The sequence below is a fragment of the Crotalus tigris genome, unplaced genomic scaffold (genome assembly GCF_016545835.1).
Source record: "Crotalus tigris isolate CLP2741 ecotype Arizona unplaced genomic scaffold, ASM1654583v1 scf7180000017536.10889498, whole genome shotgun sequence".
Classification (NCBI taxonomy): Eukaryota; Metazoa; Chordata; class Lepidosauria; order Squamata; family Viperidae; genus Crotalus; species Crotalus tigris.
The window spans coordinates 1,547,281-1,619,369 of record NW_024096460.1 but is presented as its reverse complement, the minus strand read 5'-3'; the positions used below and the strand labels follow the sequence as shown (position 1 = coordinate 1,619,369).

The window sequence follows — 72,089 nt, the reverse complement described above, 5'->3', positions numbered from 1 at the left end:
CTGGAGCTGGAGTGGGCGTGACCTCCGTACGATGCAACCAGCCCACGGTCCAGCAGTTTGACACCCCTGTCCTAAAAGATGTATTAATGATAGCAATTATCACACTTTGGTTAGAACTCATCTTGATTACTACAATGTCTTTTACATGAGGCTGCCCTTGAAAAAAAGTCTGAAAATGTCAATTGGTGCAAAACAGATTGACCAGACTGCTCACGGTACAGGACTCATGCGATGCCTGTATTGGAATATCTGCACAGATTAATACCTGTCTTTTAGACACATTTTAGGATGAAAAGGCTTAATACTCTATTATTTTTAGAACCGCCTCTCCCATTATTCCTGGTTACTTAGATCAATGGCCTTTTTAAAGATTCTAATGCATCCCCCTCCAGAAGCTTAGCTAATCAGTATGTGGGGAGTTGTCATCCTCTTAGATCAGTGTTTCCCAAACTTGACAATTTTAAGGCATGTGGACTTCAACTCCCAGAATTCCTCAGCCAGCGTTGCTGGCTGTGGAATTCTGGGAGTTGAAGTCCTCATGCCTTAAAATTGTCAAGTTTGGGAAACACTGTCTTAGATGATGGCATGCTCTCTCTGAGGAAGTATGTCTGGCTGCCATTCTCCCGATATCTGGGAAGATGGGGCAAGCAAATGGTGATACAAAAGCTTCTGCCAAACTTTTAATTGTTACAGTAATTTTTTTAATGCCTAAGTTGGATGTTGATTTTAATGGTGTTAATTCTTGTTTTATGTTTTACTTTGTTTATTTTATTGTTGCAAGTTGTCTTGATTGTTCAACTACACAGAAAGACGTGAGATAAATTCAGGAGTAAATAAAAATAAGAAAAACAAGAGCCTCAAACATTTTGGAAAATGAGAAGATTCTGAAATGCATTCACTTTGAATACTACAGAACAATAGTTGTAGGCCAGTGTTTCCCAAACTTGACAATTTTAAGGCATGTGGACTTCAACTCCCAGAATTCCACAGCCAGCAATGCTGGCTGTGGAATTCTGGGAGTTGAAGTCCACATGCCTTAAAATTGTCAAGTTTGGGAAACACTGGTGTAGGCGCTTCCACACAAGAACTCTCAATAGGCTCCACAGGAACTTTTGATCTCAGTGCTGTTTAAGAATTAAGATGATTCATTTCTGGCTCATCTGTAGCTGCTCTACAAATTACAGTAAAGCCAGTTGTTGGATTGTTTGGGGGGAGATGTTGGAAATATTGCTTCACTGAAGAGCTTCTGGGTAGTTGATTTATTTACATGAATTACCACATCAACCAAACAAATGCATACAACAGGAAGTAAGAACTGATTATTATCCTTTTGTATAGCACTTAGATGAGAAGATTTTTGCTAAGCAGAATCTGCAATAGGTTCCTGCAGAATAGTGGTTTTAAGGTTTTGAAGTTGGGAGATTTGAAGATAATTATTAGATCATTTGGAGAAAAATATGGAGTAAAATAAATAGAGTGGAATAACAGTGGTGGTATTTGGAAGTTATCAATCTCAATGCATGAAGCAGGATCTCTTCTTATGAGCTTAATAATCTAATAAGGTATTAGGAACAATCAATATGGAACAGATGCTTACTTATTTGCTTTGCTGCATGGTCTATCTATAGAAACTAGAGGAAATTAATTTGTTTTCTCCTCTTTCATATTGCTAGAAATAGAAATAACTTAGCAAAGAGATAGCTAGTAGAATCAGAAAGAACACAAAACAGCATTTATTTGTGCAATGTCTAAGTAATTTATGGAAGTGATAATGACAACTGTCTGGTTTAGAAGGCAATTAGAATTAGAAAATAAACCCATCAAGATTTTGGCTGTGATTGTTAGATAAAACCATCAGAGGTACCATGACTGGAATATGAGTTGTAGGGTAGGAAACACAAAACAACCTATTTCTTCATGTAAATGTACTAGACCTACTGTTTTTTTTTGGGGGGGGGGGGTGTATAAGGTATTACATCAGGGGATATGTTAGCGTACAACTAAAAATATAACAGTGCTAATATGTTAATAAAATGAATATACATAACTTACATACATACACACAGAATAAATGAGTGACATTTGTAGAAATTAAATATATATCCATAAAACGATAATTTAGAACTAGCTCAACCTTTAACATATTATTAAATCTAGCTATCTATTGCTCCATCTTCTCTGTTTTGGTGCAATATGTTATTTCAATAGAATTATATAGTCTGTTGTATATATTTAGTACAATTTTTATTGTTGCTAATTGTTTACATTCAAGCCTATATTTTTAAAATTCACATGTTCTCCATTCACAAAAGTGCAGCTATTCAGATGGATTAAGAATGAGGGCATTTCTTCAAGAGCATAACAAAGACCAGTATTTCAGAATTAGGAATAAAGCAGTTAAGCAAATATTTAAGTCCAAAATTCTACAGACTACAGACTGGATACAAACTTTGTAAAAAAAAATGACTTGGATTGTATATGTGCCCATCACCCAGGATAGAGGTTAGCATATACCCTCTATATACAAATTGAAAATATTAGAAAAAGTGCTGTTGAAACATAAGGGTATGCTGTATGGTATATGAGAAAATGTAAAGAGGAAGAGTATATATGAGACAATATATTATCAAGCAGTGTTGCAAACAGATTAGAAACACAAGTTAAGATAGGCAAGAAAATGGTAAGTGAGCACCTGTCCAGGCTAGACAAGTTCAAATCCCTAGGACCAGATGGATTGCACCCCAAGGTTCTAAAGGAACTGGCAAATGTGATCTCAGAACCACTGAACTGTATCTTTCAGTGATCCTGGAGCATTGGGGAACTACCAGAGGACTGGAAAAGAGCTAATGTAGTTCCTATCTTCAAAAAAGGAAAAAAAATGGATTCAGGAAATTACAGACCTATCAGCCTGACCTCAATACCTGGGAAGATTCTGGAAAAGATAATCAAGCAACAAATCAGCGAATACCTAGCGACAAACAAGTCATGGGTTTGTCAAAAACATGGATTTGTCAAAAACAGATCATGCCAGACAAATCCTATTGCATTCTTTGACCAGGTGACAAAATTAGTGGACCAGAGGAATGCTGTGGATATAATTTACTTGGACATCAGTAAGGCATTTGATAAAGTAGAACACAACCTACTACCTGATAAAATAGAAAAATGTGGTTTAGACAGCATCACCACCAGATGGATTCTTTGCTGGCTGACCGGCTGGACTCAGCAAGTGGTCCTCAATGGAACTGCATCTACATGGAGGAAAGTGTGTAGTGGGGTGCCCCAGGGCTCTGTTTTTGGCCCAGTGTTCTTCAACATCTTCATCAACGATTTGGATGAGGGGATAGATGGGGAACTCATCAAATTTGCAAACGACACCAAGCTGGCAGGAATAGTCAGCACTCCAGAAGATAGGCTTAAGATACAGAAGGATCTTGACACACTTGAACCTGGGCGCTATCTAACAAAATGATATTCAGTGACGAAAAAAGTAAGGTTCTACATTTAGGCAAGAAAAGCCAAATGTATAGGTATAGTATAGGTGGTACATTGCTCATAGTAGCAGCTGTGAGAGGGATCTTGGAGTCCTAGCGGACAATCACTTAAATATGAGCCAGCAGTGTGCTGCAGCTGCCTAAAAGGCCAACACAATGCTAGGCTGCGTTAACAAAGGGATAGAATCAAGATCACATGAAGTGTTAATATCACATTACAATGCCTTGGTAAAGCCACACTTGGAATATTTCATCCAGTTTTGGTCACTACGATGTAAAAAAGATGTTGAGACTCTAGAAAGAGTACAGAGAAGAGCAACAAAGATGATTAGGGGATTGGAGGCTAAAACATATAAAGAACGGTTGCTAGAATTGGGTATGTCTAGTTTAATGAAGAGAAGGACGAGGGGGGACATGATAGCAGTGTTCCAATAAAGAACAGGGAGTCAAGCTATTCTCCAAAGCACCTGAGGGCAGGACAAGAAGCAATGGATGGAGAGAAGCAACTAGAACTAAGGCAAATTTTCCTGACAGTTAGAACAATTAATCAGTGGAACAACCTGCCTCCTGAAGCTGTGAATGCTCCAACTCTATAAGTTTTTAAGAAGAGACTGGACAGCCATTTGTCTGAAATGGTATAGGGTTTTCTGCCTGAGAAGGGGGTTGGACTAGATGACCTCCAAGGTCCCTTCCACCACCACCACCACCACCACCACCACCATCATCATCATCATAAACTGAACCATTTTCTCATCTGTATGTTTTAGTGGAAATGAAGTATACACTTTGAAATATATTTTTCCAGTATATGGTTATGGAAAGTATTATTGGACTGCTCATTGAAATCTGGACTCCCGTCTATAAAAGAAGTGGTATGATTTTGCATCCTTTTATCAATATTCTAATATAATGATATTGAGTCAGTTAGAAATATGTATAAAAAGTGCCAAATACTTGTTTCTGTTCTTGGAATGTTAAATTAAGATTAGCAAAGAAAATGAAATTTAGCCACAGAGCTATTAATGCAGTCCTTTCAATAACGAGTTTATGCGTGCTGGATGCATGAAATGGTTTGGTGCTATGGGGGAAAAAAGGCTTGCAATCCTTGAGAATCCTGAATAAATAATTCTCAATTAAATGTTAGCACCTAATTATATTAACATAGTAATTACCAATGCAATTATGAAATTGAAGATTAACCTGGAAATGTAGGCTGCCTAATTTATTTTTATGATAGCTAGAAGTTTAATAGTGTAAAGCTTCTACCGTTTGAGGTATAGTGGGGTTACTCTAATACATAATTTAAGCGATGTTAATAATGGAGAAAAGCATCCAACACTCAGGAAAACTCTTGTAGGAATGGGCTTGCTGACAAGTATTGTTATTTTTATTTCAACAATATTTATCTTAGCATTTCTGCAGTAGGGTCTTCTAAGCTGCGTTAGATCTAATTGGCCATTAGTCCATCTAGCACCACATCTATACACAGAAGAGAACAGGCAACCTTGTTGCCCTTCAGATTTCCCACAATCTTTTTTTATTGACCAAGCTGTGATTCATGGTTTAATATCCTAAATGTCTTCAGGCAATCAGATTGCCTCGCCTGCCCTTGAACTGGGTTATTCCTTTGCTGTTAACTGGAATTAAATCTGAGAACTTTTGCATGCACAATAGGTATTCCTTCACTGGACAAGTATTCTTTCCTGGTTTAGGGATATATCATCTGAGTATGTCTCTTCAGAAGTTCATTCAGTGGCATTTAAAAAAAAAACCAAAACCATATTGTGTGGAAACCACTGGCTGACAGGGAGGGCCCCCTGCCGTGGGGAATAAAGAGACATTCTGACTCAGGAACCAAAAAAATCTTGACAGACTTGAACAATGGACCCTATCCAATAACATATAATTTAATATGAAGTAAAGCAAGGTTTTACACCTAGGCAGGAAAACCCAAAGTACCGATTAGGTGAAACCTACCTCAAAAACAGTAACTGTGAGAGAAATCTTGGAGTCCTAGTGGACAATCACTTAAACATGAGCCAGCAGTATGCGGCAGCAGCCAACAAAGCTAATATATTCCTTGGTTGTATAAACAGAGGCATAGAATCAAAGTCATGTGAAGTATTAGTACTGCTTTATAAATCCTTAGTAAGACCACACCTGGAATACTGCATGCAGTTTTGGTCACATTACCAAAAAGGTGTAAGAAAAAGTCTAAAGAAGAGCAACTAAGATGATTAAGGGCTTGGAGACAAAAATGTATGAAGAACATTTGCAGGAATTGGTACGGCCAGTCTAGAGAAAAGAAGGACTATGGGTGACATGATAGCAGTAGTCCAGTATTTGAAGGGCTGCGACAGAGAAGGCATTTCAGGAAATTAGGGCTCCCAGAGAATTTATTTATTTATTTATTTATTTATTTATTTATTTATGAGACTTATATACCGCTTTAAGTGCAAGCAATCTCTAAGCGGTGTACACCAGTAAGCAATGTATATATATATTTACATTGCCCCCAACAATCTGGGTTCTCATTTTACCTACCTCGGAAGGATGGAAGGATGAGTCAACCTTGAGCCGGTGAGATTTGAACCCCTGACCTGCTGAACACAGTCAGCTAAAGTGGCCTGCAGTACTGCACTCTAACTGCTGCGCCACCTCGGCTCATAAATGAGTAACTAATCAAGTGAATGGAGGAGTTTTGTATACAAGACCATGTACATTACATGGAAAGCAAAGAAAGTTCTTCTTGCCTGAGGATAATCAACAACTCCTGGAAATGCATGTTTATGTCCTTATTGGGGGTGGGGGGGGGAAGGGCTTGAGAGGAACCTTCTACAGTAGGTGGTAATACATCAAGGAAGTTTACACGTTTATACACAGGACTGGCAGCTCTGGATTAATCATTTAGCAAAATAAGCTTGCACTTAGAGGACCAAGGGAAGGAGTCACCACAGGGTATTTTGCCCTCTGATAACTCTTTCATTGCTACATTCATGTTTAGTTTTCAACAGTCTTGATGACTTGTCAGTTAAGCAATGGAAGGGCCAAGGTGCTGTGCTTAGGGCATCAGCTGCCCTTAATCTGGCCCTAGTAAAATTTAGGAAGGCAAGGAAGAAAACTAAATGCCAGAGAAAATGAAGAGGGAGACAAGAAGAAATATATCAGCCAGAGTAATAAGAGGACAACGATACACTCTCCTAATAGGTCACTTTATGCTACATAGTTGATTTCTAAAGAAAAGATTTTATGTACTCAGTCTGAAGTTATGAAGTTATCAAGAATTGGATAAGATTTACCAAATGCTTGGATTTTTTTTCCTCTATGGAACATTCCCTCCCCCCCCCCCGCAATAGCATGTCTGGTCAAGTATTTGATCATTAGGATTCTATACTGTTTATTTTAAACAGTAGATCATCCTTCAGAAAATTAATTTCATTAAAAAGGAGTTTATATGGATTCAGGGATGTGCAAGGAAAAGCAATTCTACCATTTATTTTGTATTATGAATTTATTTTTATCCCATTTGCAACAGATTAAGATATAGCTCGTCTGTAAAAGAAAAAAATGTTTCCAATATGTCAAGGATTAAATATTGATTGCACTGAGAACATGCAATATGTGTGTTATTTTCTTTTTTAAACATAAATATTTGCTTATGTTCAAAGAATATTTTGCCCAGAAGTTTCAGTCAAGATCAGTGGAAGAGGAGATAGGCCATGCTAAAGACAAAGAGAAATAAATGAACATTCTTTCTATTTTCCAAAAATAGGGTCCATACAAAGTACTCTGTGGCCTAATGGGAGACTTCTTCCTTTTATGCAGGAGGGAAGAAGATAAGTAGTTTGTTGCAATTTATATTTTGGTTAATTATTTTTTCTTTGTGAAAATGGTATGTGAGTCTATCCTCCATATTAATAAAAATTATTTCACTTGCCTGGATTTTGAATGATTTATGGGAGCACTGATTTTTCTTTTCCAAGTGAAAGTATAACATTATGAAGTTTGCCATGATACTTGAATATTCAGTTTTACCAATTAATGTCAATTTTACATAATTTTACATACCATACCATATACTCTTAGGGGTGTATTTCTTCTCAAATTACTAGTAGATCTTGCTCAGTATGAAAAGTTTTACTGAGGCATTTGAGAATACAGTTTCTTGTTTTATTGTAAGGATAGCTATGGTACACACTTTAATCTGAGAAGTGATCTATATTAGGTTTAATATATTGATTGAATAATCTGGATAATATACTAGAAATTGCTAAGGGAATATGAGTTATTAGTATTCATTAATTGAAATCTTTCTTGTCATTTAAATACCCATATCCTTCCTGATTGTGTTTTATGTTGACATTACCTTCCTCAAAAGAAATAATCTTCTCTTTAATTCTCTAGTACAATATCCAGCTATACCTAATTTAAACTCTATAAACCAGAACTAGCTATTACTGCTATTTATTGGCTGTCAATTGTTCAAAAACATTAAAGTTGACATTTTATTTGTTATTTATTTATTAAGAAAATGTATATCGCCACCCAACTCACTTATGGTGACTCCTGGTGGCTTACAGCAATAAAATCCAATACAAAAGCCAATAAACCCTCATACCCCTGGCAACAACAATCAGATCAACCACTCAATGGGCTCCATATCACCCTGATCCCCAGGCCTGTTCACAGAACCATGTCTTCAGGGCCTTTCAAAAGAGTGTCCAAGTGGAAGCAAATTGTATATCTCCGAGGAGGGAGTCACCACAGAGAAGACTTTTTATTGGTCCTACTAGAAACCTATATCTTTGTTTTTTTTGATAGAATATTCAGCCACAAACAGACATGGGTGATTCAGCTCCAACATCAGCATCCACCCCCTACGTACTGGTACTACTTAAAAGGCCTGCATCTTTACTTAAAGTTAATAGTGTGCATTTTCTTGAACTTTCAGAGCTACTGTGGAAATTGCCAGAAAAGATAGTTTTTTTAAGGAGCTGACAAAGGTACAAAAATAATGACCAAACTTTATTGGAAGTATTCTTACTTGCTTCAGATCTGAATGCAGCACATCTCCAGTTTTGACTTCAGCTATCCAATCCTATTATTTATATGATATTTTTTATATATAATTTAAATATGGATCCTAGTCTCAGTTGTTTTCTTATTCTGAACCATTCTATTCCTCCAAAGTCTTTCTTTTTCAATAGCTTTTTATTCATTGTTAAGATTTCTTAAAATAATAATCAGACTAACCCTTAATCTTAACTACATACTGTAGATACAATTAAAGCAACCATTCAACCCAGCTCTCTGGTATGTCTTTGACATGATCAAGCAACAGCAATAAACTACAGCAAAAAAAGCAATTTGTACACTTATGGGAGCTAAATGCTATAAACTGCTTGAACTTGGAATTTATGAGGTTTCCTTCATGTTTGTTCTCCTCATTCTGGTATCCTACTCATAAGTGGCAAACCTGGGGCAGGTGGGACTATTAACTGGAAAGAATGTTGCTGGCTGTAGAAACAGAACTTTTCCCTATAGCTGCCTAATGCCATTTTAATTTACTATCATTCATCTGGGGATAGTTCAGTAATGCCTCTGGGAAATAAATGTGGCCTCGCATAAAACTAGCAATCAGCTCAATTTAAACTCTTTAAGTAATGGCAAGAAAAGAAAGGTAGCAAATCAGGATAAATACGGTATGTCAGAGTTCAGTAAAATGATGCTAATTCTGACCATACACAGATTGACAGTTCACAAGTTCAGACACCAGAATTTGCTCTCTCCCCTAGAGGAACAGAGGCACATCCCTCTGTTCTCCTGGATTCATCTTTGTCATATGAAGTCCAGGCAGGGTTACAAGTAATGGTCTTCTAATTTCTAGCCTGGTGCCTTAATCACTACACTAAAGTCACTCTCTGTCATCCATCTTGGGCACCATTCTGAAATCTCCAAATGGCTTTTTCCAGAATATTATAATGTAGCTCAGTTTTCTTCAAAACAAAATTTAAAAATGCCAGTTATGGTGGAAAATTCCTGACATAAGGCAGATATATCTTACAATTCTTAGGACATTTATTTTTAATCTTATGGGTGAAAAATAAAAGCATCTCTTGACTGACTGAAGTTGTAATCTATATAAATAAATAGATATGGCCAACCTTATACTTAAAAAAGGCAATTAAGGAGAAAAATACAAGTATTGGCATAAATATAAACCATAAATATATAGCACGCCACTAATCCAAGGTAAGTGAACAATATACAAAAGATGGTCTTTGGGAAAAAATAAAGAATCCTAAAAAGATTACCTTTATTATCATTTCTAAATACTTTAAAGGTGGCTTTTGCCTGTATTAATGGTATCAGCTCTAGACTGTACAAAACAAATGGACATTATGAAAACAAGCAATATAAAAAATGTTAACAAATTGCTAGTTATATTGGGATTTTTGCAGCCTATAACTGGTCTTTATTTATTTGCTTTATTTGTCTGCTGCCCATTTGAGAAGGTTCTGGGTAGTTAAATATCATGAAGAGGCATTCCCCCCACCATAAACTACATCATTTTAATCTGAGCTATTTTATCTGCCAAAGGCTGCAAGTATTCTTCACAGCAGTACTTGAGATGTTCTTAGTTTTAGTTTTAAGGAATGAATTGCCTTAAAAAGTGCCACTGGGTAACATTCAGCAGACACAATAAGAGCAGCAAAATATTTCCAATATTGAATAATATGTAAGGAATCTAAAGCATTATCCCATGTAAGTCTTCAATAAAAAAAAGCCGAGTTTCCTAAAGAGTGTTTTAGCTTGCCTCATCTAGCTGAAGCTGGCCTCTTTCTCAAACCAATCTAGACACAAACAAGTAAAGAAGGGAAGAAATGTATATAATCAAGGAGCATAATGGAGAACTTACAGTGATGGAACCTGGTTCAGTGGTTAAAGAGTAGTAGTGGTAGTTCAGTTTAGATACATCACCTGTTAAGCTGGTTTATTTCAAATCTGAAATACAAACTAAACTGACTTAATCCTCTGAAACATTTACGGTAAGTTTCTTATTGTTTTTTATGTGTACATAAAAGGTATGTTGCAAACCTAATTATTAAAAGCTTCAGAATGAAAAATGTATTCATTTTCAAAAAAGTAAGGATTAGAAAGTTGAATAAAAGATTGTAATAATGGAGCGAGATAGAAATTTCAACTGGTAAAGTGTTTTGATTTTAGAAAAGGAACATTAAGAATATTAATAAATCTATGTTCAGGATTAATATGGTTTTTTTATTTGCACCATAATTTAAATCAATGTTAATAACTCAAAAAACCTAAAGTACTGTAAGCTACAATTCTCCTTCCCACTTTTGCAGTGCATTTCAACCACGTAGAAACAATTCAAGAAGATGGCCTTTGAACATCTATGACCGAATGTGTGATTACCTGAGGAGTCTCATTGATAATGAGCTCATTTGACACATGTCAGAAAGCATTCATAGGAAATGTGCAATACTTTCACTTTTACTCTGCAATTACTAATGCATAGCTTCTTTTTGAGGCTCAAAGAATAACATCATTTCCTTTTCATTTAAATGATACAGACCAAAGTTTAATTACATGCACATATTCTTGATAATCACTATCTCTTTTTGGAAAGTACATATTCTGTTTTTTGGTTTTTTTTTTTAAAAAAGAGTAAAAAATAAAATGAAATAATCTCAATATATTCTTCTGAAATGAAAGAAACTGTGGACTGAGATAGCAGTAGAAATTCTAAATAATCCTGTATGTCAAAAACATGTTTCTTTGATGCCTATATTCAGTCTGGTCAACTACATATTCTATAGATTTCTGTAGGTCTACTACAAGAACTAAAGAGGCAACATTTAAACTTTAATCAGTGAAGTGAAGCATAAGTTTAGGGAAAATAAGTGAGTTAATTTTTCCTCAATTAAATAATTGGAGGTCTATTAGTTTTCCAGAAGTTGTTGAACAACAGCTCACAGCAACTAAAAGCCATCAGCATAGCCAGGAGTACCAAACATTGGAAGCTGTAGCTCAATAACTTCATGAGTTCCTCTCTCTTGTTTTAATCTTTGGCTGTATTTTAGAAGTATTATTATGTTGATTTTTAAAGTACTTCAGCTCAGCCATCACCTTCATTCCACCAAATCTCAGAAACCTTTCTTTCAACACTTTAATATTCCCCAATCAGTTCTTGTAATGAAACACAAAAATCCACTCAGTTTAACCGGAGCAGTGCATCATGGTACCTTGACTTCAGTGGAAAAAGAATGGAAACAAACATTTTTGAGTGAGGCAAGTATTCTTGCCAGTAGAAAACAATTTTGGCAATAATACCTCAAAATCATCTATGCAGCATTACTTTTGGTATTCTAGATAAGCCAGAAATTGACTGGCTTGGATACAGAAGTACTGAAGAGCTCTAACATCATGTGATAGAAAGGTATTTACAGTGGATGACATCATACTGAAAAAGGAAATATATTTTAAAGATAATCACCAGAGATTCATTTTGATAGTTATTTCCTAACTAAAAAGAAGAATGATTTGACTTTAAGCTTCACTTTGAGGGAGATGGGGAGGTTTAGAAATGTAATTATGAAATGTGAATAAATGAATGAATGAACAAATGAGCAAATAAATAAATAAATAAATAAATAAATAAATAAACAAGCTTGCTACCTTTCCCTGGGTAAAACAAAAGAAATATATAGTGATACACACATTCACTTACATTCACACAGACAACTATGCATGCCAGGAGCAACATTCTGAAAAGGAAGAAAGGGAAAAAAGTAATTAAATAACTTGTTATTGCAATTAAATTATTTGTAAAAAATAATTCCTGGTAAAATTAATTGATTCCCATTTGCATATATTACTGCTCCTCCCCCACTTCACATATAAATTATTCTCTCACACAGAGACGTGCAAGCATGCTCACATTCCCCACTCTCCTTCCAGCCAAGATAAAGAAGGAAAATTACAACTGCCAGCAACCAGGATGGACATGGTGGTGAAGTTAGAGTAAGTGTAGTTGCAATGGGAATAAAAGAAAATAACCGGGTGCAAAAGGAATAACAAACCTTTTTTTATGATCAGGTAAAAATAGAGAAACAAAGATAACAGAGGAAGCTACGTTGGCATTATGAAATGTTTGAAAATTTTGAAGGTAAACAGTCCCTCCCAAGAGACTCCTCAGAGCATCCATGCTTCTGCAATGATGTGCTTCTCTAGTCAACTGGCTTATTTTCAGAAAGATTTAATGTTTGTTTTTTAATATTTTAATAATATATTTTTAATATCAACCATCTTAAAATAACCTAAGTTGTTTAGGAGGAAAAAAATCTGTTAATTTACTAACATTCTAAGCACATTGTTTCATGCTACAAGCAATTTGACTATGATAAGACAAGTTGACATTCAGTGTCGGTCCCTATCCAGTCCCTGCATGCTTATAAAACTAATCTTTTTTTTTCTTTTTTTGTATTAACAGAAAATAATAAGCAAAATATTTCTGTTTTCTCCATTTTCTTGCAATGGGTTGACAATGCATGTAACTCGGGGTGTAGTCAATCTAATATAATTATTATACCTTCTTAAAAATGAGATAAGCTTTAAACAGTTAGCTAACCTATTTTGTTCTAATATTCAGTAAACTCCAAGAAAATCTCTTCTTACACAATCTTTTGGATATGTCATTTGCCATTTATATTTCATAGCCCTAAGGGGAAAAAGTTATAAAAAGGTATTAATGCAAGTAGATAATAAAGCTGCATTCTATAAATCTATAGCAGCTTAGAGTAATCATTACAGCATGCAAAACTCTTTCATCTATTCAAAAAATATGCAGAGCACAGAAAGCCTAATAAGGTGCATGACAAGTCAGAGTTAAATATATATTAATAAATGAATTAGCTTCATAAATAATAGTCATAATGACATTTTAGGAGACAATAAGTCTGAGGATTGTCAGAAAATGGTTGATGCATGGGCTTCACGTCTCAGTGATTCTTCAAAATGAATAGGCTTTGTGGAGATAGTTCAGACACACAACCAGCCTATTTCCTTGAATAATTTACTTGTTGTCAATTTGTACAGCCACATTACACATGCAAATTGTGTTGCCTATGCAAACACCACTTTGAGATGATAAAAACAAATTTATGAAGGCTATAGAGGAAGGATTTATTTCACTTTCTCGCCCAGGTCAAGCAATACATGTATCTGACGATTGTGTGTACCCAATTTTGTTGTAATTATATCAGCAAATTATTCTTTATAATCTTATTATTTTTAGCAGTCTCCTTGTGCTTGGGATAATTAGCTTTCTTCACTCAGTGTAAAAACAATTCAACTTGCCAGTGAGGCAGGGCACAGCTCCATTATCTGTTTGGGGTTTAAATTTATTCCCTATATTCTTGGACACTTTGTGTAAATTAAAAATTTCATAGTCCCTAATACTGTACACGCTGTTCATTCAGTGATGAATTAAGGTCCCTAAACCTTACGTTTGCTATTCGATATCTCACCCACTTTATATGTTAATCTGTGCTAATGAATTCCACAACCCCTAGCTACAGTGAGATGACTAAAATTATTACCACTTACAGAGATATGCCTTTTTCATTTAAAGTTCAATTCAAATTGCTCCCATAAACAGTCTGCCTCACAAAGATACCTCCTTTAAAGAAGAGTTACTTACCTGTAAGTAGAGTCTTCTAAAGGTAGTATTATCTTTGGATACACATTCCAAAATCATGTGACCTCTGGTTTTAGTGCATAGAAAAGTAAGCTTGGTAAAAATACTGCCAACTTCTGAAAATCCCCAAAGACATTTCCTCTTCTGTCTAACCTTATACTTCCCTTCCCCTGATCTTAATACTTGATTCATAATGAAGGATCATCTATTTTAATATTTGTATTAATTTTGATAACACTGAAACAGACATGATTCAAAATAGAAAAATAGATTTAATAAGATGTTACAGCTTTTTTCCCCTCCACATTCTGAGTTGGGCAACTCTTGGAGGGATTTTATTTCTAAGTCATTCAATCACTATCTGCTAACTCAGAATTAGTGTGTTTATTTTTAAAAAACCTTTCAGCTATATTCAGTACTAAGTCTGTAAAGCAAAACACCTTGTAACATGGCTCAATTGTTTAACTGATTCTTTGCAAAAGAAATCAGAATTGGGTTGACAAATTGCTTTTTGTTTAGCTGTCTTGATTTGATTTCCACACTGGAGCCAAGATGACATTGATTTCAGATACATGAGGGGCATGTTCCATGTAACTTCGCATATATTTATAATGGTTAGGAATATTTTCTCACTGGGGTATAAATCCAGTTAAAATTCAGAGCAATCTCAAATGAAGTCAACGTTTTTCCAGGCCCATCCAAGTTGAAAAATTAAGATGAACAAAAGAATACAAAACTTTTAATCTAAAATTTATAAATAAGATGCAAAATAGGAGTATGTTCATTATAAAAGAAAAGAAAATGTGGTAAGAATGCATTTTTGTAAGATAATTGGAGGTAAAAATAGTACTTGTGAGCAATAGCCCCAGAGAGAACAACTGTGAATATTTCACTGCCATTTTCTACTTTAAAAAAACCTGAATTTTTATTTTGGGGAAAGATAATAGTTCAATACGATATTTATTCTAGACTCATTTTATCCTCTAAGTCTAAGACATAAGCCTCGTGGCTTTTAAAGTCATTACCTATTATTCTGCTGGTATTCAAGCCATTTTCTGCTAAAGGTCTAGTAATACTCTTGACTTATTGTGGCACTAGGGCCATCATCTGCTTCAAATGCAAATTATGGACTGAATTTGGGACATTAAATAAATGGAGGTAAAAACTTTTTTTTTTTTTTTTGCAATATTGGATTGAGTGAAGAAAACCTTTTTAGTAGTTTGATGTAATGGCTGATGCAACACTCTGACCCTTTTCATAATAGCAGCACTGATGTACAAGAACAGTGATTTATTTAGTACATTTATATATACATTTTTGTTAAATATTTTCAGGCAATTTATGTACTCTCCAATACAACAATTCATCTCAAGGTCATTATAAAGTTCGAATGAATCCTAGTCTGCCTACCCTGATACAGAATTAATGCTACAAAATTCTATTATTTGGCCGCAATTTGCCTTAATATTCCTCCTACATGATTAAAAGATGTTAGAATCCTATTATAAATGTATCTCAAACTGACAGAAAATACAGAGCCCCAACAGCATTAAACTCTTTTAATGCTATCTTGAACATTATTATTTCAAAAGATTAATACAAAATAAAACCTGAAAATTTAGATGCTATTTTTGTCTTTGTACATCTCTTTCTAAAATCATTAGTATTCCTTTTCAGCAGGGGGTGTTTTATTAAAACACAATCACTCTGTAGAATTTCCCATTATGTTCACAAAAATGAATATGGCATAGATACTATCCTAACACAATGACTGTAATCTACTAATACAATAAATTCTTCAAAGTATGTTTAAACAAGAACTCCATTCTTGATTATTTCAGCTTATTTCCAAAACACTATCTAAAATGAAGAAAATTAATATTTTCCTTAGATTTGTGAAAGAAAATAACTTCAGATTCATTTCTTGTCATCCACTGTCAAGAACATATGATGATATGTGATTGTTTAACTTATCTTAAATATACATTTTAACATTAGGATTATATAATTTGCTTTCTTTTGTGCAAACACATGCAATATAAATTTTAAAGAACCTTTATTTCTCATAATAATGTTTCCAAGCAATATCCAACCAAATGTTTAAACAAGAGTTAAGTTATTCAGTGTGAACCAAAGTTTTAAAAATCCAGAATATGTCTTCATTTTATCAGTTTCTAGAATCTTCTACACTGAAATTAAAAAAATTCCTGTCAACTAATGGGATTTACCTAAGATGTTGCTTGATATTCTGTTTATAGTCAAGTATCTTGTGTTTTCGTATCATGGCTTTAATCAATTTATCAGTTTAACATCAGCATGACCAGTTTAATGTACAGTAGTGATCTAGAAATACAACAGTAAGGAATTCTTGTAATTAAAAAAAAGAACTTTGGTCAAAATTCATTTATATATATATATATATAGGTTTGGTCTAGCCTGAGGATGACGAGTGGGACCTCGTCAAAACGCCACCAAGATACTCTCAATCTTACACGGGAAAAGACCCGAATACGCCAAGACCTGAATATATATTTGAATATATATTTGAATATATTTGAATACATATTTGAATATGTATATATAATTCTATTCTATATGCAATAGAAAAATATGGTTAAATACTGATGCTCTAAAGACACAATGATTGTTCAGACACTATCTGGACAATATAGACTTTGTATATGAAAATCATAATTTGTGTAAGTCAAATTCATGATGCAATGGTATAATCAGTTAACCTGAATGTAAACCTCAAGAAATGTAATGGGATTTAGTTCTGATATGTATCTGAATTCTGAAACAAAAGCACAGAAATAAAATAATAATTCTGCGCTATATATTTGCCAACCACTACTAAGTAATTTTATTATTTAGCAATATTGCTTCAAAGGTGAAAATATGAGCTAATCTGCTAAACCCAAACTAAACAAAACTAAATCACAACTTTCTCGGTTTTGCCTGGGGAAATTAAGAGTTGAAATTAAGAGTTGAATTTACGAGCAATGCATCTGCTATAGGACTATGCTGTGGCTATGTTATGAAGCACCAAAACGATGTATCTCCATTCAATATATTACATGTCTTTTTATCAATAGATGTTTGCTGGGGAAGAAGTATGTGATCTTGAAACAATATCTGACATCTATGTTGGTTTCTTTCAGGGTGGATAATAATCAATGATTTTTGAAAAAAAAATTAAAAAACAGATTTTTTTATTTAGATCGGATGTTTTTGATTTAAATTGGATTTTTTTTATTTTTATCAAATTTATTTTAATAAAATGCTTTTGGAGTAAAAATCTATCTAAATATAGTTTTCTATTTAAGATATATTAATAATTTAGTTTATTCAGCATGAAATGGACTTTAGTTATGTAGCATGAGGCTGTATATTCTGCAGTATTTACATTTTTGGTAAACTCATTCAGTGAATACAAGCTCTACAAGCTGAGATAATATGCACTGTATTGATGCATTCACACAATTTCACAGTAACCATGAGATAAATCATAAAATAAAGTTCAGGAATATTCCTTTATCCCATTGTTTTGCAAATCTATGTACACTACAAACTGTATGATTGTTTAAAGAAAAATGCATCTGTACCAGGCTCTAAGTGTTTTAGTTAAATAAAAGAATTTGACTAATTCTCCAACTATGTGTGATTAACCTATTAACCTAAAATTGGTTCTGATATCACTGTTTTATTAACCTGACAGCTTATTATTCTAAATAGGAAACTTTCATTTTGTTCACAAATAATAATATTAAAGATTTTAACTACCAGCAAGAATGAGTCTTACATGTAAAGAACACCTGTCATTTCAGATCCATCATGGCAACGTCTGTTAGCGGGCATCCACTCACCTGCTGCCCGCCACATCTCTCACCTTGTTGTGTCACTGCCGCATTACCAGCCGTCCCATTAAAGTGAATGGGACTGTCGGTGAGTCAACATGGATCAGAGGAGCCGCTGCAGAACAGAGATGACAGTTGCTCTTTAAAAATTATGATTTAAATCAAGTTGATTTAAATCAAGCCTTTTTACTAGTGATTTAAATCATGATTTAAATCGTGATTTAAATTGACTTGATTTAAATCAAATCCACCCTGGTTTCTTTCAAGTTCTGTTTCTTGTCTTATGATTTTTCTGCAGGGCATTTGGGTGGGACAGGTTTATAAGAAGTACAGCTCATAAGCCACCTCTAGCCCATCTTCTTGTGGTCCCAGAATGTCCCTAGAAGAAGCTTGGCAAAGCCTATTTTCATTTGGGGAGGAAAGCAAAATAAAAATGTCCTCATTCAGTATTTTAACTCTTTAGACCATGGAAAACTACTTAAAACCTGCCATGGCTCTTTGTATGCTGATATGGCCTTTCAGATTACACAACCTTGAAATAATATATATATGCACTTATTGATTTGTGCCATGTACAATGTGGCATAGGAAGGTGCGATGGCTCATTGGTCCAAGATGCTGAACTTCTCAGCTGGAAGGTTGACAGCCTGGGTTCAAGACCCAAGCACCGTGCAAAGGGGTGAGCTCCCATTCTTGCCCCAGTTCCTGCTAACCTAGCTGTTCAAAAGCATACAAATGTAAGTAGATAAACAGGTACCACTTTGGTGGGAAGGTAACAACGTTCCGTGCTCCTTGGCATATAGTCATGCTGGCCACATGACCAAGAAGTGTCTTTGAACAATGCTGGCTCTCTTGCCTAAATAATGGAGGTGAGCACTGCCCCCTAGAGTCGCATATGACTGAACAGAAATCTTTATTTTTCTTTATGGCTCTGGTGGCGAACCTATGGCATGTGTGAGCCCTCTCTGTGGGCATGCGCGTCCTCGCCCCAGTCCTAGACCTTCAGCTGGGTTTTATAAAACCTTTTTGCTTTAGGCCTCCACCGCCGTATGCAAAAAAAAAAAAAGGTTCAATCAATCTATCAATTTCAACTTCTCATGGGAAAAAAAAGATCTTGCAAAGTTGGAATTGATTGATTGAACTTTTTAGTCCCATCCAGTCTGCTGTTATCACCTCAACCACGCCCACCCAATGGGCCACACCCATCTGGTACCCGATGATACATAAGTGGGTTTTGGGTTGCAGTTTGGGCATTCGGTCTCTAAAAGGTTCGCCATCACTGCTTTATGGCCTTTCAGGTTACACAACCCTGAAACAAGATATATAGCCACTTATTGATTTGTGTTGTGTACAAAGTGGCATAGGCTTTTTGGTGTTTGCATTAGCAGGTCCTGCCATATTTAGAGAAATCTGACTAAAACCAATGCTGACACAGATGCATGATGTGCACAACACCTTTACTTTATTATTTATTACCTTAATTTTTCAAGCAACAGCAACAGTGGTTCTATAGCCTACAGTGTAATTGCTAATCCTTCTAGTTATTTTACATTCTGACACATCTCATTTATATGAATAATTGTTTGGAACAATTCCAATATATGAATCTGAGTAAAAAAAAGAAAGTTACTTCCATTAACTTGAAAAAATAAATCAAATGTTTGACATACAAGAACTAGATTGGTGATGTGAGAAACACATATACACACAAAATGAGAGAGAAATTAATCGAGATGTAAAACTGGCCAACATTCAATATAAGCTTCATTATCTTAGGTACAAGGAAGTTCATTGAGCAAATATTCACTTTTGATTCTATGCCACTGGTGGGCAGTCAGTAAGATAGGAATTGCTTGTAAAATCAAAGACGTGATAAAAATTATTTGTTTCCTCAAAAAAAGAAAATCATAAATTGGAAATATAGATTTACACATTTGAATCCCAGAACTGATATGAAGTTCTATCAATTTTTCCGGTTATGTCAATTCATCCATTTGTACTATTTGAATTATGCTACTAGATAGGAACAGAGTTATTTCTACTTATTTGTTGCCAGCAACTCAAAGCACTGCATTCCTTGAAAAGAATCTGTACTGGCATAAAAGTCCTCTTCCGTCAATGGACATTGCTTATAATGTAAGAGACATATTCAACTCAAATGATTTTACCTGGATTTTAAAAGTTCTGGGATTACTGGACTATCGCTAATAAAATACACTTTAAATTGTTTAACCAATAGAAGGTATAGTTTTCAAGGTAAAGATAATGAGTCTAAGAAGACTCAAAGGATAATTATTCTGAAGGATGAAAAGAACCATTTCTTTGGATTCTTGGCTCCTTGTCAGAATAAAAACTAATTGACTAAACTTACATTTCCAACAGGCTACAAAATCTGCATTGGTAGTAAAGGGTATTTTCAAAATATTACTGCTTTCTAGTAGTCTTCTGGATCTGTGCAGCCCAATCCCATAGCCTTAACAGAGATGCTCATAACCCACCATTTCCACAAGAAGTATTTGGGTTTTAAGAGAGAAAGACAATTCAGGATGAACCAAGCTGAGTACTAATATTTGTTTGATTAAGGTGCTGAGTTCATAGTCAGGAAGACATTTATATTCAGCTTTGTATACAAATCCTTTGATTAATATACAGAAGTCAGTAGATGTTATGTCCTGAGCCTTGCAAGCAGGCTCGGGGCATTGCAGGCGGTTCCGGGCAGGTGCAAGCTGCCCGGGACCAGACAGGCTGTCGCCAGTGCTTGTGCGCATGCGCAAGTGCTGGCGCGCGAAAAGTAACACATTGACCCGGGAAAGTCCTATAAAAGGAGGCTGCGAGTTTTGGGCTTTTGCCGCCATATTCCAATGTAAGCTGAACTGAAGAATAAAGGTTTCCTGAGAACTACAACTGCTTCTCGTGTCTTACCATTTCGCGACGGACTCAACACTGGCGACGAAGGTGGGATGCCTTACATCGAAGAAGAGAAGGTGTAAGCTTACCCGAGTGAGTCCGGAGCGGCAGGAACGGCGTTGACTCGGCAGCTACCCGCCAATCCAGCGTGCATTCGGGGGTAGGCTGGCTGATAGACCCTTCCTGATACGAAATGGCAAAGATTGGAAGGCTTTCGGAATTCGACGTCTCACATCCAGAGAGGTGGGAGTCCTACGTAGCCAGGGTGGAAAACTACCTCAAAGTGAACCAGGTGAGGGAAGAGAGCTTGAAGGCTGCCACTCTGCTGTGCGTTTGCGGTCAAGACGCATTCGAAATCGCTGAGAACCTAGCAGCACCTGTCCCTTTAGAGTCTGTCAGCTACGCAGATCTAAAGAAGTTACTGAAGGAGCACTTCCAGCCTAAGATGTCCGTCATCGCGTGGCGCCACACCTTCGAGCAGAGGGATCAACGACCCGGAGAATCGGCCAAGGAGTACATCGCCGCATTGAGGAAAGCTGCCAAACATTGCGAGTTCAAGGACCTTGAAGAACGACTGAGGGACCGGTTTGTATGCGGGTTAAGGCATCGAGGGTTACAACAGAGACTTTTCGCCAAGGAGGATTTGTCCTTCCAAGATGCCTTGAGAGAGGTCACCGCAGAAGAAGCAGCGGGCGGCGCCATCAAGAACATGCGGCCGATCAGAAACAGTCCAGATGCTGCATCCGTGCACCAGGAAGAAGTCCAAAGAAACTCTGAGGAGGATCCGGACGAGGAAGTGGACCGTCTCCACCCCACAAAGGAAGGAAAACCAAGAGGAAGCTCTTCAGCTCTTCCCAAGTGCATCGGTTGTGGAGGTCGCTACAAGAGAGCCGACTGCAAGTTCCGCTCCGCTATCTGCCGGGCGTGCGGAAAACAAGGACACATTGCAGCTGTGTGCCTGGGCCGTCAGAAGGTACAACCTCAGGAAGAATTGCGCCTGAAAGGTACCAGGGTCCCCAGCCAGAATAGGGTGGGGTTTTGCGCTTCGCGAAGAAGCATCTACAGGACAGGCACACACAAGCCCATTAAGAAAAAGCTGTCACTTAAGGTGAAGCTACAAGGGGTTCCATTAACTATGGAACTGGACACGGGGTCTGCACTTTCGATCATTTCTATGCACACATTTAGGAAGATTTGTTCCGGCAGCGGAACCCAGGCCAAGTTGAGGCCTTCTGACATTGTGCTAACGGATTTTCAAAACTCCAGAGTGTGTGTTAAGGGGGAGGCCACCCTTAACGTACAGTATAAGGATTTTGAGGGTCCACTAGACCTACTAGTAGTAGAGGGTGAACGAACGAGTCTCATAGGACTTGAGTGGTTTGAGGCCTTGGGGATACACGTCACAGGGCTCAACAGCCTACAAACACTCGACCTACAGGAAGTCTGCAAAGAATTTGCAGACTTTTCAGCCCCCAGCTGGGCACATTCAAAGGACCCCCCGTGTCGTTAAAATTAGACCCCACGGTCACTCCCATTAGAATTAAAGCAAGAAGGGTCCCTTTTGCTTTAAAGAGTAAAATTGACACTAAGTTGGATAAACTGATCCAACAAGGAATTCTAAAACCAGTTGACTCCAGTCCATGGGAGAACCCCATTGTCACGCCTCTTAAGGCAAATGGGGACATTCGCATCTGTGCTGATTACAAATGCACTCTAAATAAGGCATTGCAGCAACATGCCTATCCTGTTCCTGTGGTCAGTCATATCCTGGCCTCCCTCAAGGGGGGCGCGTTTTTGCAAAGCTTGACCTAGCTCAAGCATATCAACAGCTGCCTGTTGATGATGACGCTGCTATAGCTCAGACTATTGTGACCCACAGAGGGCTTTCAAGGTAAAGAGACTTCAATTTGGAGTAAATGTCGCTCCTGGGATTTTCCAAAGCGTAATGGAAAACACACTACGGGGTATACCAGGGGTTTGCCCCTATTTTGATGATGTCTTAATTGCAGGAGACTCCACACACATTCTAGCTGAAAGGCTAAGGGCTGTCCTATTAAGGTTCAGGAAAACAGGACTCAAATTCAAGAAGGACAAATGTAAAATTGGGGTACCTTCTACTGAGTTTTTGGGGTTCAAAATTGATGCTGCTGGGATTCATCCTGCTAAATCCAAACTAAAAGCCATTATGCAAGCCCCTAGGCCAAAGTCTAAGGACGAACTACAGGCTTTTCTGGGCCTTCTGAATTTCTACAATTCCTTTCTTCCACATAAGGCTAGTGTAGCTGAGCCTCTTCACAGGCTATTAGATAAACAGGCAGTGTGGCAGTGGTCACAAACACATGAGGCTAGTTTCAATGAGGTCAAGGCCTTGCTCACTTCTAACAGTGTACTTGCTCACTTCAATGAGTCCCTTCCTGTGTGCATCGCTTGTGATGCTTTCCCTTATGGGGTGGGTGCTGTACTGAGCCACCTCAGGGCTGATGGAACTCAGGTTCCTGTTGCATATTACTCCAGGACATTGTCTTGCAGCTGAGCGCAACTATGCTCAAATAGACAGGGAGGCCTTAGCTGTTGTTGCTGGAATTAAAAAATTCCATGATTTTTTATATGGTAGGCATTTCACGGTCTTCACTGACCATAAGCCTTTGTTGGGACTGTTTACCACACGTAAACAAACTCCCCAAATCATCTCCCCCAGGATGCTCAGGTGGTCTATCTTTTTGTCTGCATATGATTTTTCCCTACTTCACAAGTCTGGAAAGGAAATGGGCCATGCTGATGGCCTCAGTAGATTACCCCTGCCGGTAATAGAGGCTGACCCCGCGCCAGCCATCAATATTCTCTCCATTCAAGCCTTGCCCGAGTCCCCCCTGAATGCCAGGGATGTAGCCGCTGAATCAGGCACAGATCACACACTTTCACGTGTCCTTTCTTGGGTTTTGTCTGGATGGCCTGAGCACTGTCCTAGTCCTGAGTTTCAGAGTTTCTGGTCTAAAAGGAACGAGTTGTCCACCTCTCAGGGTTGTCTGCTTTGGGGAAGCAGAGTTGTCATTCCCACCTCAATGAGGACTAGGGTCTTAGATTCCCTCCACGAGGGTCATCCTGGCATTTTACGAATGAAGGCTCTTGCACGCAGCCACTTGTGGTAGCCAGGTGTAGACAAAGACGTAGAAGTTAAGGTGCATGCTTGCCACCTTTGTCAACGCTCACGCCCTGAAATGCCCCAAGCTCCTGTGTATAGATGGGAGGAAACACAGTCTTCATGGTCTAGGGTGCACATTGACTACGCTGGGCCCTTTCAGGGTCAATTCTTCTTGGTCCTCGTTGACAGCCATTCAAAATGGCTTGAGGTTGTACCTGTCTCTTCCACCACCACTGCAAAGACTATTCAGGTACTGAGGGGGATTTTTGCTGCACACGGGCTCCCAGACGTCATTGTGTCTGACAACGGCCCTCAATTCACTTCCTCCGAATTCCAAGCTTTCTTGCAGGCTAACATGATTCGTCATGCCACTTCTGCACCTTTCCCCCCGTCCACCAACGGTATGGCTGAACGCATGGTTCGCATCACCAAGGACGCCTTGAAGAGGCTCACCTACGGGGACTGGCATCACAGGTTGGCTGACTTCCTCCTTTCTTATCGCACCACACCGTCCACTTCTACAGGGAGAAGCCCAGCTGAACTTCGTTGGGGGCGCAAACTGACTACCAAGCTTGACCGGTTGCATCCGGACAGACTGCCTCCTTCTGTCTCACACCCCAGGGCACCTAGGCAACTACTTGTGGGTGCCCCGGTTTGGACTCGTAATTACGGGCCTGGTCATACATGGGTCCCCGCATCTATATCCAGGGTCACAGGTCCTCTATCCTATGAGGTATCCCTGGACAACGGTCGTGTCCTGCGTCGGCACATTGACCAACTTCGCCCTAGACGGGACCTCCCCGCTGAGACTCCTGGGTCTTTTCCCGGGGGGGAGGGAGAGACCTTTGGGCAAAGGGAGGGGTATGGGCTGCTGCCCATTACCAATGAAGGAGCCACAAATGGCCCATCCCAAAATTCCTCGAGTGCTCCAAACAGGAATTCTAGGAGCTTAACCAGTCATCAGGCATTCACACCTACTCCAGCCAGGGAGTTACCCCGGAGGCACAATCACTACTCATCCGCACCACTCAGTACTCCAGTCAGGGAAGATACCCAGGAGCATCCCAATAAACCATACCCTGCAAGAGAGCTGGCACACACTCCTCATAGTTGGCCTGACCTTACCCCTAGTCCTAGAAGGGGGCAAACATACAGGGAGGTAGTCGAGGAACCAAATCCCGACTCCAACACCTCTGACTACACTCAGGGGACAACTGAGTTTTGGGACAGTACTGAAACCCACACAAGCCCGGACACAGAACGGGATTCAGGGGATAGACAGCCTCCTGACAGGTCTTGGACGGACCTAGGAGGTTCTACAGAAATGCCCAACAGTGACTGTCACTTAGAAGGGCCAGAGAGCCTACAGCTAGGCGGGTCAACCAGGTCAACCAGGTCACAAAGTGAAAGAAGCCCTGGCCTGACGAGCCCGGTGGGCAAGCAAGCAGGCCAGGCATTGGAGCACAGTCCTTGGGAGTCACCAAGGCATAACAAGGGGAACAGGCACACGTCACCCCTCAGTCAGGGGGTACCTGTCAGACACCCAGAGCTTAGGAGGTCACAGAGAGCAAGGAACTCTCCTAAGTATTTAGAGGATTACATAACACTATTGGCTAAACAGAACCAGTAGAAGGGTAGAAACACTAAGGCAATGGAATCGGGGGGAACTCTGAACATTGGGGGAGCAGAGCACTGTATTAAGAGTGGGTTGTGTATTATTATGGTATTGGTCGTAGTTTTAGCCCGGGGGAAAGGGGTGTTATGTCCTGAGCCTTGCAAGCAGGCTCGGGGCATTGCAGGCGGTTCCGGGCAGGTGCAAGCTGCCCGGGACCAGACAGGCTGTCGCCAGTGTTTGTGCGCATGCGCAAGTGCTGGCGCGCGAAAAGTAACACATTGACCCGGGAAAGTCCTATAAAAGGAGGCCGCGAGTTTTGGGCTTTTGCCGCCATATTCCAATGTAAGCTGAACTGAAGAATAAAAGGTTTCCTGAGAACTACAACTGCTTCTCGTGTCTTACCATTTCGCGATGGACTCAACAGTAGATATTATTTATAATAAATAGAGGCAGCCTAGTAGCTGTCGTGAACTTCTTACTTCTAAATGCAATGACATTATCTACAAAAAACTAACATAACTGAACCTCTCTATAACAAAAGGACATAAAGTTTTCATAATTTTATCCACAATTCCTTATTTTATTATTCCTTTGAAAAGCAACTTTGTAATTTGACTCATTATAAGCCACAATGTAATTAATTTGGTTTGGATTTTGCATGCTATATGATTCCAAGGATTGTGACTTATAAATCATAGTTCATGATTTAACATGTTTTGAAATAAGGGAGGAAAAAAACCTTACCTGTAGCCTGAGGTGCAAGTGATTTCCCAATATGTATTAATAAATATGGCCATCTACAAATATTTGGTTGGCTAAATTGAAGCAGTTTATTATTATTATTAAATTTGTTTGCTGCCCATCTCACACAAGGGAAGTCTGGGTGGCTTACAACATTAAAATGAAACCATAAATATATGAACAAAAATATAAAATCACATTGAAATTACAATAAAATACAAGTTATAACTAAAATGGAGGGAAAGAAAGGAGAATATATGGGGTGCAGCAGAATGTGAGAACTGCTGTTAGTTGATCAACCATCTTCAGTGTTTAATTTCCCCATCATAACCCTAAGCCAACTGATAAAGCCAGAAGTTCACATTTTTATGAGCAAACCACACCTCAGGAGGAAAAGGCCATGGCTATGGCAGAGAAGATTCTTCTTCTGGACCCTGCCACCAAAATTCCTTGACTGATAGGATCTGTCACATGCCTCCTCTACTGGCACAAATGGGGTGGGCTTGTCCCATAGATTGGTTTGTCAGGTAACCCGAACTCATGACATGCAGGGCTTTTAAATTTAAATTCAACACCTTGAAATTGCACTGGAAGCAAACCAGTAGCCAGTGCAGCTTTCGGAACAGTGGTGTAATAAGGGCCACTCTAGGGTGCCACATTCTGCACCAGCTAAAGCTTCCAAATTCTCTTCAAGGGTAGTATCATGTAAAGCGCATTGCAGTAGTCCAAGCATGGGATGACCAGGGCTTGAATGACTGAGTGCAGGGACTCCTGATCCAGGAAAAGCCGCTACTGGAACACAACCTGAAGTTGTGCAAAGGTTCTCCTAGCTGCAACTGCCACCTGATCTTCGAGAAGGACTAGTGAATCCAGGAAAACCCCCAAGTTGTGGACTGGATGGTAGTGCCATTCCATTTAGATCTAAAAATTTAAAAGTCCAGGATCTTGAAGCTCCCCTCTTGAGTCAATTGTACTATTTTGGTACCCAAACAGAAATACATACAAACAACTACCCATTTCTTGGCAACTTGATGCCTTTGTTTTTATATATTTTAAAATAATAGTTTATATAGATACTCTGGCTCTTGCTTTATTCTGACAGCTAAGGGAAATTTATAATTGGAAAACAAGGGAGTGAAAACTTTTCTACTAGGTTTGGTCTAGAAAAAGCCCCAAATCTTTCTTTTCTTTCTTCCTAACATTTTTCCTGCAAGAGTGGAGTCTACTTTTGATCCATTCGTTGCCATAGGATTTGACTGACTAGCTTGTTGTCTGATGTCATGAGGTGACTGGTCCAAAGTCACCCAGACAGCTTTCATGCCTACGGCTGCACTAGAACTCACCCTCTCCTGGTTTCTAGCCTGGTGCCTTACCCACTAGACCAAACTGACTTACAAGGAAAAATCCCAGACCAATATACAATTTAATTCTTATAGTACCTGTACTACTATTTTTAGAAATTGGTCTTTTAGTAGTAGGTAAGTACAAAATTTCTCCCTTAGGTGTTACTTCCTGCCAGAAATAGCTTGCTGTGTGCTTGTTTTTGTCTTAGGTAATGGTTTTAAATCAAATAAAATCAATAGATAGCAATTTTTCTCTCAGAAAATGTACTTCCACTGTAAGCCTATATCAGTGATGGCGAACCTTTTAGAGACCGAGTGCCTAAAATCTGGCCCTGCCCCAGCTCCACACCCCTGCCCCACCCCCGCTCTGCCCATCCCCCACCCACCTGCCCACAGGACCACTCACCACCTCCAGGGCCCGCCGCAGATTGCCCAGGCAGCCCAACAGCGCTATGGCGGCCACACTCTCTACCCACGCCCTGCAGCATCAACTGCACGATGGGGTAGGAGGGCAGAGTCTTGTCTACGCTGCCTGGCTGCCATGTCCTTGGCTGCACTGCTCTGTGTGGGCCATTTTCAGGGGCAACTCTCCTTCAGGGGGGGTGCTGGAAAGGGGGGGTTATGGGGGGGGCAAGGCTGGGGCAATGGCATGTGTGTCCACAGAGAGGGCTCTGAGTGCCGCCTCTGGCACCTGTGCCATAAGTTCACCACCACTGGCCTATATATTCCCCCTTACACTTGTGAAAGGATTACCTTTTAAGTATCTGACACAGCTTAGTTATACAAACTTAAATGTTTTTAAGGTTATGTTTAATACAAGGGAAGGGAGTCCATATATGCCTTATTTAGTGACTGCTAGGTAGGGCAGTCATGAAGGCCTTGGAATAGATGAAAAAATAATGCCATGATGTATCTATGCCTGTAAAGATCAGAATCAGGCAAGCCTTGGTATTTCATGTGACACCCCACAAAAGTGAAAGTTTAACTTTGAAGCAGCAGGATAGGAACAGTATTGACATCTTTGAACTTTGGTGTTGAAGAAGACTCCTTAAAATGCCTTAGACCAGGGGTGTCAAACTCAATTTCATTGAGGGCCGCATCAGCATTGCAGTTGCCCTGGGGGGGACAGCCTACTGGGTGGGTGTGGATGGAGTGGGTGTGGCCTACTGGGTGGGCATGGCCAGCTCTACATCATTTGCATCAAGAGTGCCTGTGGGGGCCTGGGCAGGAGTGGGACAGATCTGAGGGTCTCTGGCAGCAGAAGGGGGTGGGACCAGGGCAGAGCCCATCAAGCCGGATATGTGAAATGGGCGAGGACCATTTGCTGGCCACTTCCAGGCAATGGTGCATTTCTTCATTCCTCACAAAGGGTGATATCTCCCCAACATGCACCCAGCAGGTGGGGCCAACATGGCAGGGGCTGGTTCCTCGCTGTTTCCAAACGGCCTTATGGAGCTAAAACTGAATGTGTTTCAGCATAGATGGCCACCACAAAATTGTACATTGGCTCCCTCCTGGCTGGCCTGGGCCGCGGGGGCCATTCCCTCAGTTTCCAGGATGGCTTCACCGGCCACATGAAACCACTTCGCGGCCACATCCGGCCCCAGGCCTTGTGTTTGACATATCTGCCTTAGACAGCCAAGAAAGCAAATGAATGGCTAATCAAACAAATCAATGCAGAATTCTCACTCAAGGCACAAATGACCAAGCTGAAATTATCCTACTTTGGACACATTATACAAAGACCCAGCTCTTTGGAAAGGCTCTAATACTCGGAAATGTACAAAAGAGGATGGTGGATAGACCCAGATAGAGTGGCAATGAGCGCAATGCTGGAAGACCAGGTTATGGACAATTGGTCATGGAGAAAATCTAAGTAATCGCTAGCAGTCCAAAACGATTATGATGGGCATAATCAAAAAAATTTCAGCTACCGAATTTCTTTAGTCAGGGCAAAGCCTACATTTTTGGCTACCCCCAGGATGCTATTTTAATTTAGTTTTGGGGGATGTGTGTGTGTATGTGGGGGGGGGGATACCGAGACCATTTTCAAAACAGTTCAGCCAAAGAAAGTTTTCAATCTTCTTGCCTTCTGTGAAGTTTCCCTTCAACTTTGCGGCGTCGCTTCCGCGGACCCGAGAACCGCCCGCCAGAAGAAGCCGGAAATTTCGACAGGAGCCTTTCGGCTGGAAACTAAGATCGACCGGTTACTATAGAGACGCCCGCGCCTAAAGGCTGGCCAATGCGGGTCGGCGGAGAGGCGGAGCTCGTGCCGTCAAGACCGGCTGTGGGAGAAGCTCCAAGATGGCGGCAATGTAAACAAGGTCCAGCGGTAAGTCAGGCTGGGACTTGGACTGTTTTGGGGGACAACTCTATGGTGAGGGACCGAGGAGAATAAGATGCCTTGGCAGTTTGGCTAAGGCAAGCGGTGGCTTTTCACAGATTTTCGGTCAAAACCGTCTCGGTGGCAGACGCAGGTGTGTAATTAGGAAAATATGAGCCCGGCCGACGAAAGAAGCGCTTGAGAAGCTGATGGCATTCCTTTCCCAAGTCTGAAGCGTGCTTTGGGCCGGAGAATCCCTGGCTTTTCTCCTCTCTCTCTCTTCCTTTTCACCCTGGTTTTCAGTTGCTTTTATTGATTGGTTGATGTGTTGGGGACCATTCAAAGGCCATCAGTGATGTTTAAGCGAAAGCCGCAGGCGCTCCGTAGTCTGGGGAAAATGGGAAATTGTGTTTAGCTGAAGCAATTGTTGTATTGCTGCTTTTGTGCAAAAGGACCTAGAACGAGCTAGGCATCCGCTCCCAACTGTCTCGAGACTCCTAGCTTTTCAAACTAATTGCAAAAAAATTTGCGTAGATAAGTTGGTGACGGATTTGAAGAGTGGTTAGCAATAAATTGCAACACGGACATAGATTAAACCTAGAAGGAGGTGCAGTCCAGGTGCTGAAACACTTAACACCATAAAGGTTTGCTGCAATATACGAAAGGAGTATATATCATAGTGTAAGATTTGTAAGTAGTAAAAATAACTTATAAACAAAGTGTGTAATAGAATAGAGTACACTTGCCGGTTGCTGTTTTATAATTTTGAACCAAGACCTGTTTTTATAATTTTGAACCAAGACCTGTTGCAGTGAATGACAGAGTGGTATGGGAATAAAAGAGGAATCGTGATAAACATGTTTACTTTTCGGCTTTGAAAACATTAAGGTATTTTTTCCCCTCTGTGTTGCTGATTATTTCCCTCTTAAATGGGCTATAATACTGTAATCCCATGAAATTAATGTTGGAGATTGATTGATTGATGGGTGAAAAGTTTTAGCTGTACTTAGGTACAGAATAGGTGCAGGATTCTATGTACCTAAGCTATACTTAGATACCACTTATTTGGAAAAACTCTAATACTTGAAAATGTACAAGGAAAGAAAAGAGGAAGGTAGAGCCAGATAAGAGTGGAAATGGGTGCAATGCTGGAAGACCTAAAAGACCAGTTTTTTGTATGGAACAAGTACCATGCAAGCATGTTTGCTCCAAAAATAAGATCCTGCCACTACTCTGTACCTAAGTGTAATAATGCTGGATTTATACCTCTGTATACTTTTACCCTTATAATGAGATACGAGGCAAAAAAAGATAATATTCTTGTATGAAGGAAGATAGGCATCTTTATAGTCAGGTGTTGCTTTGCTGCTGAAATCTTCATAGGATAATTTAATCTGTGTCACTTATTGTAATCTGTAGCTATTGTTTTGTGTTCTGTGTATTTATAGGATTAGAAAACATCTTGGAATTCTAAACTGGTAAACTCTGTTGATTTTTCTTCAGTGAAGCATGAATAAGTGTATATTCAAATTGTGTACCTAATTATAATCTATCAGAGATTCTAACAGTAATACAAATAAGTGGTGAATAGGAAAACAAATAGGACAAAGATAATTGTTTTGTATGTTTTACTGTTGTAAACATATTCAGAGTTGGGGACTATCAAGGTTCAGCAATACATAATTTTATATACATTCATCAAATATAGTAGAAATCAGTTGGTTTAAGTTTATTCTTAGGAATGCTACACATGTGACAAATCAGGCTAACAGAATTTTCATTCAGAAGTGGCTGACATTAAGAATGAATGTGTTGCTTTATATTATGGGATATAGTTGAAAAGGACTTTAGAGCTCATCTAGTATTACCTCCCGCTCAGTGCAGGATCCACTGAAACATCCCTGACAGATGATCATCTGGAGACCTCTAGTCTACCTACCTATCTATCTAGACTGCACCTTAATTTTATTTTGTTAAAAAATACTAGAATTTAAGGTTTCTAAAATAAAACATGTAACAAATTGAGATTAATGTTTATAATGTTGCTGTTATAAGTAACAAATATTGAATTAAGTAATCTGTTTTTGAAAGAGTAATAAGAAAGCCAACATGTAGAAATAAGCAAACAGAAAAATATTATTGTAACAATAAGGGATGGCTGAGTAATTCAAAGGAAAGCTATATAACATTTTAGAGAATGGGGTATGGTATTTGTTTATTTGTTGGATATACATAGCACCAATTTATATTGTTTATTTGTTGGATATACATAGCACCAATTTATATAGCTCATAATGTTTGCTAAAATAGCAAAATAGAACAATAAAATAAAACTAATCATAAAACCAAAAAAAGTCAGTAAAAACAATATAATGCCTAAAAAAACTCATCTAAATACTATCAACATAGGTAATCTTAAATATCCAAGGTCAGGTAGAATGGATTAGTCTTTGTTATTTTACAATTTAGGTTAAAATCTGTGACAGTGTAGCCTCAAAGAGAGGGATGCTATTTCATAAAGTGGGTTCCATAACTGAAAAATATTCCCTTCAATTTCACCAGATACAGTAACTTTTTCTGCTGAGATAAATGCAGTGGATAGGATGGTTTTTCCTGGAGTACATAGTCCCAATGAAACCCAGGTACTAAGCCCAGTTGAGCTTTAATAATCTGAACCAACACATTGAATTGTACCCCATAAGCTACCAGCAATCAACACAATTTCTGCAGTATTGGTAAAACATGAGTGAGATTGCCATCTTCTACCAATATTTTGCAGCAAATGTTTTTGGCTAGTTTTCAAAAGTGGTGCTATGTTGAGCCCTTTGAGATAGTCAGCTTGGTGGTGATGAAGCATGACTACTGTCACTGGGCTTGCTCAACCAAGATATGGCTACAACTAGAACATCTGCTGAAGCTCACTGTAGGCCTACCTGGCCATATTCTGTGTCTACCCAAAAAACTAGAACTGTCCAGAAGATATTTTTCAGGGACAGTGCCATACCATTCAGAATTATAACTGGAACAGACCGAATCTTAAATAGCTTTCTATGTTCATGGAACAATACAAGGTATTGAGATGACAGTTTCATTCTGTATTTTTTTGTTATCCCATATTTTTTGTACACATGTTTGTGTGTGTGGTACAAAAATATGGAAGAAGATAACATATACACACACATACATACACACATAAGTTGAAGAGGGACATCTAGAACAACTACAGAATATGTATTGTTCGAAAAATTGGTGAATCATAAATTAGGGAAAGTATGTAATTGCCAACTTTTATAAATATAAAGAAAATAGCCCACCTTAATAAAACTTATGTATAAAAACATTTTTGTACTATAGCAAGTGCTTCACAGGAGATTTGCAGACCAAAATAAAATATTATAAGCATAATAGCAAATCATGAAATATGAATAGAATATTTTTTAAAATTTATCTTAATATTAAAAACTGATAGAATATTGATAGAAATTAGGAGAATTTTCTGCTTCAGAATACTTTTTGTATGGATAAAGGCTTTTTTGTCAATAGGCTTTTTTAGTGGTGGTGCTATTGAACTGGATATTAGTCATCTTCTTCCAAGGAACTGCTGAAGATTTCTGAAAATATCAGCAAATATTTAGCATTTAAATAATTTTCAGATACTTTTCAACTTTAAATATATAAGCCATGCTGCTATTTTTCTTATTTATATTTCTTACTTTTATTTTTTTTCTCCTTTTCTATTATAGTGTCATAATTTATTCACAAAGAGTTGAGCTTGGCTAAATGTTATATTACTGCACTGTGTGTAATCTTGTTAAATAATCAGAGTGTCTGTACATTTATTCAGATAAATTCAAATGCATCTGAGTTTGCATTTTCTTGTACCTCCTCTTTTTAAAATATGATTCAATATTTGCTGCTATAACTGCTAAAACAACAGTACAAACAAATGCTTATGTAATATCAGTTAATTTACTTGAACATATTGATATTTTGAAAAATAGCAGGGAGTTTTTGGACATTAATTCTAATCTTTTTCAGCTATTTAAATGAAGCACTGTTATTTTTTGTAATTCTGTATTTTTCTCAATCCTTATATAGCTAATTTATTCTCATTCATTTTCCAACAATGAACAAAAAACTAAGGACTGCAGTGCACCAAAAATTCTTGCTCTCATTTTACCATTGGTAAAGATGCCCTAAAGATATTTTTAATAATTGTGCTGAAGATTTCTTCATGATGGTAGTGAGTATTTGATCTTTTCATTTCTAGGGATGTGGAGTGGTCTGCTACCTCCTGGTGTGAATGAAGATGATGTTGCCATAAGTTCAGAAGATGAAGAAACAGTGTCTCTTCCTGAGAGTATCTTAAATGAAAAACAAGAAGAAAGGGAATTCCTAGACAAACAGACTTGTGATCATGAAGAAAACAATATGGCTGAAAACCAACTTCCTTCTGCAGAAGAACAGGAATGTCTGGCATGTCTTCCTGGAGTTCCCTTAGATATGTGGAATGTAGGTTTGTTTACAACTCTGTATTAGGTTAGTTATGCCTGTTGTGATATCTAGGCATGTAATCCTTCTGGCAAGAGTAAATTAAATATATTTTGAATGAAATATAATATTTTTAAGCTTTTCAGTTATAGAGAAGAAATATTTTAATATCATTATTCGACAAAGTTCTGTCTTAAAATAAGATTGGAGAAAGTTGTGATGAATTCCTTTTCACCAAACATGTAGGCACTTCAGTGCTTATATACTGGAGTGTTCTTTGATCTTTTTTAGGTTTTTCAAAGTTTATTTTGTCTTTTCTTGCTCTCTCTCTATGTGTGTATCCCTGTAGTAAATGTTATGGAATTAACGTGCTCATGAGTGATTACTTGCTATCTTCATTAAATGAATTTCACATTTGTTTATTAGGGTTTGCATGTTTTAAGAACAGTTTTGAAGAAATGCTTCAGATATCACGAGGGTAGCATCTTTCCTAGTTATTAAAGCATTCTATTTTTGTTTGCTTCTACATGAATTTGAAAGAGATGTAGCTGTTTTAGAGCTTATCTTAACTTCAGAAACTCAGCTTCTTAGGATAGTGTGAAAGCCACTAATTACACATAGAAAGAATTTCAAAAGTGGCAAGTTTTATATGGTATATTCAGTAGGGTTTATAACTCCAAAAGCAGATGTGGCTGTCTTATTTATTATAAACAGCTGCTGCATTCACCTTCCCATGTGTTCTGAAGTGTTGCACAATCCTAATGCTCAGTGATGTTATGCTTTTTAAAGGACAAAATAGAATCCCATTGGCCATGCTTACATATATTAAACATTTTAGATCTTAGCTTTTATTTAGCGTTTCAAAGTCAATGTCCAAAGAACTTTCCTATATAAGAAAGTGAAAAGTATTATTTAGTAATATCAAGATAATCCTTGAATATATGAGAGCTCAATTGCGCATGTTCAATGTATATTGTAAGCATATCCACTGACTATTGTGTTAAGGATATTGTACTTTTTTGTTATTGTTAATAATTTGTTGCTTTATAATACCCAATTTATTGTAATGAAACAAAAGTAAAAAGTAATCATTTGTCTCTCTCAACAGAAATTTCAGAACCTAAAAAAGAAAAACCTTGAAATGAAAAATCAAGAAAAATGTCAAAGAGATAAACGCCAAAAGAGAAAACGTTCTCAAAAAGGTGGTTTGTTTCAAGTTGTTAAAATGCAGGGAACATTACAATAAAGTTCCCCAATAACTTGGTATTAGGATTAGGTAATTTTATGATCACCTTAATGTTTTTCTGTTATTTGGTTGTTATCTAGTAGAAAAAAAAAACATTTACTATAGTCTGGATCCATATAAATGTTTACCTAATTCCAGGTACTCAATGAGGCTTTGGCTTTTTTTTTCTAAACCACAGCCTACTTGCACCACAGCCTACTTGCAGTAGGACAAATGATGGAATTTATGAGAACTTTTTTGAAACTCTTTTTGATAAGGCAAGAGAAGTCATTCATCACAGAAAATATTCACATGCATGAAATAGATTTATGCATTTTTGTTCATTTATGTAATTTTGCATGTGGTATTACATGTGGATATCTTATGTTCTATTGTAGAAGTATGCTAAAAGAGAACAAATATTAATGTCTACACTGAAATTTTCTAAATTTTGATCTTTTTCACTGTTAATTATATCTCTGACATTCTCGTCTGTGTTTTAATGGTTAGATCATATAGAATTTAAAAAAGAACTCTTTAGTTGTGGCTTTTGATTTAACATTTGATTTATTTATGGACAGTGCTATGAATCTGGTGATCCAATTATTCTAGAGGTTGAGGCTGGCAAATCACTTGAGCTTAAGAGTTCTGGGCTGCAATGGACTATGTAGTTTGGATATTCACATACTTATATTGTGTATTGTATGCAAATTAGTCTGAACCTTTGTACTAGAAACTTATTAAGCTGATTTCTCTCTGTAATTAGTAATCTGTTTTGGAATAATACTACCTTTGTTAATATTCATGCAATGCTTACACAGGAAAGTTGGAGTAAGTGATTATGACTGAAAATATTTTTATATATCTTCAGCTGTTAATGACCTGTTCCCTGATAGTGCTCTTACCCTTAAAAAAATTACCTCATTCACACACACCCTTTCCCAGTTATGAAGTATTCTTTTAACAGTGTCTTTATTTATTTCTTTGTTAAATTTTGCAAATTTATATGGCCAAGTAAGTCTTATAAGGAGGCTTGATTGACCAAAGCACTAGAAATAACTTTTTTACAAATGATTGGCTGTAGATGCAAAGGCAATGTATAATGAAATTGATTCTGCCATTCAGTCCCAACCTTCAAAACAAAACAAAACTGATCTCTGGTTTTATCACTCCATCACTGTCTTGAAAACTTAAGCCAGGTGAGAAATACTGTAACGTGTATTTCTCAGATGTCTATTATAGATAAAGGTGGTCCCTCCATCAGCCTAGCTTAATATCCACATACAGCAGAGCATATAAGGTTTAATTCCCTCAAAACTTAGGTGTCAATACATATTTGTGTGTTTAGTGCTGTGGAAGTAGACATTGTCTAAGCTGGAATTTAATTCTAAATGTTGGTGTTTTTCTCTGTTAATTATATCTCAGCCATCACTGATTTCATCATGATTATTGCTGCATTAAAATTAAGTCCTAAAACATTTGTATTAGTTTATGAGAATTTTTTCATACTAAATTTTAGGGTTTGATTTTTTTTTTTTAGGTAAAATGAAAAGCAGTGAAGAAATAACTGACAGGTATTTGAAACTATGACATGATTATTTAAAATTTATTTTTACATGGTCAAAATGTTCAGTTTCTTTTCAGTCTCTTAGACTGATTCAGCAATCAATTTTTATACAGATGTGATCTTTTCAAGAAATATTATTTGAAAAAAATATTATTTCTGCCCACCAGCTAAAGAATAGATATGGAGGGTTTTGTTTTCATAAAATAAGTATATTCTTTTATATCAAATATACAAATGTAAATAAAATTTAATTGTATTACAGTCATAAAATAGAAGAAAATAGTTTCTGTAAAATATGTCCTTATTCTTTAGATAATTATTAATTTTAATGTTTCATATAAATATGTTACATATTTACATATAGATTATTTTCATGTGATAGGATCTTGTCCACCTATTTTTCTTTTTTCCTTTCTTTGTAGCCAAGAGTCTGTAAAGGAAAGACACTTCAAAGAGCTCACTCAATATTTTGGAATCAATGATAGATTTAAACCACTGGCAAGCAAGGAAACTACTCAAAAGGTGATTGCTAGGTTTTTTTTAAAAAAAGATTTTAAGCTTGCATTTCATTTGCAATTCATTTCACTGCAACTACATATGAGTGCAGTGAATATATATAGTTATTATTTATTAAATTTATACGTTGCTCATCTCACTATCAAGAGACCCTGAGCAACTTACAATATCAGAAATAATAATTAGAACGTTAAATATATAGCAAAACATTAGGCATTAAGAATTAAAACATTAAAATTAACAGCAAACTATATAAAAAGGACTAATGTGTAAACAAGGTAAGGAATGTTATACATATGCATGCCTACACACAGACACGCAGAACCCATGTAACCCAGCAGCTGTCAATTACTCATGCTGATTGGTGTGGCCAAAGTAAAGCAAGAATGGGGGAAATAAGGTTGATCTTGTGCTCTTTTTGGACTAGGAATGGGAGTACAATCTTCTGGTGTTCCATGGTCAGTGATAGATGTCGGTATAAAATGTAATGAATTCATTTAAAGCTTTCATTTTCACACATCAATTGAAAAAAAACCCCTCATTTTATGGATCAGTAAGAAAAAAGAAAAACCCCCACTTTCAGACTCATGATCTAAGAAAGACACAAGTAAAAGAAAAGAATGGTTAAGGAAAAAGAAAAATAAGATTACTCAGGTATCACTTCTTAATATGTGAAGGGTTATATTGTTTATTTAAATTTAATTGGAATATATAATTATTCTTCTAATAAACTTATATTCAGTGTTCTATTTCTTTTTTTGCCTGTTATACATCTATATTACAAATTATTACAAAGATAAACCAGAGTTTTAGAGATAAAAATCTGACGTTCTGTTAAGGTAGTCCTTGATTTGCATGCATGTTTGTTTAGCGATGGTTCAGAGTTGCAACCCCACTGAAAAAAGTGGTTTACAGTTGTTCCTCGCACCTATGACCATTGCAGCATTCCCATAATACATGATCATAATTCAGGGACTTGGCAACTGGCATGTATTTATGACAGTTGCAGTATCCCTGAGTCATGATCATCATTTGCAACCTTCCCAGCTGGCTTCTGACAAGGAAAGTCAATGGAGGAAACCAGATTCGCTTGATGACTGCTTGAGTCATTTAACAACTACAGTGATTTGCTTAACATCCATGGCAAAAAAGGTTATAAAATTTAGTACAACTGACTTAACAACTGCTTTGCTTAGGAATGGAAATTCTGGTCCCAGTTGCAGTTATCAGTTAAGGACTACCTGTTCATTTATAAAAGCTAAGATAAGTTAGGATTTTTAAAGCTTTTGCTTAATGTTTGATTTTAGAAATTAAAAGTGTATCTTTTTCCTACATCTGACAATTTACAGGCTTGAATTCAGTAATATAGTGAAATAAATGAGGGGTGGCATTTTGGAAATTATTTGCTTGATGAATATAAAAACTAAGAATGGCAAAGATACAATAGTAATTTGGATTTTCCATGCAGATACATCATATTTTCTTCAGGAAAGGAATGGATGAATCAGATATTGAAATGAAACATTGTTATAATACACCTAAGCTAGCTGACATTTTTAAATCCTGAATTTATTCAAAACAAAAAGTGAAAATAATACGAAGTTTGTTCTTATACAACAGTTCTGTAACTATCAATAGGGCAGGCTGTTCAAATTAGAAATTAAAACCCACTTATGGTCAGAACTGCTTCCAACCTGAATGGAAGAAGTTGGCAAGAATATTCCAACTGCAAGCTACTTCAGTTTTTTTGACAAGAATTTGTCAAATGGATTTGTCTTGGAAGTTACCAGAGTTACTCAGTCAAAGCTTCCTAATTTACTTTAAAAAATATTTTGCATGTGATTTACTATACATGAAAGTTACAGATGTGAAGTTCATATTATTTTGGAATTGATAGATTTTTTAGCACATTTTTATAATGTTCAGTTGGTATTCTAGGAGGACCATTAATTTTTTCTCTCTTTTTTGGTATGTTTTCTAGTCTGGCCTTGAAATCAGTATAGACAAATGTGTAGCTGAAGGTAATATTGTCCAAGCTGAGGAATTAAGTGATAGATTAGCTACTCGAGAGGTAAGTTACAATTTTGTTATATTTTTAATATGGTAATATTATTAGACATAATTTGCAATTGTTTTATGGAACAGTTTTTAAGTTACATTGTTTGGGAATTGCAGATGTTATTTGGGAAATCCTGTGGATATATCTATTTCTAAATTGCTCCTATTGCAATTTTTGATGCCTGACCATGGAATAAATAAATCCTAAAACAAGAGCCCATAATGTGCCAGAAACCAACAGATCTAAAGGCCATATGACCAACTTTCTCTACTGATCCTCCTCTAGACACTACTTCATGCTAAATTTGAATATGCTTCGGCATTATGGGGACTGCTGGTATAAACTTGGGAAATGATAATATATATTGAGCAGTATAAAGTGGAAAAAGGATTTTTTTCTATATCATTTTAGAATTATTATAAGTGTTCCACAATAATAGAAAAGAATGAGGCTACATCTATTTAATTCTAAATGTTCACCACATTAAGAAATTCTTTTTACAATCTGCTATTATAGCCTATAAATAAATACCATAACTGTAATAAATTTTGTTGTTGTATATAAATGTTAAACTATACCGCATTTTATGTATAGTTTATTAGATCTATATTTTTCATTAACTATAGTTTACATGAGAGTTTATTAACTAAACTAATTTCTCAATCTTAATTGTAAGACTGTATAAACTAGTAAAAGATAGTGCCAAGATACAGGTAAAAAGATACATCAATAGACTATAACTATTATTCATTGAGCTATGATTACTTAATTGGATATTTGACCTGATTTTGAAGGACAGCCTGTCAGGTTTATTGAGGGAAAAACAGTCAAAGGTCTTATTTGGGAATGAATAGTTTTATGGTGAATTTGGCAACTAAGGGGGAAAGTTTGATATTGTTTATTTCCAGCCTTTTTTCTAATTAATTATCAACTTTCATATAAAGTATAATGATCTTCTATTAAAGACTATTCATTCAATAGTTAATTGTTGAAACTTACGACAATAATAGTTGAATGAATGGTAGTTATAACTGTTCCTTAGCATTCTGGCCATTTCAGCATCCCTGTAGTCACATGATCGCATTTTTCAACTTTCCTGCCAGCGTTCTGCAAGTAAAGTCAATGGGGAAGCTGAGACATTTGAGTTGTGTAAGGTCGTCGCATAATGATGGCTTCCGGGACTACTACCATTACCATCACTAAATGAGCTGCAGTACTGCAGTACTGCAGCAGTTAGAGTGCAGTACTGCAGGCCACTTTAGCTGACTGTGTTGAGCAGGTCAGCGGTTCAAATCTCACCGGCTCAAGGTTGACTCAGCTTTCCATCCTTCCGAGATAGGTAAAATGAGGACCCAGATTGTTGGGGGCAATGTAAATATATATATACATTGCTTACTGGTGTACGCCGCTTAGAGAGTGCTTGCACTTAAAGCGGTATTTAAGTCTCATAAATAAATAAATAAATAAATAAATGAATAAATAAATGAATGAATGAAAGGGTAACATGACATCATGCTTTATGATTGTTTCACTTAATGATGGCAGTTCTAGCCTTAATTCCTTTTCTTTTTTTTTTTTTTTTTTTTTTTTTTTTTATTAAAAGTTTTATAAATTTTACAAAAAAAAACAAGAACAATACAGAACAAAAAACAACATATACAAAAGAAAAAAAAATTAAACAATACATATAAAAAAAACCCCCACCCCACACCCCTCCCAAAAACCCTCCCTTCCCCCCCCTGAGCTTCCCAGAGCAGAATATAGGCTTAAGAAATAATAATAATAAAAAAAAAAAAAAAAATAAAATAAAAATTAAATTAAAAACTTTATATTTATATATATAAAAAAGATATCTATAATATATATAAAAATAAAACTTATGAAAAAGCTATATAATATTTTTGTATACCCAATCTAAATTGTATAAATTTTATCCATTTGTCCAGATAGCAAAAAACTTCTCTTGCGTTTGTTGCTTTAAGAAAGCCGAAATCTTTGCCATTTCTGCCAGATAAGCTACTTTAAAAAACCATTCCTGCAATGTAGGCAAAGATTCCTTCTTCCAATATTGTCCAACTAACAGCCTCGCGGCTGTGATCAAGTTTAACATCAATACAACCTCCTTTGTATCACAATCTGTAACAATACCTAACAAAAATAATTGCGGAGTAAATTTTACCCTCCTTCTAAAAATTCTCTGGATATTCCACCATATTTTGATCCAAAATGCTTTTATCTCTCTGCATGACCACCAAATATGATAATAGGAAGCCTCCTTATAACCACATCTCCAACATTTAGGTTGCACGTCAGGGTACATGTAAGACATTTTTTGTGGATCACGGTGCCATCTATAAAACATTTTATAAAAATTCTCCCTTAGATTCTGTGCTTGAGTAAATTTGACATTTCTCACCCAAATAGTTTCCCAGGTGTCCAATGAAACTGGCTCACCAAAGTTCTGCTCCCATCTAATCATACAATCTTTAATTAGTTCCGTTTCTGAGTCCAATTCAACTAAAACCCCATAAATTCTCTTAATGTGGGTTTGTCTTTGATCCTTCAGTTTCTTAATAAGATTTTCATCTTCTCTAAGAAAACCCACCTTACAATCCATCTTCCATCTATCTAGTAGTTGCCTATATTGGAACCAAGAATAAGTAAAATTTTCTTGTGCTAATTCTTCCCGTGAGTTTAATTGCCAGTTTTGTCCATCCCATTTAAGTAACTGTCTGTAAGACACCATATCCATTTTAACCCCTCTTTTTATTCCTTCTATCGCATGCCAAGGTATAGCCCATAATGGTACTTTAAAATCACTTTTATAATATTTTCTCCAAATCCTAAGTAAAGAAATTCTTAAAATATGAGATTTAAAAGCCCAATCTATTTTTTTATTAAATATTAAATAGGCATGCCACCCATAAAGTAAATCCCATCCCTCTAGATAAAGTATCTCAGATTTTGTCAAATTTACCCAGTCACTAATTAATGTTAAAACCACCGCATCATAATATAATTTCAAATTTGGTACCTTGAGTCCGCCCCTCTCACGGACGTCTTGCATAATTTTGAACTTAACCCTTGGTTTTTTCCCTGCCCAAATAAATTTATTGAGACCCTTCTGCCACTCATTTAAATTAATCTCATTTTTCAAAATTGGTAACATTTGAAACAAAAACAGAAACTTGGGTAGAATATTCATTTTTATCACTGCAATTCTTCCCATGAGGGATAATTGCAACTTTTCCCAATTCTTCAAGTCTTTCTGTACCCGACCCACAACCTTTCATAATTATTTTTAATAGTTTTGCATTAGAAACAGACAGCATCACCCCCAAATATTTTACCTTATTAACAATCTCAAAACCCGTCGAGTTAACCAAAATCTGCTTCTCCTGACTCGACAAATTTTTAGGTAAAATTTTAGTCTTATTTACATTAATCTTAAAACCCGAGAACAAACCATAATGGTGAATCAACTGTAATAAGTTTACTACAGAATAATCAGGTTGCGACAAAGTAACAACCAAGTCATCCGCAAAAGCTCTCAACTTAGATTCTTTTTTATTAACATATATTCCTTTAATTTCCTGAGACTCTCGAATTTTAATCAATAATATTTCCAATGTTAAAACAAACAACAATGGCGATAAAGGACACCCCTGTCTAGTACCTTTCTCTATTGTGAAAACCTCCGACAAACCTCCATTAACAATAAGTTGTGCTGTTTGTTTTTGATATATTACCTTAAGGGCTTGTAATATGTTTTCACCAAATTCATTTCTTCCATTACTCTTAGCATAAAATGCCAATTCAGTTGGTCAAATGCTTTTTCAGCATCTAAAAATATGAGCCCTGCAGGAACTTGGTTGTTCTTATCTAAGTATTCTAATAAGTTAATAATTTGTCTAACATTGTTTTTCATATACCTTCCTGTTATAAACCCTGATTGATCTTTATGCACAAGATGATGCACCACCCTCATAAGCCTATTTACCAAAATTTTTACAAATATCTTATAATCCACGTTTAAAAGAGATATAGGCCTATAGTTTTTTGGTAAAGTAAGATCTTGATCCTCCTTTGGAATCAATGATATAAAAGCACTACGCCATGAAGGAGGAATCTCTAAACCCTGTAAGATACCATTAAAAAGATCATTTAATGGTTGAATCATCTCCTCCATTAAGGCTTTATAATAAACAGCTGTTAACCCATCCGTACCCGGTGCTTTCCCTAATTTCAATTGTTGAATTGCTGATGCGATTTCCTCCTTAGTAATTAAACCATTAATTTCATATTTCTGATCCTCAGTCAGTTTAGGAAAACTTGCCTCAGCTAAATATTTATTTATATCTAACAGTTGTACATTAGTAGATTTGTATAGGTTTTGATAATAATCCAAAAAAGATTTTTTAATTAATTCCTTCTGAGAAACTAGTTTACCCTTATAATTTATTTTCTCTATTATTCTCAGTCTCGGTTTCTTTCTTAATTGATAAGCCAACCATCTCCCCGGCTTATTAGCATTACAAAATGTATTTTGTTTCATAAATAATAAATTGGTTGCAGCTTGATCTGCTATCAACATATTAAATTGTGACCTTAATAACTTTACATATTCTTTAGTACTTTCATCAGAAGGATTTAGAATCAAAGCCCTTTCTTTTAGTTTAATTTCATCTTCAAGTTCTCTACGTTTCTGAGTCTGATTTCGCTTATAAAAATTATTCATTTTTATCAAAACACCGCGCATAAATGCTTTACCTGCATCCCATACCATTGACATTGAAGTCGCCTTATACATATTCAAAGCAAAATAGTCCTTTAAACACTCCTTTAGTTTTTGAACATTCTTCTCTTGTCTAAACAAATTTTCATTAACTCTCCAGGATCTTCTTTCCTCTTTCTCTTGAATCAACTCCATCCAAACTGGACTATGATCCGTCATTGATCTAGGAAAAATCTTTACATTCTTTACTTTATTATACAAATCCGTGGTAATCAAGAAAAAGTCAATTCTTGAAAAAGATTGGTGTCTGTCAGAAAAAAAAGTAAAGTCTCTCTCCTCTTGATTTCGTTCCCGCCAATAGTCCCTTAATTCCCAGTCTTCTTTCATATCAAAAAAGGCTTTAGGTAGCCTTGCTTGTTTAAGAAAAGGAGAGGAACCTTTCTTATCCCTTTGTGTATCTAAGACACCATTCCAATCACCAATTAATACCACCGATCTATAATCAAGCAAAGTTATTTTTTGGTGTAACTGTTTATAAAATTGTTCCTGTTGTTGATTTGGAGCATAAAGTCCAACTATAAGTACTTTCTTGCCATAAATACCAAGTTCAATCATCACATATCTCCCCTGGGGATCTGATTCTACCAGACAAGCTGGCAGGTTTTGTTTGACATATATAACAACGCCCCCTTTCTTCCCAGGTGCAGGAGATATAAAATGAGATCCCAAACGAGCATTAACTAAATATTTCTGATCTTTAAGTAGAATATGAGTTTCCTGTAAACAAATAACATCATTGGTATGTTGTTTCAAATAATAAAAGATTTTTTTTCCGTTTCTGAGGAGAATTCAATCCATTAACATTCCAGGTCAAAAACTTTGCCATCTCCCTTGGCACGCAGCCTGGAGAAGACACCATCAAACTCTGACAGAGCTGCGTGTGTTGCATAACTCTTGGGTCTTGCTCCTCCCACCGGCGGTGATGCACTTCCAGGAGAAGTCTCTTTGGGCTCTTTTTTACGTTGCTCTTTCTCTTTACGCTTATAAGCTGCACGAGTCATCCTCTGCTCTTTAGCCTCCATTTGGCGTTGCTTTGCCACTTCTATCATCCCTGCGGAAACCAAATCTAGTGCCTCAGATTGCTGCTCAGTTTCCTTAGCACTCAAAGATTTCCGACCAGATGAAGTTGAGCCTGCACTCAGGACCGAAGTATAGAAATCTCTAGCTTTGTCAACTGTGTTCAATCTGTAACGTGTCCCAGCATGGCTCAAAACGATACCCAGCGGAATTTCCCATCTGAATGGCATCGATCTAGCTTTAAGCTCATTGGTTAAAAAAGCAAAGTCTTTCCTACTTCTTAAAATTTTAGATGGGATTTCCTTTAGAATGATGACATCTTGGGCGGCAATCTGAAATCTTTTGTTGAAAAAAGCTTGTATAATCTCATTCCGCAGGGACTTCTTTGTAAAGTAAATCACCACATCTCTGGGCAAATTCTTCTGCTTAGCAATCCAGGAGTTGAGTCTATAAATTTTTTCTACTTCTCTCTGTAATTCTCCTTTATCCATATCCAAAGCCCGCGCCAGATCACTAAGAACCACCTCCATCAAATCTTGATTCATATCTTCCTTGAGGCCTCTAATCCTCAGAGCATACTCCATTTGTCTGTATTGAAACATCAAAATATCTTCTTGTGAGGAGTCCACCTTCCTTTCCACGTCTTGACTTTTGTCATCTAAAGAGTCAACTTTGTCTTCCACTTCCTCAAGCCTTGCATCGAGCTTAACCCCCACAGTAGCCAAACCTGAAACAGCTGCCAGTATATCTTGTCGTAATTCATTATTATTTTCTTGCAATTTAGACTTTATCCCCGTTATCTCTTCTTTGAGTTCAGATTTAATTTCTGATTTAATCTGTGAAACAAATTGAGTCATTTCCTCTCTCATTTGAACTACAATCTCTCCCATTATGCCGCTAACCTCTTGCACTGAAAGTCCAGGTAGAGGAGGGGAGGGTGGTGGCTGAGCCGGTGGTGCATGTTTAGATTGTTGTTGTAGCTGTGCAGTGGAAGTTAGAGGAGAAGAAATAACCTTGGGTACTGAGGAAGGCTGCTGCCTCTTTGAAGCCATTTTAAAAAGCACAATTGTCACTTCCCTTTCCCCTCCAGCCAAAAAGGAGGAGGAAAAAAAGAAAAAAAGAATTTTTAAAAAGAGACAAACTATAATCATTAAAAGTCCAGAATAAATCCCAAGAATAAGTAATAAAAGAACAAACAATTCAAAAAAAAAATTCTAAGCCAAAATCAAAAGCAAAAGCAAAAAACAATCCTTAAAAAGGGAAAGTAAAACAAAAGAGAAAGGAAAAAAAAACTCCGACACTTTCAAAACGCCATCTTAAGTCCTTTCACTAGTATAACAAAGAAAAGGAGGAAAAATAGTAAAAATCAAAAGATAAAAAAATAAACACCTAAAATATAAGAAAAAGTCCTTTAAACTGCTCCGTCCGTTTAAAAATTACTCACCAAAATGCTGTAAACACGGAGATAGAAGCGGCGGTTTCTTTTGCTTCCAAGGAAGCAAAAACAGCTGGGAGGCGGAGATCAGCAAGAGCTCCGAGGGAACACTCCTTTCACCCCCTCTAGAAATAATCCAGAGGGGGTTCAGGGGTTCTACCTCTACTCTTGCGTTCTCTATCCCTTCCCTTTGCCCGGGAAGGGATTTCCGAGCCGCGGGCCAGCTGATGCGCGCTGCGCTCCGCGGCTCTGACACTTCCCCAGCTGGACGGCTAAAAGCTAGCCGCCATCGCCGTCGCCTCCCACCGGAAGCTCAATTCCTTTTCTTAACTGAAGAATACCAGTACTTACTTTTAATGACTTTTTGTACAATTAACATTTGAGACACATTTATAATTTTCTTTTATGGATGGATAGCAAGTATAGTTACTAATTGTTCTATACTGAGAACTCTAAGAGAGGTTGCGAATCCCCTATTTGAGATGCAGTCATTTAATGAGAATGTTTCCTTACTATCTTTGAAATTACCAATTCTCAGAAATATAATCAGTGGTCTGAATATTAGGTAAGATTGTTTTCAGATTTCTATTATTTTTTTATTTCATGTTCTTTAGGTGGCCAAATTCCAACCTAAAAAAAAAGGTTGACTATAAGTTACTAAATGTCACTAATGCTTTTATGTATTTTCAACTAAAATAAATGTATAAATTTCTTGATGCAGTTTTTTTTAATTTGATGAATGAATGTTTAGTGGGTAAGTATTCTGTAGAGATCAGATACAGTTTTGATCACTGATATTTTCCTTTCTCAAGAAGCAGTAACAGGAACCTGCTGATAAAGCCTTTGCTTTGAGGCATGGATTCCAGAATGCTTTACGGAATGTTTCCTTCCATAATAAGTGAAACTAATTTTGATGTATAACATTTATAAGCCTGTGAAATAGACAGAGCAGCATGAGTATTTAAAGCAGAAATGAGGCCAAAAATTAAGGGATGGCTAAGAGAAGCTATGAAAACATGCCCTGAAAAGCTAAGGAATGCCAAAATACAGCTGTCAGTGTACTATCATTATGTCACAGTGAGAACCAATTTTTATGGAATCAGATTGCCTGGGAATTGAAGAAATTGTAAATAATATACATAATCCGAATAGAAACAACAGATTGAAACATGAGTAACTTTATTTTACTATGTTGCACTTGGTAGAGTTACATTTTAATACACCTGACAATCCTCTTTGGACTGTTATTGTTATTTTGATATAATAGTGTTAAGAAATGAATATTCAGAAGAGTTTGGGGTGCTTTTTTTTAAACAAGTGTGAACTTTTCTCTGATGCGTCAGGAAATATGAGAAATATTTTATTTTAAATTTCTCCCTAAGGTGAATATTGATAGACTCGTTTAGGATATTCTGTGTAAAAACATTTTTTCACTGAAATATTATATATGTGGTACTTTTTGTTATATTTCTCTCAATTGCCAACAAATAATGCTTACAAAATAGTGAGATAAATATCAGATTTGTTGATATTTTTATTTTCTGGGTATCTTTATAAGATTTTGAAATATTGTAATGGTCAGCTGTTTGATGAATATCTTCTTCAAAAGCTTTTTGAGGAACCTAGTATAGAACAGTGCTTGCCGGTTTACCTGCTCATATACTACACCAATACATTATGACACCCCAGGTTCTTGGAAAGAACTTGAAACATCTGAAAGCCAATATCAATTAAAGAACTAGCAGATGTGACTTCACATTATTGTGAGTATTAACCCTCAGTAGGCAATACCTTGATGTGGTTGTGGGGCTTTTGTATTCTGAGCAACATGAGAGCTTAGAGATTCAACTATATTGGACAGGTCTCATTAGAGGAGCCAGATAAAGAATGTCTCTTCCGTAAGCAATATGGTGAAAAGTAATTTATAACAGATCCGTTGTCAATTGGGTCAATAAGGACTCTGCTAAGTGTTCCTGGACATCGGGGGACAAATGAGCTATAGGACTCAGGACTATTGGTTGTAGAATCAGGACCAGCAGCTGTGGATCTACTGGAAGAAAAGTTGTATACCTGTCACAACTATACAAAGAATGAACACAAAGAAATAGTGACCTGTTATTAATATCTTTAAGAAGCACCATCTGCCCGCAAGGCAGAACTGCTGGGAGTAATAGAGGTTATAGAAAATTAAGAAGCTGAAGTATTCTGGGACTTTAGAATTCAAACAGACTTGCCACATAACACCCCAAACGTAATAACTGTCAATAAGATAAATAAAAAAGTCCATATAGTGCACATTGCAGTACCTAGATATAGCAGAAGACAAAAAATAGAATTATGGCAAAAGAAAACAAAGATAATATTAATAGTAATAAGTACCTTGGGTACAGTCCGAAAAACTCTGGAGCACCATTTGAATATCATTGGTATTGACAAAATCATCATCAGCCCATTGCCTATTGTAAAAGGCAGCTTTATATGGAACAGCTTAGCTCTTGCGACAGTATTTTTAACACAATCAAACAACATCTGCTTGTCCCAGTCCTTGGGAAGGACTCAGTGGGTAGATTAAAATGCCATATTCAGTCTAAATACCTGGTTGACTGTGCCGCTAACCATAATATTAAGATTATGGTCTTTGGTGTGTTGTTAAAGTGGTATCCTAGAAATCAGGGGACTGTGCTAGTCCTGCATTAATCATGAAAGTCAGCTGGATAACTTTGGGCAAGTCACCCTTCTATAGCCCAATCCATTTTAAGAGTTGTTGTGAGTAAAATAGAAGAAGGAAGGAGTATTACGTATATTTGCTACCTTGAGATACTTATAAAGTAATAAAGGCAGGATAAAAATCAAATCTGTGGTGGTCCCAGTAGTTATCAGCACACTGGATACCATACTAAAAGATCTTTGACAGCACTCAGAAAATCAGCACGTTGACAAAGTACCCATCTGTCAATTACAAAATACCACATTGTGGAGATCTGCACATCTATCCACTATTAGATTATATATCCTAGATTGTTGGGAAGAACTTGATGTATCTGAAAGTCAACATCAGCTAAAGAACTGGCAGCTGAAATTTTACATTGTTGTAAGAATAATAAAACTTCATTTTTATAAAGTTTGTTATTTTGTGGTCCCACCAGTTCTTGCTTGTAGGCAAGTAATATTTCTTGGAGATATTCCAATGCACCATTGTTATTACTTTGTTATGCTGTTACTTGTAATCAGTCTGTGCGATTGTCTTGCAGCAACTTATCAGATGGTCCACTGTTTCTTCAGCTTCTTTGCAGAGATGGTATTTACTGATTGTTGATGTCTTCTCAATTCTTGCTTTGTATGCATTTGTTCTTAAGGCTTGCTCTCGTGCAGCCAGAATTAGCCTCACTGTTTTTTGCTTCAACTTTCCTGCTCTTAGCCATTGCCAGATCTTGTTATTATCTGATTTGCTTGCTGATTTGTTTTTTTTTTAAAATTCAGTGATATTTTGCTTTGCCATGTCTCTTCTTTATTCTTAATCTGGTCTTTCTTATAAGCCATTTTCGCCTCTGATGTTCAGTAAGCCTTCATGATATACTAACTTCAGTGCATTTTTTTCAATATTCTTCAAATATTCTTCCATTGCCCCTTTTTCTTCTTCAGCTATTTGTGGTATTTGCTACATTCCACACCTATTTTCATTACTAATTTCTTGACTTTAGTGTGCTTGATGTTCTCAACCTGAAGGTATTTGTAGCAATCTTCTTCATCCAAACTCTTGATGTTATTTCCATTGACTCCTTCAGTTTTCACTATTTTCCCCCTGTTGTTGGTAAGGATGGCACATTTGTTCAATTGAACAATTTGATCTTAAAATCAGTGGGCATTTTGTTTTATAAGAACCTTTTTATCAATAGGGTTTGTTACCATTTCTATTGATGGTGATTACTTGCTCTTACTTATCTCTATTCTGTCATGACACATACTATTTTATTGGCTTTTTTGCATAGCATAGAATTCATCTGATTACAGGATTTTTTGAAGTAGTGGAAAACTTGGCATGGGTGAATGGCAAGCTCTGCCAGAAGTGCTGGCTTAGCTGGTTGAAAAGCTGGTCCCTCCTGGGAATGATCCACTTTCACTGGCCTTGGCCTTGTTACAGGATGGACAGGACACATTGGCAAAGTTGGGCCTCTTCCAGGAAGGCAGATTTATAAGGGTGGTAAAGGTGATCACTGAGTTTCCTGGGGAGCCAGGAGAGTTCATTGGCAAGTTTGGCTTTTGTGGAAATGACCTCATCACCAGCTGTAATTGATTGTGCCAGAGCTGGGCTTGCTGGCAAGATTTATATTTTTTGGGGGGGGGGGGTAACAGCAGGATGACTCAGTGGAACAAAGAAAGAGACTCAAACAGAGAAAGAACATCTGTAGCCTTGCCATCTTATTTCTACTTTTAAAGCAGTAATTTTGAGCCATGTTAACCTGGCTGCCATTTATTCATTATCAGGTCTTATATCTGCCCCATCATGTAGAATTTAAAAGTAAGATCAGCCTTGAGCTAATATTTAGAATGCTGAAAACTGAATTAAGGTCCTAATTATATTTGCAGGAACAGCATGGAAATGTTACATTCCATTAGCAAAAGACAGAGCAAAGTTAGGGCTTATGGCTAGCCACATTAAAGAAGCTAAGAGGTGAGAAAGTGAATGAAGCCCAAAGTATGTTAACCTTGCTACTCCAAAAGATCTCTAATAGGCATAGAGTTTAATGCAGTGGTAAATCTGGTTACTCACAATAATGATAGAGCCTATCACAGCACTCAAACATCCCCCAAGGTATTCTCCATTCTTTATATATAGAACTGAGGTTAATAACACTAAAATATATGGAACTGAGGTTGTAATATTCTGTGTTGTTTGCAAAGATCATAAAAGCAACAGAAAAAGCTGTGGAATCTCTGAAAAGCTTTAGAGACACCCAATTCAGTTTGTTGCTTTGAAGCAGCTACCCACTTCAGTTTGTGAATCTCCTTCATTGAAGTGGTATGACTGAGGCTTCCTTAAATCAGATAACCCATTTAAGCTTTATACAGCCCTAATCATTAGTTGCAGCTATGGATGTCTTAAAAGTCAAGGGATATAAAAAATGAAAACAGTCTTGCAGATTTCTAAGATTAAAAGCCATTCATTTTGCTTGTGTTATGACCTAAATATAGTATCCCATTGGTTTGGTATATTTTTGCTTTTTGTATTTTGCTTAAAAAATAAATACAGTGTCTTGAAAAGAAGAAACATCTCCAGTCCTTACAGGATAGGTTAATTCTTTGCATGTCTACTCAGAAGTAAATTATATTGATTTTTATCAGGGTTACTCTTAAGTAAATGATTATAGAATTTCATCTCAAATTACTTTAGTCGTCGTTTTCCAAATACAAATACAAAACTGTTCTAAATGTCAGCCCAGTGCTTTCTGGCATTTGGTATGAATGGTTTCACCATTACAATTATTTTTGAATATAGTCTTTGTTTTTATTTGAAATAATTCAATTTGATTTATATATTTGATCATAATTCCTAATTTTTTCATTCTTTCGGTTGACTTTTACTCACCCTGTTGATATATAAATAAGCGTATAATGATATCATTACCATTTATGTTAAGTATCCTATCAAAATTTAAACTGTCTCCCACTTTAAAAGAATTAACAATCAGATTCTATTGTAGTGTTTAATATGGAGCACAATGTGGTAATTCACAGCTACAAGCCCGCAGAAAGCTAATGAGTTTCACTCCTATACATTATACCCTCTATCTGAAGTGCTTATGTAAAAGAAATTTGTGGCACATAATTTAATATAGAAAAAAATATTTAAATTTATATACCACAATTTTAGCAAAAATAATGCTGTAAAAAATAGTTTATATAATACAGAGTAATATAGAGTTTATTATTTTAAGAAAAGAGTCATTGTTAAAAACATGAAAAAGTATATTAATGTTTTAACTGAATATTTTAAAAAATGAATGACAAAGAACTATATATAATTTTCAAATTATTTATTATACTGTGGAAAGAATTATGGACAAATACTGTACTGTATTGTTAATTGTTCTATCTTCTTAATCAAATCATTTTCTCTTTATCAGGGTGTTTTCCCTTAAACTTTACTATATGACAGGGGTTATCACCTATGATTGTATGAATGTGCCCTCTTAATTATGTATATCTTTTTAACAAACCTTTAAAAAATTCAAATGTTACAAGTCTAATTAAAGAGACAAAGCACAGTTTATACTGTAGATTTTTTCTGCAGTTCAATTAATCAGCATGTTTTCTCTTTTAATTAAAACCATTTTAGTAAATTAAATCCCACAGCAAAACACATATATAATTTGTTTGTAATTAGCTCTTAATTGGTGGTAGTTGAAGCTTAGCACCCTTGGTTTCTTTCTTCATGATTGCCATTTTATTAGCAGCCAGTCATTAATTAATCTTTTTTTCTAATTAGCTTATAAAACTGTTGATGGCACATTATTGTAAATGTGATTTTAAGTTCAAAGCTTGTTAATAAGCTTTCTTACTTAGAAGAACAGAGATAAAGAAATTGCTGAAAACAGTACTACAGTTCTTTTTTTTTTAAAAAAAGCAGCCTTTCTTACAAGGGAACTGTAAAACATCTAACAGCTTATGATTAATTTTTTATTTTTTTTTATGAATGGAAGAATTTACTTGCGTTAAAATATTTTAATAAAAAGCAAAGCTAAAATATGAGAACAATATTGTGCATCTATATTTTAATATAAATATCCAGCAATAGAATGTATTTTCATACAATAAATAGCAATAGCACACAACAAAGAGATTGGAGTATTTTGAAGTTGAACAAACAATTGGGAGATTATCATTTTCTCTTCAAAATCAACTGAGATTCTTGTTTGCTTTATATATTTAATATACATCAGTAGTGGATAACATTCCATAACATAAAAGGGGAAAATCATTGCCAAAGGCTGAATCTGAAATAACTAGATTCATATTTGATGAGAAACTGTAATACAGTATTAAAAGGCTGTTTGGTTTCTCTGATAGACCACAGGATGCTTCAGGACCTGTTAGAATAGAGATGTTCTGCTAAAAGCCCTTTGGGTTTAGCCTTTTATAGAACAGATCTTATATGACATTTTTGAATTTAGCTTTGAATGTTCCATCGAATTATTCTTATCCTAGAGTGTGTATATTACAATAGGTCTTTGAAATAAATCTTTATCTCTAACTGCCTGGCTGTTTCTCTGTTTGTCTGTTGCTTTTTTTGAATTTGATGCCATTGACCTAGAGGCCCAAAGAGGTAACCAAAAGGTAAAATACAAATATGTATAAGAAAATATTTATAAGGCTAGCCACAATTTTAAAAAGTTACGAGTCAACTAAAGATCAGCCTAAGCAAAATAGCATTGTATTACTCCTGGAAATAAGCCAGAATTATTATTCATTTGCTATTATTTATTAAATAAATATTATTTATTAAATTTATATACCACCCATCTCTCTGATAAGGCAACTCTAGAAGCCTCCAGAAGTGGTGAATGCTCCAACACTGGAAGTTTTTAAGAAGAGACTGGACAGCCATTTGTCTGAAATGGTGTAGGGTTCCTGCCTGAGCAGGGGGTTGGACTCAGTGACCTCCAAAGTCCCTTCCAACTTTATTATTATTATTATTAACTCTGTGTATACAAATTTGCAAAAGGAATCAGTTTCATGGCTTTTACTTTATTGTAATAGTTCCATATTTCTGGTGTCTTAATTTGGTTGGCACATAAATGGAAATTCTAGAAAAGCATTTCTAGGGGATATCAAGGACCATACAGCTCATGAATGGTTCACCTCTAAATGTTTTTTACCAAGCATATTAATAATGTTGTAATGTTTTCTGGAAGTTTCAGTTAAGTATCTTTGCAGCTGAATGAGATAATGTATTTTCTCTCTGCCTCAACTTTATTTACCATTTGAACTTCTGTTTCATAGCTTTAAAAAAAAAAAGCTTTATGATGCTGCTCAAGGAACACTAGAGAGGGATAGCTGACAAGGAAAAAATTAAAAATTGGATAAAAAGTAAATGAATAATGTCATATTACTAAAAAGATGAGAGGCTAATTTGTGCCGACTTTTTGCTAATTTTGTTCAAGCCTTAAAATGAGGAGCTGTCACCCGTTCTGTGTAGCACTGATGACAGTGCCAATGATCCATGAAATAAGCTGCCGCTGGCTTTGTTCTGATAAGAATGAACAAATCTGCACAATGTACGGCTCCCTGAATCTCATTTTCATACTTGCATGCAGGCTAAAAGAAATAAGCTGTTTGCAGGCTTGATTAATCAGACATTTGAGGGGGTTTTGTCTCTTTGATCTCTTTCGTCTCCTAGGTAACTTGCTTGACATTAATGTTGAGCTTGAGTAAAGACAATCAGGAATTGTAGACCAAACTGATATAAAAATTAAAGACTTTAGCACTTTAAGTACTTCAGTAATGGTTCCGCTTTACTTTAGAAAACATCTGTTTTCATTTAATTAAAGAACAAAAGTGAATAGTATGAATATTTTATATAGAAACCTGTTATTCCACACATAGACACAAAACAACTTTGGTATGATAATTGGTTCTTTTTAAAAAAATAAATACCTTCAAACTGTTTGGCAGAAAATAAAGATTTTAAAAATTGTCACCAGGTATTCTTGATAGCTATTTAGCTTTTCTTTGTGAAAAATAATGGATAGGAAATTTGTGCTCTGCTCTTTAAGCTGCTAGAGCAAGATTTCTCAAATGATTATCTTTGAACTTCAATATGAATGAATGCTTTTTGCCTCATAGAAAACTTATTTGATTAAAAAAGTTTGCCTCTTAAAAATGGTAATGAAGATGAATCATTATATCAACATTACTCTCTGTACAACTTCCACATATTAAACCTATAAAATTGACAAGATTTTTTTTAAAAAAAATGTCGCAATGCGTTTGCTTGAGGTTATGCAGACGCTTTTAAAAATCTTCCAAGTGGCTGTAAAGATGAATGCCTCAAGGGTCTAGCCAGGGCCCTGCTTTTCCAACCAGCTAAAGCCCTTATCTTAAATCCAAGCAAAGTACCATTAATCTTTTTGAAAGACCTTTTATGGCTTTTAATATATCCCAAATTAGAACATTTTACACCCTTGGTTCCTGAAATGTGGTGATAAAAAGCCTTTAGAGCTTAATTTTCTTTACTGCATGCTCTGACCAATTTGCAGTTCTTTGTGATAATGTTTAGACACCTTAATTAAAATGCAGCAAAATATTGGATGTTCTATATGGAAAATGCTGATACTTTGACTACATAAGAAAGAGTTGTATGTATTTTTATTCATGTTTTATTGCTTCTTATAGCATTTGCGGCTTGCTACATTGATGACCTTTTTTAAAATATAAAACCTATTGACCAAGATTTGGGGGCCCTTGTTAAAATGGGAAGTGAAACTACATGCATGAGTGTATATGGGAGCATAAAATGTTCATTTCAGTAAGACATAGGCATACTGATTTATTCTCTCTACTTTCTCTGCAATTTATTTGCATTTGTCTTTTAAAAATTACTTTTGTTATTCTGTAATATCTTTTTATTACAATAGGAATATCATTTTTATTTAATTTTTAAATTATCGTAACATACGTTTCCTTCTAAAACAGTATATACCATTTTAAGCCCTTTTGAATCTGTGCTTTGGTAATTACACTAAGTTATTTTATTCCTAAGAAACCAAAACAAAAGATAGCAGTGCAAAGAATTTATATAAGCCCTATTGGTGATATTGAAAGACAGATAAGCTCCACCTGTAGGGCCTAGATGTAAATACTTGAGTGGACATCAGAGTTAGGCTTTATTAGATATTATAAAATATTTGCAGATAGTATAATGGCAGAAATATGGGAATATGGATATGAAATTTCAAAATATAACATTTGCCATGTATACAGGTATAAGTCCTGTATATTTGGTTTAATACCATTATTATATGTGTAATTTATGTTAGAATATTCTTTTATCTAAAAATAAGTCTCACAAAACTCTGAACATAATTCTGATTAGAATACAAGTAGTCCTTGGCTTAGTGAACATTTGAATTTATGATAGACCAGTCTGAGGGGTACTTCTCCCTTCAGATTCAAAGCTCCCCCCTCCCCACAGCCACATGACTGCACCTAAGGGGCTTGGCAGCCAAGTTGCATTTATGGCCATTTGCATCATCCCACAGTCACGTAACCAGATTTTATATTGGTCAGCAAAACTGGACCCATAGCAAATCATTGTTTTGCTTAACAACCATAGCATGCACTTCACGACTACTGCAAAAGTCATAAAATCAGATCAGTCATATGGCTGACCCGATTTATTATCATCATGACTTACAACCATGAGGGACAGGCTCCATTAAGGTCAAGAAGTACCTATATAACACCTGTTTTGTTGTCCGTGAAAAAGAATTCCTTACTGATATTGTAACAAATATTTTATCTAACAAAAATAAAAGTGCACAATAAGCTGCAAAATATATTAATTATTGGACAACAAAGAAAAGTAATCCTTTTCATCTGGGAGACTTAGTTGATAAGCCAATTTTTAAGATTTTACCTACTTGTAATTAGAAAATACGATGGATGCAATTAATTAATTTATTAGTGATGCAGTTATATACAGTATTAAAACCAAAAAGCCCCCCATTACTACTCTGCATAATATTTGAGGAAAGCCATTTGTAAAGCACTTCACTCCATTTGTATTGTTTTCAAGACTTCAGGACAGTGCAGACATGACATTTTGTGTCCTTAGACTTCATGGTATTTATGCTAGATTTGTTGTGAATACAATAAACATCAGTTCCCTGGTCTGAAACAATTTTAATGATCCAGGTTAATGATACTGTATATTAAATATTTCCCTCTAAATTTAAATTTCTCGGCTGATATAGCTTTCTAGTGTTGGCAAAAGACTCTCAATCCTTTCCATTAAAGTTCATTGTTAATTCCTTTCATAATAAGTGTTATCTTTGAGGTACAGATAGTCCTTGACTTAACAACAGTTCATTTAGTGACCAAAGTTACAGTGTCACTGGAAAAAGTGATTTATAACCATTTTTCATAGTTACGACCATTGCAGCATCCCCCATGGTCACCTGATCAAAATTCAGACACTTGGCAACTGACTCATATTTTTGACGGTTGCAGTGTTGTGGAGATATGTAAATCACCTTTTGCAACCTTCTGACGAGCAGAGTCAATGAGGAAATCAGATTCGCTTAACAACCATGTAAGCGAACTTACATGTAAGCTTACATGTAAGCGAACAACTTAACAACTGTAATGATTCACTTAACAACTATAGCAAGAAAGGTCATAAAATAGGGCAAAATGCACTTAACAGATGTTTCACTTAGTACAGGACTACCTGTATTCATAAAACTGCAAGTTTGTAGTATAGGAGCTATAGTATCTGCTTCACAATATTAATTATGAAAATTTGAGATAATGAGATTTATCAGTTAATGAAATTCCAAGATGAAATTACTGTTTTTATGTAGTGTTAAGAAATATATAGGAAAACAGTATGGAGTCTTCATAGGGAGACTTCAGTCATGGCAACATAAGCAAAATGATATGGTCACATTGGACTTCCAGTTTTGTACCTTAGCGCATGGCCACAGAATTGTGGAGCTCCACACCCCACAGCTAGTTTTGCCCTGCCAGGGGACCCTAAATGGGTCTAAAGTCACCCCAGAGAGGAGATGAAGAAAGAGGGATGCCCCGATCATCACGGAACAATGGCAGTCATCTTGCTTGATCCGGGGGAAGCCCTCTAACCTGACAGGAGAAAGGCTGGCCACATCTCGGTGACCAGCCCAAGCTACTTGCAGCCGAAGTCCAAAGGCACTAACCAGAACAATGGTGAACAATGTGCTTGAAACTAAATGAAAAATTCGATCTTCTTTCTCCTATTTTGTATTTCCTGGAAAAGATTCCCAAGAAGCAAAAATCCTCCCAAAGTGAGAAGGGAGGGGACTACACCCCCACCGACCCATAGACGGAAGCAGTGAATTAAACTCTTACAGGGAACAAAAATATATTGAAATGAGGTTAAAAATATTACAGTCTGGATAAATTTGAAAACTAAGAAAATTGTTAAAATTCCATACCTGAAAAAGTAATGATGAAATTATAAATAATAATAATAATAACAACTCTTCCCTTTAAAAGCTGGAAAATGAACAGCTACTGATACCTATAGTTGCAGTGACTCAGAATTTGGCAAGCCCAGAAATAAGCAAAAAACAGCTGGGAACAAAGCATTGAGCTATCTACTACAGAGTAAAATTATATATGTTTAGAAACTGTTGACTTTCTGGGATTATAAATACACTGAGCTGCATTTTTAAGTTTAAGAACTGTTTGCAGAGAAAGAAAAACCTTGGCCTTTGGTTAATCTTCTGAAGGGAAAGTTATTGGAAAGCTTTTAGGTGGTTAAACACTTTGGACTGAAATCTTGGCTGGCTGATAATTATAAAACCCCTGAAAAGAAGAACTATTACAAAATAGTGTTTTCAGTGGTGCTTTGATAATTGGAAACATATTGGATTACAAAAACCATATATAAAGATAAGAACTATACAAGAATTGGTTGTTTGGATTTAAGATGGGCTGGCTTGATAAAGCTAATTAAAGAGACTATGGTACCAATGAAAAACTACTTAGAGGAGGAAGACAAAATGGATGTTGTATATTTATCTAAAAGTGATAGAAAATCACACCTAATACCTCCTGCTGAAGACCCCAGCATGGAACATCAGAGATCTGCAGGAAAAATGACTCAAGATAAAGCAAATACATTCCAGGAGAAAATATATGCAATGCTGCAACAGATTCAAATGACAATTGTCTTAAATCATGATGGAATTAAAAACAACTTTGATAACAAAAATGAACACATCTCTAACCTAAAGTCACAACTAAACAACACTCAAAAAATGATGATAAAGAATGAACAAATAAATCAGACAATAGATACAAATCAGAGGAAAATAACTTAAATATGGAAGCTACAAATGAAGAGAACTACAACTTAATACAAACAAAAGAAAATCCACAAAATTATGCTAGAACAAAGGAAATAAAAAAGATGTTTTACCTTCCAGGTAAACAAACAAAACAAACTTGAGGACAAAAAAGATTTAATAAAATGAATTAAAGAGCTGCCAGGAGAATCATTAAAGCGTGGGAGACAAAAACCGAATATTCTACTTAATTTGTTTTTTTTTTAATCTACAAAAATACAACCTGTCAAGCTAAACCTACTGATTTGGAAAGCGACCTGGCAAAAGAAGATTAGAATTAGATTTAAGAGATGTGATTCAACTTACCAAATGGAATACTATATGATTAAATACTTGTTTGAATATGGTTAAAAAATATAAAGTTTGGCTATAAAGAGGTCGTATAGTAAGATTGTTAGATGGTGTACTATATGATTAAATAATTGGTTGAACATTGTTAAAAGAATAGACAAAGCTTGGACATAAACGGGCCTTATAGTAAGTGGGATAAGATATATAAGTAGTATAATACTTTTATAATATATGAAATGTACAAATATTGAGATGGTGTAATTGAATAAAAAGTTTGGATATTCAAAGATAATGAATTTTGAGAAAATTATGACTGATAAGAGTGGTTTCAATACTGAGTGGAAATTAAGCTTAAATAAGAATTTTGAAAACAGGACGTATAATGATGATTTTATAAGATGACTTCTATAAATACAATTGAAAAATAAGCTGATTAGAAAAGATGTTATATGTTGATGTTATTGTTATATGTACAAATACTAGAAAAATGATTATACCCAACTCTGTATGTATTGAAAGTATTAAGAATTATATTTGTTTAATGTAGACAAAAGGAGAATATTACTGAAATAACAGAGGATTAAGGAAATATATTATCAAGTAACATATTGATCAATTATAGAAATTAATTATTATTGATTGTTTTTAAATATATGAACCCAGGCAACACATTGTTCACTAAGCACTAAAGATTGCTATTATAAAAATTAATAAAATATATTTAAAAAATGATATGGTCATGTTGGCATGGTTGCTTCTGGGGTTCTCTGTGCACAGTGCTAATGAAATAATACTCAACCAGGATTTGCTGTTCAGTGAAAGATACATTGCATAGGTGAGGAAATCCCTCAGGGTGGCTGCACAAAATCTTTGAGAGGATCGAATTACTTTGATAACACATTTTTCTATACACAGCCTTGAGATAGATAAACAGACAGACAGACATGTCTTTTAATTGTAAAATAAATGATAGGTGGAGTTATTCTTGAAGAATATAACATTGCTTGTCTGCATTTGTATACAGTATGTATATGCATGTATGTGAATATTTGTATAAAATACATATGTATATTTATATTAGCATGCACTAAATGTTTCCCCTTTTCTCATAAGCTATCACATATGTTCTGTCATATAGGTACCGTAAATGCCGGCGTACAAGGCGACCCGGCGTATAAGACGACCTCCGTCTTTATAGCCGGGCCGCATTCCTAGAACGTCGTCTTATACGCCAGAAACTACCAGTATTTCCGGCGTATAAGACGACTCGGCGTATAAGACGACCCCCGTCTTTGGCGCCAATTTCAGCGCTCACGGAAGTCATCTTATACGCCGGCATTTACGGTACTTCTTCTCTAATAGTTTTGTATATCCTTCCTCAAGTTCTCCATTGAACAATTATGTTTCTATGCAAAACATAAACCAAGAATAACATATACTTTTTACTGTTTACATTATAGCTGATTAAAAACATATTTGGTGATAACCTTCAGTTCTTTTCTTGCTTGTCTATATTCCCTTTATACATTTTTCATATTCCAACATCTTCCAGAACTCCTCCTTTAGTATATCCATCTTAAGAAAGTCAGAAAATTCTAGTAATAGAGCTCTTTGTGCCCAGTTCCTAATGTTGGGAGGAACTCCCCCGTTCGGTCTTTCCAGCCGGGATTCCCCTTGACGGTGCGGCGCAGAAGAAATAGATCGTGAAGCCAGCTACCAGAAAGAGGTTTAATTTCGAGGATCAGTGTTGAGTGACAATTCAGCTCGAGTCCCCGGCTAGCTAGACAGAGTGATCTTTAAACAGGGGTTTTTATACCCTTTTGTGGGTTCCAAACTTGTCATTTCTGATTGGTAACAAACTTACCATTTCTAATTGGTGAGTTAAAATTTGTCTTTCTTGATTTGCTGGTTTGTGACTATTGTTAGTTCCTTTTTCTTGCCTAAAAGGTGTTAATTACTTTTATTGTTGTGTCCTGATTGCTGCTAGCTGATTCCTCATTGTGTGTGTCAAGTGTTTGCTGTTTTAGCCTCAAGCTGCTGTTGACCCAGTTTAGTTGGGGTGTTCCTAGATTATTTCTTAGTTGGGCTGGGGAGGGGGTGTCCAACTCTCATCAATTCCCCCATTTTGGGCTATTACTGATGTATCAGTGATTAGCCCAACTGGTTCATATATATGGTAGTGGTGATCAATTTGGCACATCATGAGAGATGTTTTCTTGCTCTGTCCCTTGCTTCTGATGGGAGTTGTGCAGACCTTTAGGCATTTTAACCCTAAAGGTGCTAATTGGCATAGGCAGCAAAGGAGGGCTCCACCTATTGCGACTGTGATTATACTAACAATGAGAATTTTCAACCAATGGAAGTCTGGTAACTATGAAAAGAGCCAGGAAAGGTTCCAGGATGACTGGTTGTGCCCAATGTTTTGTGCTAGTTTTCTTAAATGTTGGATGTCACCTTTAGCTTCCAGTCAGGTTTGCATACCCCCCAAAATTCTTCACAGCCATGGTTCTCCTTAGTACATGACCACTGGCTGCCCAGTTTCAAGGGTTGTTTCCTGCCTTAGCTCTTAATTCAGTGCATCCAGGTTTGTAATGCCCAACTGCCAGGCTATTAAATTTTCTTTAAATTGCACATAATGAGTTCTAGGAATCCCAATCTGAGCTCAACAGTGCAAGATATTCAGGGCTGAAGTTTAGGATCTTTCCTGTTGCTTCCTTAGTCAGGGCATATGAATTGCAAATTCACCTGAGGGGACCTAGTTCCCTCCCCCTTGGAATCTGTTGGAAGTTGGTCCCACAAAGCTTTGGTGCAATAGAGCAAAAATCAGCCTGAGGAACTTTACTAAAGGTAGGTGGAGGGGATAGACTCAAGTGTGATTCTGAATGGTGTCTGTGTGTGTGTGCATGTATGTGCAGCTACTTTTACAAAATAGTCAATACAAACATTCTGGATAAATTTTCCCTCCCACCATAGAAGTCCAAGGTGTTCAATACTTGTTCTGCCACCTATTCCTAAATGCCATCTCTCCACTAATACATTCAACTGGCTTGTTACAATACAAATGGGGCAAGAAAGAAAAGTTTACAATGAGTTTCCGCCCTCCCCCCACAGTCTAATTCTCTCTTCTGAGGCTTCACATGGCACCAGGAATCCTTCCTTCTGCAGCTCTCTCAGGCATCTGGGGAAATGGTAGGACTTGGGAAGATGTTCCACTCAGATTGCATGGTGGCTTTTTAGTGGATGGCTGGATTCAAAACTCAATTCCATGGCTCAAATGGATGGAGGCAGCATCTGGGTCTGTGTGTTCTGCTTCCAAAGGCTTGGGAGAGGGTTTCAGGACTGAAAGATACAAGAACAAGGTCTCCCCCCTTTCTGGATGGACTCTCCCAGGAGAGGAAGACAAAAGGTATGGAGAACAAAGGATAGGAAAAGAATTGGAAGGGGGGTAGCTTGCAGGCAGTTTGAAAAGGGCACTAATACTGCAGTTATTAAACATAGACAAATGGGGAACAACAAAATGAAATGTTTCACCTTTGAACTTGACCATTTGCAACATATTATGGACAAAACTTGCAACTTGAAAGGAAGAGGAGAAAAAAAAATGCTAGGCAGCTTGAGAATGCTGAAAACTCCAAATAATTTTAAAGCCTAATATTTTAAGGTGTGCAACTTTCCAGAGGTAGGAGAACATTTATTCTAAAATAGACCACATCATTTTAGAGATTGAGAAATGCTTATGTTTCAGAAAGCTTCATAGTAGTTTCACTAGTAAGTGATAGGATAAGAAAAGTAACTTAAGAAAATTATTTCCCCACACAATCAGACTTGAACTTCAAAATGCTCTTGTAAATAGACACACATTTTTCAGGAAAAGGATAGATAGATAAAACACATACAGTAAATGCAAGTGAAACTTTTCCAACTGATAAACTTAAAACAATCCCTCCTAGTAACTTAAGGCTGTTCTTGAGCGTACACAGAGAGAAAGAGGAAAACAAACAAACAAACAAACACAAATTTTTTTCCTTCACTCTGTTTGTTGGCCAGACAAACAGAGTGAGGTATTTCCTTTTTGTGGCTTATTTTTAAGCATAATTTCTAGTAGAATTTAAAATTCTTTTTTCTTTGGATTTGAAACAGTTAACAGTCATACCTCTCACGCACAGACTTTGACAAACATATATATAGATAAAGAAAAGAGAACAGAAGTCTTAGTTTTACACATCCTAGTCATTCCCACCATAAATTTCAGATAACTCAAGTTGCGGAAGGCACACATTTTAAACATACCACGTGGTTGCATAGAGGAGAGAGAGAGAGAGATAGAGAATCACTATTTCTTATTTTCCCTTTTAAGTACCTTTATTTAGCCAAATTGGTTTCCCAGCAAGGCCCTAAGCAAAGTCTATCTTTCTTTCATACACTACACAGTTGAAGTCTCCTTGTGAGACTTCTTTCCTAACTTTGCATTGCTTACAGGGCCTTACCAGCTAGTTGCCCAAATCCAATTATTTCATTCACTCATTCCATTTCATTTTCACACATTCTCTCCCTTTTCCCTAACAAAAGGTTCTGTGCTCTGGCCAACCCCCATGCTTTCCAGGTTCTGCCAATTAAACAGATCCTTTCTGCGGCTAGGAAAGACCAGAAGCAGCAAAATCCAATTGTGAGTGTCTACAATAGACTTTATGGTCTCTATAACGGTTTGAGGATCCGCACGAAAGGTGGCAGTATCCTTTTTCCAAACAACCAAATCGGACGGGGAGAAAGGGGTGTGGGTTAAAATGTGTCCTGTCTGGCCCCTCGGTCGCCCGGGTATGGGCCTGTTCAACAAGGGGGCCATGAAGGTTGGTTCAGGGTGATCTAAGGGAGACTGGGGGTTCAAGGCGACTTGAACCGGGTTTCTCTGTCTGGATAGTTCAGCCCAGCAATACCAGTAGGGTAGTTGGGTTGGTTCTATCCTTGACCTAAGTGCTTTTAGTGTTTTGGTTTCTAGAGTACCACCATCGGGCCAAATTTGTCTTCCATTTTCATCTTTAAGCAAAGCCCATTTCTTACATAATTCCTTTAATCGTTTCTTCTTCATCCCGGCCTGGACAGGAAGCTGATTCCTGTCCCAGGCCCGACCAAGCTTTCAACCGGGAAACCTACGTCTGCCCTTGAATTGGAACCTCCCATGTTTCTATAACGGGATTTCCTGACCGCTAAAGGGCACTACACGTCGGAAGCCTCCTTGTGAGACTTCTTCCTACCACCACGATTTTGTGAGTCCGAAAAAAGGGGACTCACGGAGCTTCTCTGGATCCCTCTCAGAGTTCGTGGGCTCCTCCGAGGGATCCTCCACGTTTTCAGACCAAAAAGGGGTCTGCAGAGACCTTCCAGTTTCCCTCAGAAGGTACGGGCTACTCTTCCACCGGCCGGCTTTACCCCACCGTTTACGGACACCTGGACCTCCAGTGTCCATGGGCACCTCCACCTGCTCTCAGAGGTAGGCGGTCGCTCCCTTTTTTTTTTTTTTTTGGGCTACTGCTTAAGTTTTTTACTAATGGAAGGGGTCCTAACTTGCCCAGAATAGAGTTTTCTCTCTCTTTCTCTGCCCGCTCGGTCCTCCTCTCTCACCAGAAGGTCTCCCGCTCCGGTGCCCCCCCTTGCTTTCCCGAATTCCGCCGGTCACGGCTCCACTGGAGCTAGCAGCAGGTCGGGGTGCGGCTAGAGGGCACATGGAGGGAGCGAGCTCCAGCTGATTCTAAGAGGATGATGCCTCACACACACACTCATGCATTCTTCCTTTCGTTCCCCCAGACCCTTTAACCTAATAGATTTAAATTTGGTGGCACTTACCCTCTTTCCTGGTAGCTATTCGAGCGTAAGACTCAAAAACTCCCTTTACTACCTGATGCCGACTGGGCAGGGTCCGAGGAGGCTTCCCCACGGATCAAAGTGTCCGCTGCCGGCTGGGTGATGACTCTTCCGGGCCCGGTCCGGTGGCTGGGTGAGCTGGAAGTCCCTTCGTGGGTCGCCAGATTGTTGGGAGGAACTCCCCCGTTCAGTCTTTCCCCTTGACGGTGCGGCGCAGAAGAAATAGATCGTGAAGCCAGCTACCAGAAAGAGGTTTAATTTCGAGGATCAGTGTTGAGTGACAATTCAGCTCGAGTCCCCGGCTAGCTAGACAGAGTGATCTTTAAACAGGGGTTTTTATACCCTTTTGTGGTTTCCAAACTTGTCATTTCTGATTGGTAACAAACTTACCATTTCTAATTGGTGAGTTAAATTTTGTCTTTCTTGATTTGCTGGTTTGTGACTATTGTTAGTTCCTTTTTCTTGCCTAAAAGGTGTTAATTACTTTTATTGTTGTGTCCTGATTGCTGCTAGCTGGTTCCTCATTTTGTGTGTCAAGTGTTTGCTGTTTTAGCCTCAGGCTGCTGTTGACCCAGTTTAGTTGGGGTGTTCCTAGATTATTTCTTAGTTGGGCTGGGGAGGGGGTGTCCAACTCTCATCACTAAGTATTATATGTATAAGCGAAACTCAAGGGACACTTTGATTTTAACAGATAAATTTGTACTATAAGATCCCCTTTGCCTTCTTTTCAGCTGGAAGAAAACTAAAAGTAGCTTAATATGTATAATTTCAGTCAGCTAATATTAGCCCATCATGAGTATTGCTAGCTTCAGTTTTATGCTTTTATGTTGTCTTTTAGATAAATAATACACATTTACTTCACAAAACAAGAACTGATTACACCATCCACTGAATATAAATAGACAGTTTCCATGGTAGATATCAGACAAATTTGATCCAAACATTGCTCAAGTATTTTTTTTTTAAAAAAAGCTGCTTTTGCTTTGCCTAATTTGGTTTGTCTAACTTCTTTGTTCTCTTATATTCTTTTATTCTTAGCTTGGTGTGAAAATTACAAAAGCTGTTGCTTGCCGAAATTTTGTGAAAGCTAAGCAAGATGTGGAGGTTACTCAAGAGGCCCGAAAAAAGAAAAAACTTGCATGGGGGTAAGTAAATGGGTATCTGTCTTTGTAGCTAGTAGATTATTTGACTTAAATATTTTTCTTCTTCAGATTGATTCATATTTGTTTAATATTAACTGTGGCTTTTTCTTTGAATAGTTTATCTATTTTATGTAGGATTTTTAGTGCAAGTGACACATTATTCAAATATTTATACTTTTCCTTTTTCATTGCTGGAGTATTAAAAACTTAGAATTTAGACATTGCTGCTAAATGAAATTTGACTGAAAATTCCTGAAGTGTACTTCAGTAGAAACTGACATGTGCTTGTATTTCTTTACAGTTTTGAAGCAAAGAAAAGATGGGAAACAAAAAGCAACATGGGATATATGTAATTAGTTCTTCTCTAGGAAAGCTGAAAAATTGTAAAGCAGGGGAAAAGGTTTGTTAATATATATGATGCATAAATTATACATTTATTTGTTTTATTTTTGTAATGCTTCTGCTGCTGAATGAATCGCAGAACAATTGGTTTCTCTTCCATATGTTACTATATTTCAGGCATTCTACCTTCAACCTTTTAAATGTTTCTATCTTTTTCATTACACAAACATTCAAGTTCTAAAGTGTTTTCTCAAAAATTCTTAAGATTAAAAATATACCATCTTTATTCAGTTATTTTTAATACCAATAAATTGTCTTAATTTAAATTACAATGTGTTAAAATTTCTGTTTCTTTAAATATTATTTATATAAAAATCTATTTTCTGAAAACATCAAGTAAATTTTCCAGTAATTTCTGAAATATATTTCATTTATATTTCTTATTATTTACTTACTTAGAACATTTATGTAGCTACCACCTTAAAATGTGTATTAATTAAACAAACAAAAATGCACAAGAAAAAGAGTACATGCCACTAAAATAAAGTAAAATCCTTAAATGGCTACCAGAATCTAGATCTTTTGTTTCCTGCAAAAGGGGACCTTGGCTTATCCTGAACCAAGTGCTTGGACAAACAGCCAGGTCTTAATTACTTTCTAAACACCTGCAGGATCAACTGTTTATTAGGTGGGAAATTGCTTGAAAAGTCAGGGGGTGCCACTGAGAAGGCAAGGCTCTTGGTTCTTATTAAGCAAGATGATATATTTCAAGGACAAGGAATATTAATCTAACAATAACTAATTGTTTTTGAGAACTTGGGTTAAAACATTTTATGAAGAAATAGCAAGTCCTTAGTTTTCTACCCTAATATACATTTTTTTTTCTTGTTTATAGCCTCAGGATGTGTGATTTCCTTCATTCCCTTCCCATGAAACATAATATTTCACAAAGATAGGTTTTTCATAAAGTAATGTGGAATTAACTATTAATTAGTTATATTGACAGTTAAATACACAGCAAAATCTATAAATTACTAACCAAGCAGGTTTATTACATAACATCATAAATCTCTGAAGAATTACTGAACGGGGAGCAGGCTATTGTAAAGAAAATAGGAAAAGCAACTATTTTTCAACCTGAGTAACATTACAAGTGTACATTATGTTGTTACAGTTAGATATTCAAAGACAAATGGATCTACTAAAGGACTCATTTGAAAGTAATACCTTATCAAAGTAGTTTTTAATATAGCAACTTGTTTTAAACACATGCAACACATTTCATCATGTAGCTAGATCCCTTCCATAAATAAGAGGATTTAATGGCAATATCAAAAAATAAATATCTACATTCTTCAATCAGTTTGGAACAGGAACTGGCCACTTAGGTTCATTGCTTATGTTTATTTTATGACAGGTTTTCCTATGCTACAAATAGTCCTCAACTTACAACCATTTGTTTAGCAACCATTCAAAGTTAGAATACCACTGAAACAGGGCTTATAATCAGTCTTATGACTGTGGCAGCATCCCCATGGTCATGTGATCAAAATTTGGATGTTTCTGTGAAATTCTATGATGAATGCCAATGGAAATATGATATACTTAACCTAAAGTAGTACTTAATACTCCTTCCCTTTAAGTAATGACAATTCAGAAACATCAACATTGCTGAAGAATAAGATGGCTGTGCATAAATGCTGTTGCTACTAGAACTAACTTTTTGTCCTAATTTGTTTTACTCAGCTGAACATCAAGTAAGTTCAGAAAGCATTCCTGTAATTCTGAATTGTTTACAGGATGATGATGAATAATTTTGGAAGCTAAATTAAAATGACAATGCTTTTTGTTTTCCTCCAGACTTTATATATACAAATAACAGCTTTGTGTTGATTTGGCATTGCCAGAAAGACAATGAAATGGGTGGCAGAATAAACAAACCAACAAACAAATAAATTACAGTGGGGCAATTTCAGTTTCCTTGAAACATTATCAGGAATATTTTCATTAGTTTATAGCTGACAATACAATATAGCCTAAGGAAAATGTATGACTAGAGGAAATAATGATTATTTTTCCTTGCATTCCCAAATGAGTTGCCTTGTTTTCTTCTTTGAAAAGAAAGATATGACAAAGAAATTATAGATAAATATTATTTAATTTAATGATCAAATTTATTTAGTCAGTTTATACCTCATCCTACTACTCTAGCGAATATTCAAGACATAAATTTTTATAAAAATAGAAAAAGGTTTCTATAAGCTGAAGAGTTGAAAACAAAATTAGTATTAATATTAATTAACAAAAGTCTTGCAAGAAAAATGAATCTCATTAATGATGAAAATGTTGGGCTAAATGCAACTCCTGAGAGTGTTGCCTCCATCACCTAAGGGCAATTAGGGAGATGGCCATCTCCCACATATCAGAAAAACAGTCGTCATCAGGATATCTAGGAAAAAGTATCTCTTTCACAACACTCAGCTTTTTCAGTTGATGGAATATTTGAGCTGGTAGAATCAAAAATGCAAATAGCAATAAAAAATGATGTTAATAATACAATAGATTCAAAGTAGATTGTTTTCCTACTCTACTACCAACACTTGCTAATATCACAACATGAAATTATCTAGGAAAAAGCTCAAGTTCACCTAGTAGTTCAAAACACCTTGAATAAGGAATCAAAAGTTGACATGTCAAGGCCAGGTTATCTAGAGCCATGCTGGAAATGGGGTGTGTTAATACTGGGAAAAGCTTAATAATATTTCATAAATATTAATATGTATGAACGGAATAGAACATGAACAAAACGTTGAAGTTTAGTAAGCCAATCTTAATTTGATATCTGATTTGCATCAAACATGGTAGAAATGGTGTATATTCTGTAAGAGATATACCAAATCTTTTGTTTCAAAACAATTTAGAAGGGCATATGAAAAAAGAGGCTGTGGTTCGTTGGGATTTTGTGTAAAAATCTTGGTTTGGGGAGTAAGGTTATTTGTGTACTATCCTTTAAGATGATACGTTGTATTTAATAACACTTTAATTTCAATTATATGTTTTGATATGGGGAGTCGGTTGATATCATGTTTACAAAATAGGTGATATTTGTATTTTTATAGCGACTCAACTGGAACCATTTTAATTACCATCTTGATTTACAAATATGTAAGCTTGCTTGATAATAGACAACCTGGAACACTCCTAATATTTCGAAGCAATTGTGATAGCCTTAGACCCTGCCATGCTGACTAAAAGTTATGGGATATGTAATCCCATAATTGCCATACTGATTGAAATAATAAGTACTCACTGATTAAGACCATTATAACATAATTAATGGAATATTCGGACCATTTAGTTCTGCATGAAATAAGAACATTTTTGACAATTTTTATGTAGGGTATTCTATTAGTAACATTTAAGAGATCCATTGATACTGTGGAAAAATATAAATCTGCCTACTCTAGTTTCTACCTTGCACTAAGAACGTTGCCTTTTCTTTTTTCTTTTTTAGCAAATAACACTAATGGCTTTTAAAAATATATAGACATTTTGGTTAAATAAATGCTTTATTTAACAACAGGCATGATGTAGCTACTTTAAACCAAGTTTGACTTAATGCATCTATCTATCTATCTATCTATCTATCTATCTATCTATCTATCTATCTATCTATCTATCCAACTAAATGACCATTATTTTTATCAGACACTCCCTCCCCAAAACTAACAGCTGCAGGATAATAATTTTTACAACTAAAAGTGATAAAGGAATTATTGATATTTATAGAAATAAATGAGGAAAAGTGACATATAATGATGTTTTTACCTTTTTCACAGCTGTAATTTGTCAAAGATCATAAATATCCAAGTAATTTTTGAAAATTGCTGTTCAATTTTGTATTAACTGATTTATAGTATGTATCACAAGTAATACAGATGATATATCTGAAATGATCATTCATGGATAATTTTAGATTCCTTGTATAGGAGGATTATCTACTGTAAGCCTTAAATAATTGTTTAAATTCACAATCTAGTGTATTGGAGTACACTAGTTGAGCAAATGGGCAAGAATTAGCATCACGTCAACCATTTGC

The 72,089-nt window shown here is 36.3% G+C and overlaps 1 protein-coding gene across 2 annotated transcripts; it reads left to right on the top strand.

The window, feature by feature from the left end:
* Positions 1-30,006: 30,006 nt before the first annotated feature.
* On the top strand, positions 30,007-68,319 carry FAM204A (family with sequence similarity 204 member A). Of its 2 annotated transcripts, XM_039347993.1 has the most exons (8): positions 30,008-30,151; positions 34,413-34,654; positions 35,742-35,835; positions 37,399-37,432; positions 37,848-37,947; positions 39,923-40,012; positions 67,545-67,651; positions 67,950-68,319. In XM_039347993.1, exons 2-8 carry the CDS (start codon positions 34,415-34,417, stop codon positions 67,999-68,001), a joined length of 717 nt encoding a protein of 238 aa, XP_039203927.1. In that variant the 5' UTR covers positions 30,008-30,151; positions 34,413-34,414; the 3' UTR covers positions 68,002-68,319. The 2 variants fall into 2 exon arrangements, with proteins under 2 accessions (XP_039204759.1, XP_039203927.1); XM_039348825.1 differs by lacking the exons at positions 67,545-67,651; positions 67,950-68,319 and adding an exon at positions 59,264-60,930 and having other exon boundaries at positions 30,007-30,151.
* Positions 68,320-72,089: the final 3,770 nt, after the last annotated feature.

Excerpts from the sequence above, each read along its gene's own strand:
- FAM204A (XM_039347993.1), top strand. The coding sequence starts at position 34,415 with ATGTGGAGTGGTCTGCTACCTCCTGGTGTGAATGAAGATGATGTTGCC. Across the intron at positions 40,013-67,544 it reads ATAGATTAGCTACTCGAGAG|CTTGGTGTGAAAATTACAAA; the intron begins GTAAGTTACAAT and ends TTTTATTCTTAG. Across the intron at positions 67,652-67,949 it reads AAGAAAAAACTTGCATGGGG|TTTTGAAGCAAAGAAAAGAT; the intron begins GTAAGTAAATGG and ends ATTTCTTTACAG.